General features: G+C 40.1%; 2 protein-coding genes across 7 annotated transcripts; one reads left to right on the top strand and one right to left on the bottom strand.

Annotated features, from left to right (window-relative positions):
• The first annotated feature begins 6,830 nt into the window (after positions 1 to 6,830).
• EED (embryonic ectoderm development) lies at positions 6,831 to 24,157 on the top strand. The gene is made up of 12 exons (XM_015633720.2): positions 6,831 to 6,970; positions 9,830 to 9,982; positions 15,288 to 15,380; positions 16,330 to 16,395; positions 17,097 to 17,222; positions 17,341 to 17,422; positions 19,005 to 19,096; positions 19,982 to 20,115; positions 21,229 to 21,334; positions 22,086 to 22,244; positions 22,683 to 22,756; positions 23,827 to 24,157. The coding sequence occupies exons 1-12, from the start codon at positions 6,851 to 6,853 to the stop codon at positions 23,951 to 23,953; spliced, it is 1,332 nt and encodes a 443-aa protein (XP_015489206.1). The 5' UTR covers positions 6,831 to 6,850; the 3' UTR covers positions 23,954 to 24,157.
• A 6,301-nt stretch (positions 24,158 to 30,458) lies between these two features.
• HIKESHI (heat shock protein nuclear import factor hikeshi) lies at positions 30,459 to 40,000 on the bottom strand. 6 transcript variants are annotated; one of them, XM_033516468.1, is made up of 6 exons: positions 39,979 to 39,997; positions 39,380 to 39,488; positions 38,887 to 39,124; positions 35,085 to 35,236; positions 32,389 to 32,507; positions 30,577 to 30,817 (listed from the first exon to the last, which is right to left on the bottom strand). In XM_033516468.1, the coding sequence occupies exons 3-6, from the start codon at positions 39,035 to 39,037 to the stop codon at positions 30,763 to 30,765; spliced, it is 477 nt and encodes a 158-aa protein (XP_033372359.1). In that variant the 5' UTR covers positions 39,038 to 39,124; positions 39,380 to 39,488; positions 39,979 to 39,997; the 3' UTR covers positions 30,577 to 30,762. The 6 variants fall into 6 exon arrangements, with proteins under 6 accessions (XP_015489220.1, XP_033372359.1, XP_015489229.1 ...); XM_015633743.3 differs by lacking the exon at positions 39,979 to 39,997 and adding an exon at positions 39,861 to 39,978; XM_015633751.3 differs by lacking the exon at positions 39,979 to 39,997 and adding an exon at positions 39,575 to 39,785.
• Positions 40,001 to 71,805: the final 31,805 nt, after the last annotated feature.

Genomic DNA, 71,805 nt, shown 5'->3' on the forward strand with positions numbered 1-71,805 from the left:
TCTTTATGTATGTGAACTTGTCTCACCTTGTGTGCATTAAAGGAAAGGCTTGTAAGGCAGAAATCCCCCTGACAGCCCCCTTGCTTTAGCAACACCAACTCCTATACCAGCTGTGCAGCATTGTGCAGAAAAGAGTGAAGCTCCATGCAGTTTAAATGAATGGGTTTAGCTGATGGGTTTGCCATCACATGCAATGGAGGGGAGGGAACATACAGCTCAGGCAAGACAGAAAGTGACAGTGGAGTGGCAGCTGCATTGCACTGGAATAGAGTGCAAACATACTCTGAGTGGGAAGGAATAAATATTAATTCCCAGGACTTTCCTCTTTGTAAAGAGATAACAAGTTTACATGGACTGGTGTGACCAGAGGAATGGTTCCAGCACAGAAAGCTACCTGTCACCACAGAGACAGGCAGATCCTGGGAAGCAGATCTCTTGGGAAAAGAAGGCCCAAGAGAAAAGTGATGAGGTGATAGGACACAGGAGCTGTTCCAGCAGCTGCTGGTGTGGACTGTTGCCCTCTTAAGTGCTGCTGGCAAATCTGCCTGCACCCTGTTATGAGGTTTCACAGTTACTTTGGAGTTTTTCCAGTACAACTGCTGGAAAATGAAACTGAAATACGAGCTGAGAGAATAATGCATTTATTTAAATACCGATTAACCATAGGTGTTGGAACCATTTTCCCCAGCAAACAACTCCTGCAGCTAAAGAAAGCCTGAATTACAATGCAGAATTGTCTCTAAGGCATTTCTAAATCATCACCTTTTGCTGCAGCGAATCATTGCACTGAAGTTTTAGCACTGTGAGTAGCTTCAGAAGATGATGTCAACACAGTCATCGTGACTGTGTGCATTTCAGTGGAAATGCTTGGGCATGGCTATTTCAATAGAAAAATACTTAAGAGAAAGTGCATTGCCATGGTGAACTACATAGAAAAACAAGGGTGTGGCATGGGAAAAAAGGCAAAAGTTACATACGAAAGTAAAGGAAAAGCTGTATTTTTGACAATTTTATTCATTTATCCATATATATTTTGCATTTTCTGCTCCTTTGTTGAGTGATGCTGTCACAGTACAGACAATGTAGCACAAGGCTTGAGTCTGTACTATCTTCCCTACAGACTGGCTGCGTAGCAGGGTGGATTCTCTAAGAGTATTCCCTGGTGTTAAGGAGACACCCAGGCCAAGAACTGCCTGCCAAAGGGGCTCCAAGTGGTAATGGAAGCAGGGGGTTTCCATGGATACTCCTGACCTGTTGTATCTTTCCCAAGCTGAATGCAAATTTTTGTGGGGATCATCCTTGTAGTTTTTTTTGGAAGATGGGGAGAAAATCCTAGGGAGGTAGCTGCACATACTTCTGTTCACTGTAAAGATGTCAAGTGAGCCAGTTTAGCTGAATGTTAGTTTCTTATCCTGCCCTATTCTTTGGTGTTATGGTGATTTAGTGCTTTAATATTCATACTTCTATGGACTAGTTCTGGGATGGCAAATAGGATGGACAGCAGCCCTCAGCATTTAGGCCTTTTTTAACTGTTGCTGTTACAGACCACATCAGCAACTGAATTACTGTTGATGGCAGAGGTTGCATCACAGAATCTTTATTGTATTTTGTCACTGAGCCAGTGTGTGGGACTGTAGGTCCCCCATTCCTTCTATAAACTGGGCTCCAAAGTCCTTTTGCAAATGTGCTTCATGTACTTTAGTATGCCTGTCTGGTTCAGAGCTCCTTGACATACAGAACAAGATATTCTGGAAGAAAGGTCACTTTAAACTAGAATAAATGCTCTGTTCACACGAGCTGTGGGTCCATGAGGATTTATTTGGTGACAATACTGGCTTAAGTAATTCTGGCTTTTTTTCCTGCCACCTCCCTCTCTTCCCACCAATTGTTCTTGCGCCACTCCCTGCACTGTGACAACAGAGCTGTTTGTGTACTACTTTGTGAACAAACAAGGGAACTGCTCTAATACAACAAAATAGAGATGTACTCTTCGTTTTCTTCTGCCAGTTCACTTGACTTGTGTGATTCTTCACACAGCTATGTAAATAACTCCTTGGCAGAGAACAGAATGGCAGGTGGAAGCAGGAAAAATTAGGAGGATGAGGTGGATGGCACTGTCTGAGCCACACTGTTGCTGACCACAAACCCACAGACTGAGATGATACTTTACTGACACAAAACTGCATGTTACCCCTCTATCATCATGGCAGCAGAGCTGTTAGACCAGCATAGAGAATCTTACACCTTGGGTCAAATCATTTCAACACTGAAGATAAACCAGGAACTGAAGTGGCACACAGGCAAATTTCAGGACATTTCTGAGCTGCAGCTCACCACTACCATCAGGATGATATCTTGTTTCTCTGCCATCTTTCACTCCTGGCTGGTGGTCATCAGAGAATTTGCATTTGTCTGGTTTTGCCCATTAGCTAAAGACAAAGGCTCAAGTTACTTCGTTCATGGTACATTTTCTTCTTGGTTAGTGAGCTGAACTGGCTCATTGAGAGTGTTTTGAAAAGTAAAGCCCATGGAAGAGCAGTGGTGGAAAACCAGAATTAGCTACATGAAGAAGGTTTGGAAAGGGGGGTGGGCGAGATATCCTTCCTTTAGTACCACTGAGCTGTCAGATCAACTCAGCTGTCTTGTCTTCTGATTCAGATACATCTTCCATTTTTATGCAGGTTGTTAGCTCTAGCAGATGGATAACGTATTTAGGTTTTATCCATATCATCTTGAACTTCTGCAGCAAGATTTAAATGTGTGAGCTGTTCCTTGCTTTCAGAGTATGAGTCAGCCAAAGGTTTGACCCATTAATCTTTGAAAAGTGAGAGGGGGGGAAAAGACTGCAGCCTTTTCTGGCTTTTGTACTCCCATTACACAAAAGGGATGTTACGGTTTTCCGTGCAGATGCTTTTCCAGTTGGTTTCTAATGCTGCTGTCTTCATAAGGCAAAAAACTATCCTAGCTGTCAGACTTAAAGACTTGAGTGGTGTTCTGGAAATTCAGCCATGTTTTCAGACTCTTAATAAAAATACCAGTAAAACAACCTCTGTAATTGGGGATGGACTGACAGGGCTATTGACAATACACGGAGCAGAACAGAATCCACCTCTGTTGCTATGGCTATGTTTTCCTGTTGAGCTAATACAATTTTGAAAATTACTTTTTCCAGTTAATTCAGTAATTCTGATCTATAGACACATAAAACCCAGTTAATAACAATAAGAAACACTTTTTACAGAGCAGATCCTGGTATCAGGTAATTTAGCTGTGGGGCTATCTCTGCACAGAAGTAAAATAACTGCTACCTAAGGCAGTGTAGTACTGGGGCAGCACAAAGGTCAGGGCCCCTCTGTTAATGCAGGAGCTCTAAAAAGCCAGACTCAGATGTTTCACTGAGTACACAGGAGAGGTTGGAAGAAAACAGGTATTGCCTGGGCAAAATACCTCTCCGTGTCAGTGGGAATAAGAAGCTTGTTTATCCAGGCCTCTACTCCTTATATATTACTCACTACTCCATCCTCCTTTCCCAGCACAGCACAGCCCCTTCATCTTCAAGATGGCAAAATTAAGGGCTACCCACACAGTTAGAAACCCTGAGCTAATTCTAAGGCTCTTTAGAATGCCACTATCTCTTACATTCTTTCTTACATATCGTCTACTGCCTACTCTTGGAGACAAAAGTTCTCAGCTGCCTGGAGCAGCTGGTTGCCAAAATCTCCACTTAGAAGGCAGAAGGTACGTGGACTATCTGAAGCTTATCAAGGATGACAGATGCCAGGGGACATGTCTTGCTGGACCTGCCACAAACAAAAATGAGCTGGTCAAAGATATGGCTGCAGCAAACACAAGACTGTAGAGTTGAAAATCTTGAGAGAAATGAGGAAGGAAAGTAGTAGAATCACAACCCTGGACTTCAGGAAAGCAGGTTTTGGCCTACTTGGGAATCTTTTTGGCAGGATCCAACTAGTATGGGTCTCAGGACAGCTGGTTGATCTTCAAGGAGAAGCTCCTCTAAGAGCAGTCTGTTCCAATGTGCAGAGAACCAAGCAAGCGTGGCAGGAGACCAGCACGGATGGATAAGGGACTCACAGCTGAGCTCCAACACCAAAAGGAAGTGTATGGAAAGTGGAAGCACAGATGGACTGCCCAAGAAAGCAGAGACATTGCTTCAGCGCATAGGGCTGGTGATAGGAAAGCCAGAGCTCGTCTGGGAGATGAAATCAGACAGAGAGGGGAAAGGTTACCAGGAAAGGGTTCTGTAGGTACAGTGGCAGCAAAAGGAAGGCTGAGGAACACACAGATCTGCTGCTCCGTGGAGCAGGGCGCAGATACAGTCAAAAAGGACATGGCAAATGCAAAGGACACAAATTGAAGCATGCAAATTTCTGACTAATTACAACTTAGAAAAATACTACCATGAGGGTAATTAAACACTGAACACAGAAGACCACAGTGGCTGCAAAATAACTTGCGTTGAGAAATTCATAACTGGACTCAATGACGCCTTGAAGAACTGGCTTTAACCAGTGCTACTTTGAGCAGGGGTTAGAGATGATGAGCTTTGGAGATACTTTCCAACCTCCATGATCCCATGATTCTGTGAAGAAGCTTGCCTGGTAGAGAATGAATGAAAAGTGTTTATTTTCAACCCATATATATAAAAAGTATTTCAATGTCTTGGAATTATCCAGAAATATTGTGGTATGTATTAAAAAAAAACAACAAACCAAACCAGACTATCTATTAAGACCCCATGACTTTGATGCATTCCAAATTTTTTGACATTTATTATTGCAATCCTATGATAACTCATATTTGGCAGAATCTTTGCATATATACTAAATACAGCCTCCCAACTACCTACCATGTGTTTTAAAAATACCATTAATTCACTACTTAAAACTGACTGCAGGTTTAAAAAAAAAATGTTCTCCTCTATATACTATATCAAGGGTCCTATTACTTCTTAGTAAATATGTATATGGTATTTATATAGCAGTATTATACTAATTAAACAAATAATGAACTACAATATATTTTTATAGTACCCCTCTGAGATATAAGAAATGCTTCTTGCATAGCACTCTTGAGAAACTGAAATAGAGAAAAGCATGGAGGCTTTCCAAAGAGAATCTCAGCAGAGCACAAACTGAAGGAAATTCCCCAAACTTATGTTTGACCACACAACAAATTCTTTAAATAGAAGCTAGATGAAATATATGAATATATGAAATAGATGTACTATCTAGATGCACTATTGCATTTGGAAACTGGGCTCCCCTGATACACCATCCTTTCATGTCTTCCAAGAAAGCAAAAGAAAAGCAAGTGATTCAGACTCAAGAGTGTCTTCAGAGGGAAGTAGAGAAGTTCCCCAACATCCAGAAGAGAGGGGAAGGCATAGACATGCCAAGACACAGCAGTTTGTAAGGAAAAGGAATGAACTGATTCTGGAAGTGGGTGAGGAGCCTTTCTGAAAGCTGGCCATGAAGCACAGGCTAGCTGAGGCTTCCACTTTCCTCGTGAGCTGGTGGAACGTGGTGGGGTTGAACGTGCAGCTCAGCTGACTATCTGGAACATGTCAGCTGGCAGCTGCAGGACAAAGGGGAGCTGTCCTTTCCCCAGCAGCTCAAGGGCACCCACAGAATGAAGTTAAAAATTCTCTCTGCTCAAAACTTTGTGCCTGCCCTTCTTTCAACAAATCTGCAGTACAGTCGTGATATAGTCCTAATGACAAGACATCAATCTAAAAAAATTCCTGCTGTATTTTAGAAACAAGCCTGTATATATTCCCACTAACACTTCTATCAAAACCCCAATCTTACAGCACAGACCTATGCAGGGCCTTTACCTGTGAACTACCACCTTTTGCTGTATGTTGTGTAATGCTTCAATGGAGCCTACAGTTCTGCAGAACAGACTGTTTATTGCTAAAAACACTGTAGTACACACACCTTTTGAAGTATATCTCTTCTTTATCTCTCAAGTTCATGCGAGATTAAATTTTATATGCAAGGCACGGCTCACTTCTGTCACTTCCCTCAAAGCTTTTTTTGAGACTGGAATGTCTCCCTCAGGGAGAAAAGACTTGTTTCTGCCTCTGCAAGAACAACAGATAAGATGCTGTGCCTGTGGGCAGATTACTTTCCCCCTTTGTTACAAGGGTAGAAGGGGGTTTGTTGTTTTTCTTTTTTGTTTTTTTGTTTTTCTTTTTTAATTTTTTTTTAAATTTTTTTTTTTTTTTACTCTTCGTAATTATGATGATTCTGGGACCTGTGGTTTGCGAATAACCAAATAAATAAATAAACAAAGTCCTGGCAACTGCAGTTATTTATTTTATAGCTGCAAAAGAAGCTTGACAGGGAGTACAGAAGTAGGAAGCAGAGAACAGCGTGCCTTTCTTATCCGGAAACACTCTTTGCAGACTGAAGGGCTTTCGTGGAGTAAGAGAACACACAATAAAACAACCCCCAACAAACCCTTGGGGCACGAGAAAAGACGGCCAGAGGGGTGGGTAACACCCGCGGAGAGAGGGGCTGTTTGTTTCTCCATCACAGACGGGCTCGGGCTGCAGGCAGCGCTAGGCTGGTGCCGCCGCGCTGTGAACCCGCGGGCTGACTCTCGGCTGAGCCCCCCGAGACGAGCGGGGTCCCCGCCGCCCGCCCAGTCCCTGAGGCCAGGGCGCTTTCCCAGCGCCGGGACAAGGCGCTTTCCAGCGGCGGGAAAGGCGCTCCTCCGCCGGCGTGGCGGCTCCTGCCCGGCCAACGCGGCCACTTTACGGCACAGCCGTTCCGACCTCCCCGTCCGCGCTTTGCGGCTGCGTGGCGGTGGGTGGGGGGCGGGGAAGATGTCTGAGCGGGGAGAAGCCCCGGCGGCGGCGGCACCGGCGGGAGAGATGCCGGCGAAGAAGCAGAAGCTGAGCAGCGACGAGAACAGTAACCCCGGGGACCTGTCCGGCGATGAGAACGTGAGGCCGGGCGAGAGGGAGGGGGCACGGGTGCGGGGGGCTGGTGTGGCGGGAGCGCGCGCGCGCGCGCGGCGGGCACGGGGCCTCGCGCCGGGGGCGGGCGGGAGCGCGGAGGGGAAGGGAGGGGAGGGGGAGCCGCCGCCCCCGGCCCCGGCGCGTCCCGCCGTGAGGGGACATCGCCCACCGGAACCCCCTCGGCTCTGTCCCGGGCGGGAGAGGGGATGAGGGGCGAGAGAAGAAAGGGGTCTCAGCCCGCCCGTCTCGGCTCGGTGGCCGCCCCTCGGGGCCGCTGGAGGGAGGGCCCGGTGGGAGAGACCGGAGAGGGTCTGGGAGAGAGATTCCCGCTTTGCCTCCACGTGGGTGAAGGTGGATTTGAGGCCCAAACTGTGAGCGGGCTGTCTCGAACTCTGCTTCAAAACGTCAAACTTTTATTTTTTTAAAATTTTCCCTGCAAACCAGCAGCATTTTCCATCTTTTTTGCAGTTTTGCATCGTGTGTCTTCACTGTCGCGTTGTAGAGTAATATGCAGCACAAGTTTATGTGTGCAGCCCCTTGGTGAATGAGAAGTAGGAGATGGTGCTCGTAAACTACTGTCAGCAGAAGGCAGCAGGGATGGGGTCTGTAATCTCTAAGCTAGGTGAAATTCTAGTGTTCAGAGCAAAGGTAATGTGATTAATATAGAACAACTTTATACCTGAAAGGTAAACTTAATCTAAGGTATCGAGCAGTCACTTTATGTAGTTATTGGTGTGAAGGGGATTGGGTAGTTATTGTGTTTGTGTATTATAGTGTGTGGAAGTTTTTTTCTGCACTTATCCAGCAAGTGAGGGATCTGGACCACATCCTCTACAACCTTTGGAAGTGGTTGTGGAAGTGGCTGGTGAGGTGACAGGCAGGTTTGAGATGTTCCACACCACTGCTCCTGTTTTTTTTTTTTCATAGCTCAGCAGCATTTGTGGATCCAAGTATAGTTTGGTGACAGACGTTCAGGCTTAATTTGCTGCCGTTTAGGCTATCACTGATGGTGGAACAGGTTGCCCAGAGATGTTGTGGATGCCCCATCCCTGGAGAGGTTTAAGGCCAGGCTGGATGTGGCTTTAGGCAACTTGATCGAGTGAAAGGTGTTCCTGCCCATGGTAGGGGGTTAGACTAGGTGATCTTTAAGGTCCTTTCCAACACAAACCAGTCTGTGATTATATGATTCTTTGATGTGGGTTGCCTCAGTGGTGAAGGGGTTCCTTTTTCAAGAGTTTGTTACTGGACTCCACTGCTCCTCCAAGATGGGGGATTCTGTTTAAAAGTTGACATAATAGTGTTGTTTTGGAGAAAGGGTCTGTTCTGCTCCACAGGTGTCCTATGTGCAGGCTTGTTGGTTATGTGGTAGTTGCAGATACCTGGTGTAGTTGCACCACATCAGCTGCCCAGTGTTCTCACATTGATAGTATCTGTCTAGTCCAGAGAAAACTTCAGTCTTGTCAAGTATTAAAATTCTGGCAAGTGTGCTTGGGGGATGAGAATTCAGCCAACTTTGAAATTTTTTTAGTGTAAAGGGGAAGAAACAGGAAAACTTAAAAATTGTTAAACTTGGTTATGAATATTAGTGGAGGGTTGGCTCTTTTAGGGGTTCAACGTGAAGGGAATGATTCCAGATTTGGGCAGTACACTTATGGGCTTGTGTGGTATCTTTCCTCCTTTTTGTCCTCTGCATGTCCTGTTATTCAGAGTTGTTGGGCAAACAAAGACTAGTACACTTCTACAGGCTTCTGATAATACAGACTTGAAACTGGGACAAAGAATAAATGCTTGGTAGTATTTAGTGTATTAATGTTTACAGCTGACTTCATTCCATATTCCTAGTAGAGTTCCTAATGCAGCTTTGTGATCCTCCTCCAGTGACAGGCTGTTGTCTGCCTCTGTCTCCCTTAGTTCAGCCCTAGAAATGACCTGGCCTGGGATGAGTTCTTTTACCCCCACTATCCTGATGAAAAGTGAACAGACTATTTTGCCAGAAAAAATGGAAAAAGTTGATTTTTAACAAGCTGAACGTACTCATACAGAAGCACAGGGTTGGCAGGTACAGTGAAGGTGAAGTGCTCTGTGATGGGTGATGTAGGGAAATGTCCTTTTAAACAGTGCCGTGCAGTCAGACCACACATGAAATTGTAGTTTCTGCTGAGTGTCCAAAGCTGATTTAAAATCTCTCAGTGGCTGGATGGATCCCTTTATTTTTCAATTTTCCCCATTCTTATCTTATGCTAATGGTTGGAGAGCCAGTTGGATTAGTTAGCTGATCAGAATTTATCTTTTACTGGAAACAAGTAAATATCTGGGAAGGAGCAGAAGAGAGAGGTGGGACTTTGTCTTCTGATGTCAGTGCTGGCCCGCTCCAGAACTGTGCTGTGAGTGGTGCTGCTGTGAGGGTGTACAGAAGCCTTGGAGTGGCTCAGTTCTTGGTAGGGTCAAGCCTCGTGTTTTTAAACAAACAACTCTTCTTCAGTACTTCAGAAGTACTCATTTCATCTGGATCAAAGACGTTTTCTAGAGGAAACAGCTGCTTTCTCGCTAGACATTTACTTAAGAGCATCTACCAGTATTCTGAATAAATGTCACCAGATCACAGTTCATATTTCTCCCTCTTGGATTAGTCCTCATGTGATTCATGTTCTGCTTCTAGAGGGGAATGCTGTTATACTGGCATTAGATTTAAATATGTGAATCTAAATTACACCAAGTCCTGGGAGATAGGTTCCTATGAATGACAAGAAAAAGTGAAAAGGCCAAGTGCTGCAAGATAAGTTGAATTTATACAGCAGTTAACAGTCTCTTTGTGACATTCTATATAATTTTGAATGTTTTCAGGATGATGCCGTTAGTATTGAAAGTGGTACTAACACCGAACGCCCTGATACGCCAACAAACACTCCTAATGCACCAGGAAGAAAAAGCTGGGGGAAAGGAAAATGGAAGTCAAAGAAGTGCAAATATTCCTTCAAATGTGTAAATAGCCTAAAGGTAGGTATGTGTGAGCTTCAGGGAATGCTGGGCTCCACTTACTAGCAGCAGTGTTAATGTTGGCTGTGAGACAGCGTCATGCTAGATACTTTTAAATATCATTAAACAATTATGTTCCCTGCTGATTTGAAGCAATTATTTTTCTTACATGGAATAGCCAAAGTTTTGAAGAAAAGGTATGCTGTGAAGTAGGAAACAGTAGGTAGTGCTGCAGTTAACCCTGTTTTTGTACACTTTGCCAAGTTTTGTATGATGCTGTGATTATGTATTTCGTTGAACCTGTAGATGCTAGAGATAAATATGAGAAGTTGGATAAACAAATTGAACTAAAACCAAACCTATGACAACTCCATGCAAAATACAGAACCTGCACTGATTTTTCTATGTGTTGAAAAAAAACCCCAAACAATTCAACCCAACAATCTTAGTTTTTTCCTCACAGTTAAGCAGATCAGGTATATTCTGTCCTCTGGCATTATTGTAACTACTGTGTAGTGCAATTTGGTTAATTTATAGTGAGTGTTGGGATCATGTGTTAGCACCTGATTTAGGAAGTATGTATCTTCCCATGTAACACCTGACGGTTTTAAGAGATGTGGATTCATGGACTTTACTCCCTGTTCTGCTGTTCTAGCATAGTGCTGTTTTCTTCTGCACTGGTGACAGACTATGGTGGACTGAACAAGTTTTCTCATTCATGACTATTTTACTCTGTCAGAATGTTCTTCTTTTTCTCATTCCTCAGCCTTGTGTGGGATATTTATGTGGAAAAAGCTGTAAATGAGCCTTATGATTTGATTTTTATAAGATTTCTAAATAAAGGATGATTGTGTCAGGAACAAGATGGACAAACTCTCTGAGGATCTGTGTAGCTCAGTAGAGGATATTTTCTGCAGAATTGCTCTAAGAGTATTTTTTCATTCCTCCATGCATAACTGTGGAGCTGTGCTGGTGTGGCTCTTTCTGAACTTTGTCTTCAGGCTGCCTTAGTGAAACACTGAGGTACCTGAGTAGGAGGGGATAAAAGGTTTGGACCATGGGAACCTTCTAAATGAGCTTTGTCACTGGAGAAGTTGTGATACGAAGTTACACTGACAAAAGTGTCTGAGAAACAAATTGATCTTCTTGTGTTCTTGAACTATAAAAATTATCTCCAGGCCTTTGAGGGTGTAGGAGGAAGGGAAGTTGTTTCATTTCACCAAGGTAGGCAGCAGTTCCTGTGATTCGCGTGAATCGCCCCCGCGGATGGTGCTATTTGTGGCTTCAAGTCATACTTCAAACACAGACATGGGCCTTTGGACACTCAAACTTTTAACAAGTTCTGAGCTTTGTTACTCATACTTGTTTTCTGTCTGCAGACAAAAAGGGTTAGTACTTTCCAAGTGTCTTCTGGGAAAACAAAACATTCCTTCACTCCAGTATTAATCCAGACCCCATTGTAGGGCAAACCAAAAGACCAAGCTATGAAACTAAGCAATCCCTGATTTCCTTGGATTTGGATCAGGGCCTGGGAACAGATTCCTGTGCAAGTGGAATCAAGCTGTGAGGGAGTAAATGTAGCATTTCAATTAAGTGGAGTATTTTTATTAGCTTTTTTCTCCATTTCTCTTTGATCTGAAATGAATGGTAATAAGAGATGTGCATGTTAATATGAAGATTAGGTAGCATCCAAATTTGATTTTTTACTTCATGAGTGAGGAAGCCTCTCTACCATTTCCCGTTCATCCATACTAACTTTGCATACTCTGGCAAAAACTAGTGATTGAATGTTGTATGTGGGTTTAGAAAGACACGTGTAACTCTTTGAGTACCATGTCATATATTCCCTAGTTTATATGTTTTTGAACTATGCTGTAAGATGCAAGTATTGAAGTTAGAGAAGGATCGACATGATTTAAAGATCATAGAAATTAATATTCTTTAGGGGTGTATAAATTACATGTTTTTGCACTTTCATGCTTATGGTTTCCCACTCTTATTTTGTTTTTTGTTTTTTTTTTTTTACTTTTTTCCTCGGGGAAACAAAGAAATATGGTCATTACTGTCTGCTTTGAGTGTCGAATGGTTATGACTAAGCCTGAAAAACTCAGCGCTCGCTAAATATGCTTTTTAAACACTACTTTGAGTGTTTTTTTGGATGAAATTTAAGCATCAGGAAAACAAAAATGCAACTTTGAAAATGACAGGAAATAAAAAACTCTTTTTTTTCTTTTTGGGGTAGTAAGTTACTTGTAAGATGTACTGAAAAACCTTTCTGTGGGCTGAATGGAAATAGGGTTTATAAATGACTGTATACAGCTAACACAGCTAGGACAGTTGCACATCTTCATATATCCATATCTGTTTTGCTGATTGATCTTCTGGCAGAAAATCATGTCTGTTTTGCTTTATTGTGCTCCCTTTAAAGCAATGCAATTATTTTCCCTACCATTTACTTCTGCTTAGGGTGTGTGCTTAAGTTGTAAGCAGCCTGGTGTTGTCTCAGCTTCTACTTGCTGTTTCCTGACCTGGGAACCAGTATCCAATGCCATGCAGAATTTTAGCTTGTTGATGTGTAATGGAGACTAAATAAAACTAAACCCACTGCCCATAATGGCTTACTTCCACTTCTGGGAACTGGAAATGTGTGTGTGGGTTGTTGGCTCCCTACTGGCAGTGTGGGTGACACAGATTAAAAGGCATTCATGCAGGTGATTATTTTTGGCATAGTATTGACTTCACTGCTTTTGTCTAAAACCAGGTCTAATCTTACTTCTTGACTGAACCCGAGTTGGTGTTGAGTGAGTAAGCTTGGAACTTACCACTGATTATTTATTTGCTTTTGTAGCAATAGGTCTGTTTTCTTCTTCGCCTTCTTTCTCTAGTGCATGAAGAACCTGGGTGCTTTGGGTTTTGTGCCCTTTATTCATAGCAGGGACAAGATGGCATTTCACAATTTTACTTTTGGACGGGTATCTGGGTCACTTCTGTCTGTACAAACCAGTGTCAGATTTGTGTCACATACTTGGCCTCTGAGCATAACCATCTTGTACGGCACCTAGAAGTACAATGTTTTGGAAAAGCTCCTTCATTGTTTAGCACTTGGGACAAAAATTAGAGCAGACAAGTATTTTCAAAATAGCTGTGTGCTGTCTCTGACCACTGGGGATGTTGGGAGTTTAAATAGGAGCAGAGCTTCTGCAGATACCCTGCTGTCTTCCTGCAAGAGCTTCTGCCTGGCTGCTTCATCCATCAAACACCAGCAAAACTGCAATATGTACAGTCAGGCTCCTGGAGATTGTAGCACTTGGTGTGAGAAATGTAATGTGGGTGAAGTAAGTAGACTAAAGACATTCGTCTTGCTCAGTAATTTTTTCCAGGGAAATAGGTTTTCTTTGAAAAAGCTAGCAAAATACTCTAGGTATGTACTCAAATATAAAAATATGGAAACAATGTAGCACTCTGTTGTACGTCTCTGCTTATCACCTTAGTTTGGGTCCTACCTAGAAAATCAGAAACTTACTGAAACTTATGCTGGAAAAATATCTTATCTTGTGGGTGAAAAACATACTGCTTTTCACTTTCCATATTTTGTTAAATTTATCAGAATCAGAGCATATGACAGAGAACAAGGTTGTTCCAGAAAAACAAATGTAAAACCTGCTAATGTGTCTCTGTAATAAAGCAGTGGGAATCCATGAATTTTACCTGTTGTTATCTTCATGTGATACGTCAGAAGCACTCACTACTAAGAAGCAGCAGGAACTCCTTCAAGCAGAAATTTGAAACCAAGTTATTATTAGTGGAAAAACTTAATTAGCATTCTGAATTTGATCTTTCAGCCATTCTCTTGAAACAAGACTTAAATACACTCAAAAATTAAGGCTACCAAGTAAAATTAATAAATGTATTGAACACAAAAAATCATGACCTTGTATATGCAATTTTATGGCTTACAGTTTTCCTCATTTCTTCATTTCTAGTTAAACTGTAATGCTTTACAGATACTGAATACCTGCTTTTTTCTTCTGTCCTGGGGTTACTAATAACGTTGCTACTTTTCCCTTTCCTAATATCCTATATTCCTCATCTTGTAAAGCCATTAGTTTGTTCTTTTATGTTAGATGGGTAATACTATGAGTTAAGCTTTGAACAATTCTTTTTAATCTGTATTGAGCTTTGAAAGTTGTTGCCTCTCTTAAGAATTGCAGGAGCGCCTTCATCTGTGAAAGATTTTCTGCTTTCTCTTTCTAGCTCTTCTAGTTATTTCTGTTAATAACAGATACAGCCTTTCTCAGTAAATAATGCTATTTAAATTTTTTCCTGACTTCCTTTACTTTTCTTTTCCTAAGGAGTGTTAGACTCTCTACTCACACCCCCACCTCGAATTTATTATTTGGTTTTGTATAGGCCAGAGCTGCCAGGGCTGGTACTTCTTGTGTTGTCTCTGAAGTGCTGCCATTTGAAGGCTGCTGAACAGCCATCATGAGACACTTCCTTCCTGCCTGCACTGTCCCAGACAGTCCCCTGTGGGGAGGCACTTCAATGAACATTATTCTTGCTAAAAACATCCTGTTAGGACAGGCCAAAATACTGTTATCAATTATTAACAAGCACTACCATATTCATCACAATTCATAAACATACCTACTTTTTTTTTTTCTCCCAAACTGATGTAAGTTGTATAAAAATAGTACTTGGCATTTCTCTGGTAACCGTAAAAGGGAATCTGAAAACATTTTGTAGACATGAACTTTGTTAGCGATATTGTGACATGCTGGAGAGAGTTCCTTGTGTCTGTGGCAAAGTTACAAGACCTAACTGTAATGTAATAGTTAAATGTGACTTCTTCATCCTTATACCAGTGTAATTCTTCTCTCTCCTGGTAATTCTTAACTGTGAATTTGCAAATCCTTGTGTATAGGTAATTATGATAGAAAATGCATATAGGTATGACCTTAGATGCAGAGATTGCCTTATTGAAAAATGTGAAGAAAAATAGTAGAGCTGCAAATACAACTTGGGAGTTCTGCCAGCTTCTAGGCGTAACTGAGACAACAGTTCTTCCCCTTTACTTTTTAAAAGCTTGGTGGAGAAAGAAAAGAGAGGGGTACATTTGTCAGAATATTCCTTTAAACCTCCCTTTAAGACAACTAAGCTAAAATGTGATGTTACAAAACTGTGATTGGTAATTGTTCACTATCTAAAATTACACTGCCTGTGAACCCATTAGTTTGAGGAGGGAAACTTACAGTTAAAGTGTTAAATTTCACAGCCTGTGGGTTTTGTTGGGTTTTTTATCTCTTCTCTTACTTTATACCTATAGGAGGACCATGGCCAGCCTCTGTTTGGAGTGCAGTTTAACTGGCACAGTAAAGAAGGTGATCCTCTTGTTTTTGCCACTGTAGGCAGCAACAGAGTGAGTAATCTGTTTTTCATCATACGCCCTTCAGTGTGGTTCTGCATGCATTCCTGTTTTCAAGCAATCCCTTTACCTGTGTTTGGTATGGACACACAGTATAAACAGATGTATTTCTAAGATGTGTAGCATCTGTTATCTGGGACAGCTGCATCCTTTGGATTGTCCTATGAAGTCATGGTAGCTATTTGGTAATTAAGCTATGCAGTAAAGAAAAAAGTCGTTAAGTAATATACATATGGGATAAGGAAGAGAGGTGCATGAATGTATCTTCTCAATGAAATTGTTCTTCATAAATGTTATTATTTTCTAAAGGTCATGTACTCATATATACAGGATGAGAACTGTCTGCAATGATGCCAGCCATCTCAGTAGCTAAATTAATGGCCTGTGTGGAGTGAATTTATAGAATTCCTCTGAACTGGGATTGATGTCATTTCAGTCTTGAAAATAACCTGAGAAATACGTTTTATGCAAGTGCTGTGAATAAATAAGAAGTGTTTAATTTCTAGGTTTGTTCTGCCTGGCAAGTCACCAGAACACACTAAACTAAGTTTAAGCACGGTTTCAATGAGTTGTTAAACTAAGTTTAAGCAAGGTATCAATGACTCATTCCAAGACCAAGTCACATTAGAGATGACTGAAGTAAGTAATTCCAACAAGAGTTTATCTTATTAAGGTAATTAAAATAATAAACTTCAATATCTGGGAAGGACAGCTGACAAGTCCTGGAATGGTGCTTTACTGAAACTGCTGTGGGCGTTCTTTTATCAAAAAACCATTTCCACCTGTTAAACAAATGGATGATGGATGAAATCTAAACCATAGAGGCACTCCACCTCTCCTCATCAGGCAGTCAGTAGATGGGTACATGTGATTTCCTTTTGAAATATCACAACTGGGAAGCAGTCTGTCCCACTTATTTATTTTTGTTTTTTTTTTTTTCCAGGTTACTTTATATGAATGTCATTCCCAAGGAGAGATCCGTCTGTTGCAGTCTTACGTGGATGCTGATGTATCCTTTTAAGTTAAATACCCATGATTGCTTCTTCTTTGTGAAAAATCAAGAGGCTCTGTAGGAAAAAGCATGAAAATGTTTTGTCTGTGATTTAATACTTTGCTCATGTGGTGCATTCTTTATGTTAGGTCCAAGTCTTGCCTCTTTCCCACATCCTAGAATCCCCCTGTTGAAAAAATGTTAAAAACGCAGACTCAGGGACCAGACTGTATTAAAATATTTGAAAACTGATTCTCCATTGGTTTAATCTTCTCAACACTAATGTTTGTATAATGTTTCCTTGCTTTACAGTGGCCTCAGTTTCTCTGTGAATTGGAACAGGGTTTAAAGCCTAAGAATGTCGTTTCATGCTCTGAGGCATTAATAATTTGTGTTGATCATTTGCAATACACAAGTCATTAACTTGTAGGCTCGGTTGTGATTCATTATTCCCAAGCAAAGGTGATGCCATGAAAGAGAAGTTCTTCCTTGTATGTTATGGAACAGAAGTGAGGAAATCAACATCTGTAGAAAAGGCAATGTTGCTGGTAATTCCAGGTGTATAACTGAATTTGTGTCTTTTTCTTATGGCATCCAGCAGAGACTCCTGGGCACTTGGTTAAAATAGCAACAGGTTTGTTTGAAATAAAATTCTGTTTAAAAAAAGAAAATAAAAAATCTCCTGTTGGTTCTGTGGTCCTTAACTTGAGGCATTGTAGGCAGATGAAAATTTCTATACCTGCGCATGGACATATGATAGCAATACAAGCCATCCTCTTCTGGCTGTGGCAGGATCCAGGGGTATTATTAGGATAATTAATCCTATTACAATGCAGTGCATAAAGGTGAGTGTTCAGGACTTTGAGATGCAGCTTGTGTTTCAGTAAGGCATGACACTTTTTTCCTCTAAGTACATGTAAACATGAGGGGAAACGGTAACTTGGTCTCTGAATTCTATCCCAGCACTACGTGGGCCATGGAAATGCAATCAATGAACTGAAATTCCATCCAAGAGATCCAAATCTTCTTTTATCTGTAAGCAAAGGTGAGGAAAAATGTCTGTTGTTTTTGTATAAATGAGGATATTTTAGATTGGAGTTTGGTCTTCAATATGGCCAAAAACCTTCATGAATTTTTTTTTTTTTTTTTTTTTATGAATGGCACTGAACAAGTTCACTGTGAAAGTTGAGAGCAAATCATGCTTTTTACATGGCTATGTATTTTATACTTACTAAATCCATGGCCTACAACCATAACTCCAGCTATGGTGCAAAGGGATTGTGAATAGTGCTGCTTTTTAGGAAAGAAGAATCATAAGCCTTGGGTTTGCTCTTTACTTTCTTGACAGTTGAATTTAAGTTTTTTTCAGTTGTTGAATCACGTTGCCATCTAGTGGGGACGTCTTAATCTAGCAGACAGCGTTTACCATCATGGCTGTGGGGAAAAACCTGGATTGTCTGTTGCTTGGGAACTTTAATTGGACTTTGAGTAGAGAGCATATTAGTGAGGGGAGTTTTTGGTAGAGTGTCCTATGGGCTTGTCCAGAAAGTTCTAACAGTCACAGCTTCCTAATAGTGACTGTTTTGTTAAGTAAGGGAATGATCTGCCACAAGGAGCTGGCCTTCAGCAATGCTTGAGTTGGAAACATTCACTGAAGGGGACTGTTGGCTTTAGTGTAATTTGATTTAGTGATGAAGCTTCATGAGAACAAGAGTTGGGAAGTTCTCTGATGCTTGCAACAGTCACGTTGGTGCTGTGGGTCTGTAAAAATCCAGTTTCTGTATTTTTTTAGGTTCTCTTTGTAATAATATTTTGACATCAGCCATAGTACTACAAGCTTTAAGGTGCAGTTTCTGGACCAGGTGCTATCACTAAGACATGAAGCAGGAGAATATTTGGACTGTTTAAACTGCTTGGCTGAGAGATTAACAAAAAAGGGAGAATATTTGGGACTGTGTTGCCACCTGTGTCCCTTCTGGGATTTTGGGTGTTGCTCTAATTCAGTGCAATGTACATGTGGAATCTGAAAGGGAGATACACTAGAGGTGTTCCCATTTCCTATCGGGAGATACACTAGAGGTTCTTCATTAGAAATTGTTAAAACTTCCTTTAAATAGGTGGATTAGTCTGATTGACTTTGGAATACATATTGTTTATATAAACAGTTTTTCCCTTCCTTACTGACTGTGGTTCATAAAGAATAATGTTCTAAAGGTTAAAAAATGGAAAATCAAACTTTTCTGAATGTTGATGTTAGAATGGCAGAAAGAAATTCTAGTATTTTTTGATACATAAAATTGTTTTTTATGACTGACTAAAAGCATATTTGTCTGAGATCAGACTTGTCTTTGCTTTTTGGATGATCTAAAGATCCAAGTGTGTTTTTGTTAGAAACTCTCCCTAGGGGAGGGGGTGGGCACACTTTTTCAATTACAGAATTACTTCTGACAGTAAGTTATAATAGTAATTTTAGTTAATGCAGTTCTGTTGTTTCTAAAAAGAGAAGAGGAATTAAGTGCTTTTTTTGATGTTGACCTATGCACCTGTTACTCAAAGTGGTTAAGCTGAAATATATTATTCAAATGTACATGTAAAAAGCAGCATGTAATTCTATTTGTTCTTTATAGATCATGCATTGAGACTGTGGAACATCCAGACAGACACGCTGGTTGCAATATTTGGAGGAGTAGAAGGGCACAGGGATGAGGTGTTAAGTGCAGTAAGTGGAAGACCGTGGGGCAGTGATTTAGATTTACAAAGGGTAGTAAGCAACCTTTTATAGTCTTGTGCACTCTTTGATATTATAGCTACTTAAAAAGAACCACCTGGAAGTGCATAAATACTGTTTTAAGTATTTATGCACTTTAGATAGACAACTTTAAATGTCAGGTGGTTTGATTGATGTCACCATCTCTTACAGACAGGATCTGTGTGTTTCAGTAGCTGTTTTTTGTGGGGTAAAGCCTAGAAATGAGCAAAATAGGGCTCAGTGGGGCTAGAAAGAGTAAAAACATTTCATGATGGTCCCACTTCTGAAGTTCTTGAGTTCTCATCAAGTCAAGCATAAGCAAATAAACCTGGAAAGACATGGTAGTGAAGGAAAGAAATTATTTAAGTTAAATTGTTTTTCAGTGGCTGTGAACAGACACTGGTACCCAGCAAATATCAACTAGAATAGTTAACTTTTAATATGCTGTTCTTAAGAACTCTTACCGTTATGGTTGTGTCACCTGTTGTGAAAGATGAGGGGTGCATCTGTAGGAAATCTGACACTGTATTTATTATTCACCCATGTTGTAGCCCTGGAATTCTGCCAAAGTTGCTCTTTGGGAACTTAGAGAAGGAGGAGAACTAGTTGTAGATTCACTGTCAGTGCTGTTGAGTATGTCTCTCTTTCTTGAGGGAGACTGAATATAATTACTAAGATGCTGTGCTGCTTTGCAGTGAGCTGGATTACGTTCTTAGTATTTTTCTATTTGAAATACTCAGTTTTATTGCATGCTCTACACATAAAATGCTGTTTTGATGGAAACGATGGAATAAAATCTGAGTTGATGTAATGCAGCCTAGGGTTGGAGTGCTCAAAATTATTTTATATACATAGGATTATGATCTTCTTGGTGAAAAAATCATGTCCTGTGGGATGGATCACTCTCTAAAACTCTGGAGAATTAATTCCAAGAGAATGATTAATGCTATCAAAGAGTCTTATGAGTACAACCCAAATAAAACCAACAGGTATGTAGTCTTCATTTCCTTGACTGTCTTTGCAACACATGAATACTCCTATCAACAGTCCAGGTTCATTCCTTTCCATGTTGGGAGTTTTTGGGGAGTGACCTGGATATTGTGCTGGGTACTGAATCTCACTAGATTGTGTGTCTTATTGATGTTTGCTTCACTGGAATTTTATTGAATTCTGATTCAAAGTCCCAAAAATTTTATTTTTAATTATCTCAATTATTTCTTTGCTTGACTAGAAAATGTCTCAAACTATTATCATAAAGCTTGTATTTTGTACATTTCAAGATGTCAGTATTTTTTCTTCATCTCATCTCATCTCAAAATTTCTAGAAGGGGATCAGATCTGTGTAATTAAATGTGGCAAATAATCTTATATCGAGTAGTTAATTATTGTGTATTATTTGACTTTGGGGTGGGGACAAAACTGTTTACATAGTAATATCTTTAATTTTCATCATTCTCTGATTTGACCTCAGATATAAGTAAATTATCAAGTAAACATAGTAATTAGATACATGATAGATAAATCCTCCTTTATGAAGTTCTTCAACTTTTTGATCTTAACTTCCAGTTAAACCATTGAGAGAATTGAAGAGTCTAAAACACAGTGAACATGTTCAGCAATGAGACTAGCTGTGAAAATACTCTCGCTTTTTTTGGTAATGTTACCAAATATTAAATGATGCTTTTTAGCGTGCTTTTTTTTTAAATGATAATTTTTTTAAAGTGTGCATTTCTATTTAACAATTTAGATGTTGCAGAAGCAGCATCAGGAAGACTGAGCTTTAATTGGTTCTTGAAGTATTTGGTGACAGGCATTGTATTCAGCAGCTGAAGGAGTAGTTTTACTCAGCACTATCTCTGCACATGGGAGATACATGGGAAACTTAGTTATTTCATTAGGAATGAGGATGAAAACAGGGACTATTCCTATTACTATTAAAAAGAAAAACGAACTGCATACAAAATCTGCTTTGTTATAAAACTGTTAAAAAGTTGGGCTTGTTCTTTTAACATTGAAATATGTTAAAACTGGTTATTAAAAAAAATTACACTTGTGCTTCTGTGTTTGTTTTTCTGAACCTCACTTGGCAATTTTCTCCATAGGCCTTTTGTTTCCCAGAAAATTCACTTTCCTGACTTTTCTACAAGAGACATACATAGAAACTATGTTGACTGTGTACGGTGGCTGGGTGACCTAATTCTTTCCAAGGTAATGCTGCAGCTTTTTCAGCAACATTACATTTATTTGCTGGTCCTGAGGATCCTAAACCTTAGAAATTTTATTAGCATTTGGGTCTTAGCTTAGATTATTACCTTGTGTTAAATAATTTTGTGGAGTGTGCTGTGGATTTTGTCACCTGTCAGGATGTGTGGGTAAGCAGCTTATACTTAACTGCAAAATTCTTCCTACAGCTGTACTCTGCTGCAAGTAAAGGGTTTCTGGCTAACCAGAATCTGCATGGAACATACAGAAAAGGAATCTCTAGATGTTGATTAGTTATCCTTCTGCTAAAGAGTGGGATGAGGGTTATCATAATGGAGTAACTTTGATTAATGTGTTGTGTCCACTAGTAACATTGGCTTGCAGATATTAAAGCAGGCTGTCAAATTGCCTTGATGGTGCACTCACCAGCAATTTGTGCACTGTCCTGTTAGTCAAAGGGATTGGGTAAACAGTCCTCAAACCAAGTTTAAGCTGCTAATGAAATTGTGTTTGAACACATGTGGTTGACTTCATCTGAAGTGGCTGAGGGAGGGCCCCTGCAGTCCCATTACCTGGCAAAGCTGTGAGGGCATCAGGTTGCCAGTGATGGACAGTGATCTAAGGGCAGAGGTGAGATTTTCAGTTCTGCTTTTCATGCTTTCACTGGGGAAGCTGTAAGGTTAAATATTTGCTTATAGTTAGACCGATTCTGCAGTGTGCTTTACAGGTGATTTTTCTTTTCATTGTTTCACTTCAGTCTTGTGAAAATGCCATTGTTTGCTGGAAACCTGGCAAGATGGAAGATGATATAGATAAAATCAAGCCCAGTGAGTCAAACGTGACCATTCTTGGGAGATTTGATTATAGCCAGTGTGACATATGGTACATGAGATTTTCAATGGATTTTTGGCAAAAGGTACTTGTTTGACTTTGCTGTATTTGAACGTGTGTAGCTTTTAATTGATTACATGTTTATGGGCATAGGAAGGGTCTTGGTTCATGAGATGTTTGAGAAACAGAATGGTTTGCTGTATGGGGCTTTGTATGAACCTGAAGGAGCTCCAGATTTTTTTATTCTGGGTTCTGCCTGTGGAAAAAAGTTCCACCAAATAAATATTTTTTTTCCACTGGAAATATGTTTCTGGGTGTCTTCATCCCCTGTCTGCAGAGACTGATAAAATAGAAGGAAGAAGGCAAATTCTACAGCCTTTCTGACTCCTCCAACAAGCTCATTAAGTTGTTCATATTTAAATGCTCACACACAATTTATCAGCTCTACAGCCTTTAGAAAATTCTGACTTTATTCTTTGAGGGAGTATTTTAAAACTTCTTTATCCTCTGCTTTATTTTTAAGATGCTTGCTCTGGGCAATCAGGTTGGCAAACTTTATGTTTGGGATTTAGAAATAGAAGATCCACATAAAGCCAAGTGAGTACTTTATTTTGTTTTTGCTAAGGCAGGGTGTTGGGATACTTTTCCTTTCCAGATAACAGAGAAATAATAATAGAGAAATTCTTTACAGTACTACCTATTTTCCATTATAACTACTAGGGAAATTAACATTGTGAGCTCCTGAAGGTTAATGTTTATTACAGCTCACTAATTTATAATTTATAGTAATGCCAAGAGGCCCCAGTTGGGTTGTGCTAGCTACCATGTGTAGATACAGTAAAAGGCAATTTATTTCTCAGAGTTTTTGCTAATTGGGTGGAAATTTTGCAAAGCCATTAGAAGAAGAAGTGCTAGGTGGGTGTAGCACATGACAAAGGTGAGATAGGTGACAAGACTGGAGTAAAAAAGGTGAATATAAAGGTGAGCTACAAGCAGCACAGTGTAGAGAGAACACTGGCTTTCCACTTCCTCACCTCTGTTGCCAGGCAATTTCACAGCATGTCTCTTAGATACATGTGGATACATATGTATGTGTGAAAACATGCAAATGCAAAAAACCCTGAACACAAAAAAGTGCCCCAAACAAACCCACTCCCAAAAAACATTGTATATAAAATGGATATACGCTGTATAAATAAATACTTCATGTATTTTATTTTTATATACCCTATATATATATGTTTATTATCCATAATGTATATATATATGTTTATTATACATGTCTTTATGTATTTATCTGTCTAATCCATGTAAATACATATATATGAATACATTAATGGATGAAATTCCTGGAAGTGCTGCAGTCTGTGGTCAATGATTTTGGTATTTTATTCCTAATGCTGGGAAATGACACTGATTATGAAGTCCTAAATAATGTGATTGAATAAGCTTTCAGTCTTTGCTTCAGTAAAAATCGGGTGGATGAGAAACAACTGGTGGGTGAACAGGAAACTGCTTTTCCAAGTCCTCATTTGGAATACAAAATACACCATGAAGGCCATAATCTTGTTGCCTTCAATTCCTCCTAGGTCACATTAAATAACAGTGCTCCATGATGTAGTAGGAAGATTTGACATTGCAGCTGAATCATTTTCTTTTCTTTCCAGGTGTACGACTCTTACTCATCCTAAATGTGTTGCTGCCATCCGACAGACCAGTTTTAGCAGGGACAGCAGTATCCTTATAGCTGTGTGTGATGATGCCAGTATCTGGCGCTGGGACAGATTACGATAAAGTACTTTTTCTTAATTCATAGAAGAAAATATATTTTCAAATTATAATATAGTCTGTTAACTTGCTAGTACAGTAGATGCATTTAGTGTAGACTTTCTCGAAGGTTCAGCAGGCTGGAGCTGGACTTAGTGATGTTTACATTCTGTGTATTGTTCTGCTTGAAATTGCTGCTTTTAATAAAAAGAAGTATTTTTGTAAAGTTTTCTGAATTGTCCATTTTAATTATTTCCCACAAGAAGTTTTCACTTATGGCGTAGGAAATTTCTTTGTGTAGAGTTATCACATGATTGTATTTGTGACTTGCTAATTTGGTATATTTATGCTTGCAGTTGTATTTTGTGCCTTTTGAAAGCCTAATGAAGATTTTATTCCGGACACAGCACAAAGGAAATGCTACTCTTAAAAATATAAGTAATTGTTAAACCATTTCTAAAAATATTTTGAACTCATTCCTTAAGTAAGTTGCAGATTGAAATTGATTCAATTTTTGTAATCTCAAATTGGGATTTGCTTCTCACCATATCTGTTAGTAACTAGGGGGCAAAAAACCTCACTGGCTTTGTTTGGTGGATCACATTGTTTTGTTGTTTGAATTCTGTCTGTCTAGTTACTGCATTTATCTAAAAGTTAGTTTTTTGAAATATATTTTAATTGCCTCTATTGTCAATATTCCCAAATAGCCTCCTCAGTGTTTTTACTTGCATAAGGAATAATGAATTCTAAAATCAATCATATCTCATATAGGTTTAAAATGTGTGCAGTTAATAAAAATGAAAGGGGAAAAAATGGGTAAGATGTCAGGAATTATAAGCAGTGATAATCTGTGTTCAAAACACTTTTACATATCAGCAGGTAGCTGGAATGCTCATGTCTGTGTTAAGAAAGTGGCCCAGGACATTGCTCAGTAGCTGTGTGTACCTGAATGAGGAATAAAGTAAATAACATTTATTGAGGTTGAACCATTTACATACTCTTTTAACCTTTACCTGCCCTTCAACATAACATATTACTTGAGAAGAATGTTCTGAGTTATGATGCAAATACAAGTACGCTGTCATTGTCAGTATTATGGTGCCTTTCTGATCCGTAGATTAAGTAGTCCTGTCTGCTTCTGACTTCTTAAGTGCGTATCTGACTTTTCATTTTCAAGATATTGCTTTTTTTCTGTTTGTTACAGTTTGGGAAGCTTGTAAATGCTCTGGTTAGATAAACTGCCTGTTCAGTTGTGTACTTGGGAACCTGAAAAAAATGAAGCCCAGAACTGACAGATTTTAGTCTGTAATACATGATTGTTTTCCTTTTTTTTTTTTTTCCCTCTTTTAAATCCTTCTTCTTACTACTAGGGAAGCGCAGTAGTACCACAGGTCTGTCAAAAACTAGTGTTTAATTGAGCTGGATTTTGTACCTTGTTTTTCTTGCACAAGCCAAATGGCCAGTGTGGTCTTTCTTGTATCCATGAGTGTTTGTGCAAGAGAACATGATCAGGAAGCCAAGTGTAAAACCACAGAGTTGGGCAGAACCATGTAGAAGCCTGAGTACCAGAGGGAGGAAAATTAAATCCCTGCAGAGTTGAACACAGATCAGCTGAAGAGGGAGACAGGTGAGACTGGAGCATGGAGAAAATGTTTAACTTCGTGCATCTATAGAACTACTGGCAGTGTGAGCCAGTGTTTACACAACAGCAATGGTCCATAGACCTCATAGATCATTTTGTGGCAAGTATGTGGTGTTGGCAGGGTCTGAAAAATTAGGAGGCTGGGGTGTGGTTGGGAGAGCACTCCAGAAAGGCAGTGGGAGTGCTCAGACTTCCTGCAGCCTTAAGGAAGGAGCTTTGATTGATTTAGCTATACTAAGAGCACCTGGGTTAGAGGCTGGTGCCATTTAGCCTTTGCAAATGCTTTACAGTAGCATGGCATTAGACTGTCTTCTGTTTTCCTGTGGTCAGGAAAGTGAGAGTGAAATGGGATACAAAAGCAGTAGGGATTTCTCAGCCATGGGTTTTGTTTTGGGACATAAAATTGGTACAGACAAATGAGCTGCTGTGTTTGAGAGGAAGGAAAGGAAGGGTGGTGCTTGACTGGAAAGAGGCCTAACACAGGGTCAGCTTTAACTTCTGTTTTAACTTATGAATGTGCTGAAGTCTGTCCTCTTAAAATGCAGACAAATGTTCCAGGAGCTTTGCTCTGAGAAACCTGGATGGAACTGAAATCGGATTAAAGGTGTTAATGAAGGGAAGAACTTGTGTAAGTAGAGCTGTAGCAAGCCAAGGGGAGAAAAAATTCTTTACAACAGTCAGCCCCATCTGTGTGTAGATTTAATAATATTTTGAAGATGCACAACAGGGGGGAAAGGTCTTTGTTAACAAGCAGACCGATAAAGCTCAAGTGAATATAAAACTTGTGTATTCATTTCATTAGGGTGTTTTCTTTCCACAGCTGCTGAGTTCTAGACTAAAAAAAAGGAGAGAAATTAAAATTATTGTGTGTCTTCTGGAAGATGCAGAGCTACTAGAGTTATAATCGTTGCAAAAGAATTTAAAGAAGAGTTTAGTATTTTCCAAAACCTTTTCACCTTTTAATATATGCCTTTGTGAAACATACCTTGAGAGCTCCAGTGCCTAAATTCTTCAACAATAGAAATGTGGCTTAACCCTAGTATTGGACAAACCTACCAAAAATAGCCTGAAAGAACATGTGTTCTTCTCCATTGCCATCAGACCACCTTTAGGGCTGTTCTTTGGCAAATTCTGTAATTGACTCCTGTGTCCCATGTCAAGACAGGTGAGGGAGAGGTAAAGTCAGGCTGATGAGTAACTGCAGTACAATTAGGAAACTTTCAGAGGCTGCAAGTGTTACAAAGGTCTGTTCTTTATGAACTCTGTATGAAGAGCATAAATAAAAGGTTGAATGAAGGTTGCCTTAAAATGAAGGTTGTCGATTCCCTCAGTTATTGCACACTGAGTATCTCCCTGAAGAGATTAAAAAAAAGCTGAAAAGTAAAGGTACCTGGCAGCCCTTGTCTTATTCTACCAACTTTCAGAAATTTAGAAATTGCATAAACTGTAGTCTTGGACTACAGTTCTAACTTGAAGGCAGAGACTTTGCCCAGGGACAGCAAGAAGGTTTGTACCACAGCTGGAAGTAGAAATAGAAAACCGGTTCCTGATTGTTAAATCAGTGGTTCACTTAAAAGGTCTCTTCTCACAGTATGGTCCTGTTTCCTGAGGTGATGCTCCATCTGGTGGTGAATGAATAAAGAATGTTGCCACAATGCAATATTCAATGAGATTCTTCTTGAGGCTTTTATTGTTAAGCCAAAACAATTTAATACAAATATGGATTGAATTTTCCCCTTCTAGTCGAGGTAAGAGTGCTTGTTTTCTCTGCATTTCATGCTCATGTTTCACCACTGATTGTATTGGGAAGCTCTGGTTCCAGGGCTGAAAGTGAAGGAATGAACTTCCTCTGCCAAGTACTACGGACACAGGTTCACCTGAGAATGCTTTGCTCTCATCATAAGCTGTGTCAGAAAAATATTTACAACAAAGAAATGAAGGAACTTTTTAAAAACAAATAAACAAATCCCCTGCATAATTAGAATTTTGACTACTTGCCATGAATTTTGCATCTGTTTTTGTATAAGCCAACAGTAATATATGTACTTTGTTGCTTCCTGTATTTTTAAAGTTTTCTCTGGGCATGGTGGTGAGGTGAGGGCAGATGTAGAAACAGGCAGGGCCCTTGTGAAAAGAATCCCCACTCTAACAATTCCAATTAGTTAGAAAAGGCATGGAAAGGAAAACAATTTGGAAAATGGAGGGAAATATATCTACCCTGTCATGGTTATGAGTTTGGCATGGAAGCCTAATGACAGGGTTCTATTTTTTTTTCACATGTTTTCTTTAAAACCTGAACTCCCTAATATCTACAAACTGGGAATGAGAAAAATACTCTAAATGTAGGAGGATCATTACAAAATAATTTATATTACATTGAGGTTGTTATTATTACAGGCTTTACACCTTTGGCCATACCAGGGGAAAGAAATGTTAGTATTTTGGGTGTGGAGAAAAAAAAGGAGATATATATATAGTTAAAGGCAGAATAGATGAATGTATGTATCTTGTTTCTCCTCACATTTATTCCTATAATCCTGTTCATTTTAAAACCACAATATTGAAGTTAAAACTATTGTTGGGAGACAGCTTAGATGACCCTGAAGTTTCTTACATTGAATTTCCTTAGACTGAATACCTGTTTCCTCAAGCATTCTAATTAGTGATCATATGATAGGATCTCATAGGGCTAGTGAAACTCACCCACCATAATCCTTTACTTCAAAGGTGATTAAGAAAAATCCTTGACAAGCACAGTCTGGCCATCCACACAATCTGTAGAAGTGAATCAGTTCTTACTTTCAAAGCAGTTGTGAAAGGCACAATACTGATACTGAAGGAGGGGATAAAGTCTTCCCTCTGAGAGTTTCTGATCGGTCACAACAGGAAAGAAAAGTAATTTACAGTGATGCTTTCAAGCATGTGCCACATTCAGTGAGCTCAGAGACAACACCTGCTGAACCAAGAGTGGCTGCAGTACTGGGAGAAGTTCTTAATCTACACTCCTGAATTATTCAACCCCCATATAATTACAGATTTTTATTTACAGCCTTAATGGTTGGAGCTGGGGCAAGAGCAGCCACAGCGCTCATGCTGGACTTAGTGATCCCACCCACATGGTCTAAGTCTGGTGTGTCTGGCTTCCTGAAGCCCAAACAACAATCCCACCAGCATCTGGAATAACTGGAATGCAGCTTTAGTCAGAACAGAAGTAGCTTGTTGTAACTAGAGGAGAGCAGCAGAGTGCAGTCTGTGCCCAAACAAGGCTCTTGGCTTTATATACCTTTAGTTCTATAACTTGTTCTTCACCAAAGCATGTCAGATAGTGAGTGCCATAGGAAGTTGCAACAAGGAGTAGAGACATGAGGATTATTTCATAGAGGGCAGCTCTGGCCAGTCAGATGAGGAAGTTGTAGATGGTACCTCAATTTTCACAAATAAATCACTCCTTTGTTAATTAAATTGTACTGATAGAATGAGTCTGTTACATCCTGTAGACACGTTCCCTAACTCCTGATGCCTTGCAATGGCCTATGAAGTGTTAATTATTTCCATGGCAGCCAGATACTTCCTTACAAGTGTGAGAAGCTGAGCAATGACCACTCCCAGCTTCCATTTGGTCCCTCTTGTCTCTTCTGATCCACTTCTGTCACCAGCTATGTGAGGCATCTGCCATATGTGTGACAAAACTACCACATCCTACAGCAGAATTTGACAGGTCACACAGAATGATCCTAATGACCCATTCTGATGAGGGAGTTCAGCCTGGGCCTCTGCTAACTGCCCTCATTGCTGCTTCTCCACAAACATTTGGCCTACAAGTATGTCTTTAAGAAAATTAAGCCTTTAGTCAAGCAGGCAACCCAAATTTTTCAGGGCTTGGGTCTGTGCCATGGCTTCTAGGAAATAACCCTGAGTTTTGTGCCATAAATTACCTGGGGTGAATTAGTTTTACTTTTCAAAAGCTGTTCTTACACAGCCTTCCTTGGTTTCATCAGTCTGTTTTCCTCCTCTTCTGGGCCCCAGGTCGAGCTCATTCCCTTTATTCCTTGTGGCCCTCTGCTTTTATGCAAGGGAAGAGTCCATTTTAAGCTAAGGCAGAAATGACATAGGGTATCATTGAGCAGGTTCAAAGGACAGGAGAAGTGTACCTAAGGCTGACTTGACTTGATAAAGGACTCCTTAAAGGCTTCATCTCCCAGTCAATGAAAGCAGTAGAAACATTTATTTTCATGCCAATGATCTGGGACCAAGTCTTAGTCCTTGGTTACAGAAAGGACTTACAAAAGCAAGATCTATTGTTCAACATAGTACTTCTGATCAAGCTAATCCAGTCAACAGAAGGGCCAGCTGGAGCTCACCTATGAGATACCTGGGCACACGTGGCTGAAGCCATCGCACTAGCAGAAACTGCACTCATCATGAGAACCACTCAGACCACCCCAAAATCTTTTGAATTTATGAGCAAATGACAGCCTTTGGTGCCAGTAACCTAGACAGCAGTATCAGACACCCCACATCGGTTTTTAAGAGAAACAAGATTTTACTCTCATTACTGGAAATAATTCTTCTAGCACAGCCAAAGCTCCCAAAGATTCCTCTTCATTACACTTTCATACAGGAAAAGTTAAAGACAGGTACTCCAAGATGAAACTCAATAGTGTATTACAGTCAAAGAGGGAAATACTGCTGTACCATTTATATGAGTTTGGAACAGGACTATTGGTTGTCCACAAAATGGAAGAACTCACAGTGCAAGTACCAGCAGGAAAACCATTAGCATATTCACAGTTGCCTGATCACCCTTCAAATGAGGTAAAGAATGAAAAACTGCATTTAGTTTGTGTACAACACCCCAAAGCACCACACAAGTATGACACAGTGCTGCCATTTTTCATCTTGTAATTTTTTCCACTTTAAATGCAGTTTTTAAGAAGTATTTCTACATGCAACACTGATTTCTTGTTGCAGCCAAGCACTTCAATTAAATAAACCAACATGCAGACTAGTAATTTTCATTGATTTTAATTTTAAATACTGTTTAAGAGTAATATAAAAGTTACTAGTTTTGTCTATTGAGACTAATTGTTGTTTGGATTTTTCCCCTCCTCTCCCCAGAAAATCTTCAGTGGAGTTACTTGATGCATCTTTCAGATAACACTTTAGGAAGAACTCCAAATGACAGAATTTAAACTTATGTTTTCCAAAAGAGAGGGTTCTGTGTCAGACGTCTCTGGAAGTTTTCATACCTAGAAATATAAAAAAACAACCAAAAAATAACAGCTGCTGCACATAAAACTGTATTTCTAAAAAAGGGTCCAAATTAGTCTATGCAGAGAACATGATAAATTACATCTATTTCACATCAGGAAATTAGTAAATCCCAAATCCATTTGCATATCTAGAATATTTGCAGACAGACTTGTGTATTTCAACATGATGAATTTTGTTAAAGCAGTATCCCAGAGGAGACTCATTCAAGCTTAGTAAAATTGTAAGTTAATTTAGACTGGATATGAGGAAAATCTTCTTCAATGAAGGGGTTGTCAAGCACTGGAAGTAGTGGAGTCACCTTGCTTGGCGGTGTTTAAAAGACATGTGGACATATTTTATTGGCCCTGGGTTTGTGGTGCACTTGGCAGCAGGAGGTGAATGGTTGGATTCTATTTTAAAGGTCTGCTCCAACCTAAACAAGTCCATGAATTGTAAGTGGTTGTTTTATGCATAACATTTTTTGGGCTAGGAAATCAGTCTGGGCAGGTAGAAGTATGAATCTGAGGCTGGATGGTAATGTTTTAGTAAAATCAAATGAGGAAATGTAATTCTCTAACACACAATGCAAACACATATGCACACATGCTGTCCTAGCTTCACTTTCCATACTCATAAAACCAAGCAAACCATAAACAAACTGAGCATCAGAATTCACTGTTGACACACAGTGAAGAAATAAGACAAAATATACAATTTCTGTGCCCTTTTAAAAGAAAAAGAAAAAATAGAGAAGCCTATAGGCTTTGAGCTACAAAAGTTAAAACCCCTCTTTTAATTCTTACAAACCCAAAATGTAAAGAATCAAAAGGAACTGGCAAAGAAACAAAGGAAACCAAAAAATCTTCTTCTATACTTCATAGTTCATAGCCCAGATCAAGTGAGAAAGGACTCAAGGGTTTTAAACCAATTCAGCCTTACCCAGGCCCTGACCAGTCACTCCAGAGACCCTACCCACATACACTCCATGGAGTTTGTAGTTACCAACACTCCCAAACAAAACATGTGGCTCTCATCAACTGCTTGCATATTCATGAGATCTTACTAATGATAAAACTGTATTCAGAGAGTCTCAAATACTGATTTAAAAAGGGCTTAGGTTAATACTGCAGAGGCTAAATAAATAAATAAGGCCAAACTGATAGGAAAGACATTTTCAGATAACCTAAAGGATTGCCTGCAGTTCACAATTTATCTCCAGACTACACAGGCTATCCCCAGACAGTTACTAAACCAGTCCCTGGAAAACAACTCCCAGAGGGATTTATGTATTTACACTCAAGGATCTTGGTGACAGAACCAAGATGATTTTGTCATCTCTCACATTCTTAAGTAAGGCAACTATGCTGGAACTATGTCTAGGAAGAGACCAAATAAAACAAATAGGCACAAACTGACAAGTATCAGTGTGCTCTGTCTTCCCACAACTCCCACAACAAATGAGCATGTGCATTATCAGCAACAGTCTCACTGACCAACATGACAATAGTTCAGTGCTTAGAAATGATGATCTAATGCTTAGGAAAAAAGAACCAGAGATCACCATTACCATTTCAGAACTACACTTGCAGGAATGAAAGCTTCAGAAGGATTTGGGGTCATCTGTGCCTGAGTAACAGCAAACGAGGAAGCAAAGTTATAGAAGTTATCCAACATCTTCTGAGTGAACTGAAAAAAAAAAAAAATAATATTTCAAGGAAGTTCTTTCTTGAATTTGAATTTTTGTGTGAAAATTTAACAGATATACAGCTCCTACATGAAGTAATTTTAGTATTGTCATTTAAAACTCAGTGGGAAAGTAGATATAGTAGGTCCAGAGACAATGATCAAAACATCCTAAGCTTCATTCTTGCCCTCAGATCCATCCAGTATCCAGAAATCATTTTAAGAATCTTCACTTGCCTTCTCTCTGCTCAACTTCATCCAACTGGACAAACAGCTTTGGGAAGAACATTTTCTGTTTGTGACAAAGACGTGATGCAGTGACAACAACTGTCCCTCTCCTCCAAACTGAATAATCAGAACTCCAGACTGGGCCAAAGCTGCCATTCCAGCTCCCAGAAAACCACTTGTTAAATGATTGGAAAAGTCTGCAATCTGTCTAGTTACAACTCATCAGATTCCACTGACAGGGCAATTCCCATTAGCATTCCCCACAGAAGGGATGCTGTCCTGGCATCTTTTACTAGATCTTGTGGGGAAAAAAAACCTAAAAGATGCACAGGGCATCCTAAACTGTAGGACTAGGAAAGAAAAGAATGAAAGAGAGGCCAAGAAATAGCAAGCCCTGTGTGCAGAGGATGAGGTTGTAGGACATTCCCAGCCACTCCACAAATATACAAGTCTACAGTACCTCCTTATTTCCCCTATTCTTTTTTTAAAAATAAAAAAAAAAAAAATAATAAAAAAAATTATGCCTTGTTTTGATGGGAGAACAACAAATTTTTATATAGAAAATTTCATAGACACTGAAATGATGCAGGGAAACAGAGCCTGAGTTAATAAGTGCACAGTCTTGTGCTTCCCTCTCACAAAAGGAGTAGAAGAAATGATATCCCAGAACCCTACCCTCAGTCTCATTGCACTCACATGCAGAACTCCATGGTTTTGTCCTACTTCTTTTTTATATACAAGTTTATATACATAAAAATACATACTTCATTTATTAATAAAAATATATACTTTATATACATAAAAAAGACATTCAATAAATCTTCATAAAACCTACTAAAAATGTCATAGGAGAGGAGAGCAACTCCTTAACTTAGGGCAGCAATAGATGATTTTGCCATTAAAAAATACTTTTATTGCTATATAATGTAGCAGTTTCAAAGAGCTAATATCAAATATTAAATGAAAGCCATTAGTTATTCGCAAATAAGCTCCCAGTCATATATGCCCTTCCTCTGCAATCTACTCCATCAAAGGCTTCCTTCCTCTTTGACCTCACACCTTTTCTCTGTAGGAGTAAGTAGTACTCTACCCCTTGGGTGAACTGCATTCCTTGAAGGCAATTACAGTTTCAGTTAAGATGCTCAGAGTTAGATGCTGGTCTTTTCTAACAGAAAAATTCACTTAACTGAAAATAACGCTTGTAAAAATGTTATGTAATCATGAGGTGTTTTCTTTTTTCTTTCAATAGTACTGCCAGAAAAATCCATGAGCCACCTTGCAAATGAGCTGTTGTGGCATGTTATTCTTCTTAAGTACTGCTATAATAAAAATTGGTGGAATCAGAAATATTATTTAGGTGTCCTTTGCCCCTAACAACTCCAGAAAAGCTCAATTAACTGTACTATACGAAAATAGCTGTTGGTCAACCCCTAGTTGTGGTAACTTTCTGCAAGAAACATTACTTATTTGGAGCTACAATGTGTGTAAACTGCCAAAGAACATCAGCTACAGTATCAGGATTACTGTACAATTACCAGTCTCCCTCAGCAAACACCTGGAAGGAAAGTGAGAACTTAAAAAAGGTCTGAAGAACAGCCTCACCAACCGCTGAAATGTTAAAAGAAAATGCCAGAGCCATCAGTGTTAGGGAAATCAAGACCTGCTATGCAGGTCTAGCTTGCCTTGGACTGTTGTTAGACTGCCAACTAATTGCCAGAGCTGGTTGATGATTTCCAGAGGTTCAAACTAATGAACAGGCTGGGTTAAAAAATGGCACATATTAAAAAAGATCCACAGAGAAGGCACTGAGGAAAAACAAAAATATTTTGGTGGGAAAGGGCATAATTCTGTAGATCTGCAGAGCTACATCAGTAGAATTTCTCCAGGGAAAGTGGTACACCTGAATATCCATCCCCCTGCATCCATGCCCACATTTGCCTTAACTTGTAATTTCTGACCATCCCTGCAAACCTATGTACTGAAGTTTCAGCACCTACAAATCACTGAAGATCTACTCTCTCTTACATTTATTTAGTCATAACTGCTCCCATAAGAAGTATCATAAATAATTTTACAGTACAGTGACACTGACACAAGTGAGTCTCTTGGCCTCGTGTCACTGATCATGCCAATTCCAGTCTTTCACAGGAGATTGTTTTTCAGTGTAAGAAAAAAGCAATTTCATAGCATCAAAGCATCCAACCAAATGATCTGACAATTATTAGGTTGGTTACAATCCTACTGCCACCCGCAGCAGCAACCCCTGCCCACTCCCCAATTGGTGCTTTAGAGGCTCAAGTCTTGAGACTTCCATAAAGCAGAGAATTTCTGAAAACGGAATGTCCAGGCTACCTCTGTGAATGAATCTACTGATGACACAGCAGCACTTGCAACAGGAGTCTGCTGGGCCAGGTTCTCCAGCAGTTCCACTGAGATTCCAATCTGAGCCACTGTTGGAGTCTGTGGGAGGTTCATGGCACCAAAGGGATGTTGACTTCCCTTCCCTGAAAGCACCACGAACAGCACACGTTAGGTTTGGCACACACATAAAGGCTGTGTAACTTAAACCACCGTGTTCCTCCTGTAGAAGGTATTCCCCAGCTCCCACCAGAGGGATCTCCCTATCTCAGGAGATACAGAAAAACCACACTCCAAGCACAGGCACAAGCACACACAAGCACAACAGATGGAACAGTGTGATGGGTACATTTAAGAAGCACAATAGATCATAAGGAAATTTCTAAAAAACAGAAAAATGTCATTTACAGCTGCCTATGAAGTAAATGGATTCAAGGGGGAATACAATCAGTGAGTGAAAGACAGCAGAACCTTTCTCTACAGGAACTAAGCTTTTAATTGATATTTTGGCAATTGCAGATAAACAGAAAACACGCAGCACTGCTGCAGTTGTTTGATTCACTCATTAAAGCCAGGTTCTAGTGAACCTGCTCTGAAAAAGTAGAGAGCTCTAATTTATGATCCCTCTGACTCAGGGAGGGCTGGGAAGCCCCAAGTCTCATCTGAACTGCTATAACCCACCAAAAGCAGCAAAGGTTAAAGAAATAGTCAGGGAACAGAAAGGCCTCTCACTTTATAAGTGCCACAAAGAAAACAAGGAACCATCTCCAAACTGCATGCCACAAACACAGGCATCATCCCAGCCCTCTGCCCTCACTTCTGACCTTTCTCAACCCATACTTTCAGTGCCAGCTTCAGCCAAGGTCTCTGCAAACAAGGACAGACACTCAGAGTCACTTAAATCATGTACTCTTCTGTCAGCATCTCTAAAGGAAAATGCAGGAAAATGTCTGTGGGATCACAATGCTATCAGTAAACAAACACTAATACTGCACCTGTGTTTGTGGGAACACAATAGTCAAGTACCCTCTTAACACAGAGGCAATGTTTCACCAGCACTCTGGCCTTTTACTAGGAGGAGAAGGCAAAGCTAATCAAGAGCTGTCCTGCAGACCAGTCAGCACTATCTTGAGCTGCAAGAAATGCTAATGGAGATCAAAAGCACCATCTGACTTAGTCAAAAACTCAGCCAGCAAAAAGAGTCTGACAAGTTGAACTGAGATCAAGACTGAAGACCTCAGGAACTTGACCATTCCTCTGCAGAGACACAAGGCACAAAGCAGCAAACAGCCAACCCATACAGAAATTACACTCACAAGCTCACTACCCTTTTCAATTGAAGTGCTACTCCTCACTCCAGATCCTACAACTGCAATATAGTGCTACCTTATAAGCAAAGCACGCCTATTAAAATGTTACTTTAACACAAGGTAAGTAAGAGAAGAGTTAATCTCCTGAAATGCTATTTAGAACCTCTTTCAGAGAAATGTCGTTGCTGCATGAACTCAGCATTTGCTGTTCATAGATGCTTGCTTGATACAAGCTATCAGAAACCAAGTATCAAGTTCATTATTAGAGAATCCCAATAGCAACAGAGCTGGTACAAATTTTGCGTCTTGTAACATTTCACCTGAGAAGCTGCCATTTCAATAAAAATGTAACATCCCCAGCAACAGGTTCTGTTACAATGTATGATTACTTTAGACAGGCACAATCCAAATAATAAAGCACATACATTCCATTCACTTTCCATGAACTCCCACAGAACCATGGCCTTGGAAAGATGTCTGCCCTAAAAGTGTGAAATAAAAGCATCCATTGTCATCCTTACACCAGGAGAAATACACTCCATGATTTCCATGCTTGGCTCTTGCAATTAGCATTCCAAACTGTACAAAGGTAGAGAATGTTAATCAGTACTGAAATACAAGCTCAGGTTTTTGCACTCAGACCCTACACTCTCCAACACATTACATCACTGCAGAGCAACTGCTATCAGAAAAGTATTATTCCACCCATTTCTTTCCCTTTGTTGACCCCTTAATTCAATGATTGAGCCCTCAATATCTTTCAGCCCAATAACAACAAAACCCTTACACATGTGAAGGCCTCAAATGTAGACACAATATTAGAGCACAAACAGCTTCACAGCAGAAAAGCCTGTCATGGAAAAGGCTGTAACTCTTATCTCACTTGTGAACATACTTACAGTAAGGGTGCAAAATACAAGTCCAAAGTTTGTTTTCTATTTCTACCACACCTTCAGGCACAACTGAAAACCAAAAAACCTTACCATTCCAAGGCAGGGAGCATTTCTAAGCCCCTTCTTTATGCACAAACAAATGAAACTCTGCTACAACCACTGCTTCCCAGGGACACAACACTACTGACAGGGACACATCTCTGGTCCTCTTAACCAGGTATTGAACCCAAAATGCAGAGCTCAGCTATCAGTAATGTCTCTCAATGATTCCAGCTCTGTTATATAGTCTTCTCCACCTTAACATTGTTTATGGCCACAAAACTTAGATTGTGTAGCCGTAGACTGAGTCCACAGTCAGATCTAAGCTGCAGACAACGGGAATGGCAGAGCTCTCTGCTGCTCAAATCAAGCACAACAGCGCCTCAAGGCACTGCAAATGGGTTCAACTATGTCACTGAGTTCTTCCTTGAGAGCAGCCCTTACTGGGAAATCATGGCTAATCATGCAAAAAGCATCTGAAAATGCATTTTCCTCCAAAGCTGTCCAAGAGCACACACCAGTGAGTCTTTCAAGCATGAGAAACATATGCCAAAAGCACTGGTGATATGCTTTTCTCTTGCACACAGCTTTGGGATACACAAAACCACGTCCCCCCAAACCCTTCCAGCAGTTGCTCCCTCTTCTGAAGAAAGCCCAAATTTTTGAGGCATGTGTGTGATCTGAACTCATTTTGCTCTGCAGCTTGAGAGCCCTTATCTCAACCATACTGCCACATCCAGGACTAACTCAACAGAAAGCGTGCCACATTATGAATGAATGTATTTTAACAGAGCATCCTCAATGCCTAATTAAAAAGAGATTCAAGTCAAAGATCTAGACTATACCCAAGCCTACAAAAGCTGTGTACTACTTTATCACTGTAACACTTTCAGCTGCTTGACCAATGTATCTGCCCCTTTCGTAGGACAAAGGTGTGCCAATGGAATGTCTCATCATTTTTATAATGCACACAGCAAACCCCACATGTATTTAGGAAAACATGTGCACATACATCCTACTCAATGTACCAAAAGTACTAAAACATTTTGAAAACGGTTTTCCAATGGGTTGTTTTCCGCCCTCTATTGGACAATTCTATAGAGCAACTGCCCCTGGCTGGGGAGTGCTAGCTGTCAGAAATCACTGCCAGGCTCTACTCCCTGCAAAACTTGTCTGTGCTACAGAGAACGCAACTGTTTAGCAGAGGAAGCTGAAAGAAAACACTGCTGGCACATCTAGACAAACACCTAAAAACATGTTAGGGAAGTTACAGGATCATTTTTCCTCTATACAGAGGACAAAACCACATCAAGTCTGCTTAAAAGAATTTCCAGATCAACACCATGCACAAGAGAAGATGAGAGAGAAATTTCACAAGGAACAGTAACACACAGACAGACTTCCATGAAGCTGACAGGCTGCTTCTAGCACTGTCTAAAACACAGAGTGTGCTGTCTTTTTAAGTAGTTTTTTGTTCAAAGCCACCTTCATACATTTATCCCTTATGCATTCCAGAACACATCTGTTGCACCGATTGCTATGTTCTAGTCTTACCAGATTTCAGACCAGAAATTTTGAAGATGGCACTTGGCTTCTCATTAGTGACAAAGCCCAGCAGCTGCCACACTGCCATCCCACTCTGGTCTGGATAACAAAAATAGACAGATCCTCCCATTCCATCTGGAAATGGTATAGTTCCCAGCATGAAGACCACTACATGGTTGATGTTTTCATAGTCTGGTAAATCAAATACAAACTTGTCTTCAGCCACTTGTTGAGGTGCAGCTTGTACCTAAAGAGAACAAAACCTTTATTAGTATTAACATGTTTTTCATCTTTATCTGTCTGTGAATTTCCTTTTACAGAAACACACCTAAAGTGGTACATAACAAAAAGTGAGGAACGTACTAGCCTAAAGAGCAAATAGCCAGATAAAAGTCAAACACAGCAGAAGAACAACTGCAAAAAATATTACCAGAAAGACACAACAGCCTTGTTCTACCTGCACTGAACACATATCCCACCCGGGACTACAGGATCAGAATACCTTCGCTCCCCATGTGCGTAGGAGGAAAATAGGGTGCAGAAGAGGTTGCCAAGTCACTAAGAAGTGGCTGTTGACCACCTGGCTGGCACAACCCCAGGATCATGGAAACCTGTTCACATAGGAAATACAATAGACCTTGAGAAAGGCAGCAGAAGGATGGCTGAATGCCAGAGCAAAAGATACCCTCCTCTTTACCCGAGATGCCACATCCTTGCAGCCAAGGCACAATCTAGCCTTAAAAAGCTTCTTTTAAGCTCCCAGCTTGTCTCTGAGGAGACAACATTGACAGGGGGATGGCAAGCGCCTCCCGGCAAGGACGCTCGACAAGGCAAGCAGCCTGTGGGGACGCAGGGCAGGAGCCAGCCGAGCGCCGGGCAGGCGGGGCCCCTTCCTGGGGCCCGGGGGGGCCAAGGGCCCTGCGGCAGCTCCATCCCGCCCCCGAGCGGGTTGAGGGCCCCGCCCGGGCCCGGGCAGCGCTCACCAGCCTGCCCGCCACCAGGCAGCCGAACATGGCGGCGGCCGGCGAACCCCCTCAGACGCCTCGCTACTCCCGAGCCTCCATGAGCGCCGTCCCGGAAAGTCAACACGCCCCCGCTCACCCCGGCGCCGCGAAGTCACTTCCGCAGCGCCGCCATCACGGACTACAACTCCCGCCGCGCAACGCGCGGCCGCGCACAGGTGGTGTGGGCGGGTCAGAGCGGAGCATGACGGGAGATGTAGTTCTTTTGCATCACCGCGCTGATGTGCTTGAAGGGCGGAAGAGGCGAGGCCGTCCGGCGCAGCCCTGGCGCTGCCTCAGGTGCTGTGGGCAGGAGTGTTCTCAGCAAACGTAGCGCAGAGTCTTTCGCCCTCGTGTTTTAGCTAGGCTGAGTTACAATAGAGCCATGGTAATGGCGTCTAGACATGGGTTGGAATCAGAAAATAGAGGAAGAAAATGAACAGGGAGGAGAAGCAGTTCATCTGGTAAATCTCCATAAATTAGGATAAAAGTTTCCCTCGGCTCAAGACACAAAGATTGTTTTTCAATCTCTGCTTAGAGTGCGGTTCTCTTGCAAGTTAGTGCAATATGAGCTGCGGCCGTGTTCTTTTGGCTGAGGGAAGCTGCTGTGCTTCATTGCTTGTGGTCTCCTGGGTGTCAGAGCAAATGGAAACAAATCATTCCTTCCTTTGACTGGGAGCAGTGTTCTGCGCTTTCTGTAGAAGCCATTCTTTCAAATCTTGTTCTCATGTGTCTATTGGTGTTTACACAGGTATTTTAATTAATGCTTCAGTCTTACTCATACCCAAATCACAAATTTTTATGAAACCTCTCCTCTTTTACCATGCCAGTGTGCTGCCGTGGACTCTGGAACCTGTGATTGACCCATCTCTGTAGGAACTGTCAGGAGCTTTCCTGCAGCCAGGATCACATTTGGTGGACAGCTTCTGCTGTCCTCAGCCATCCCAGCCCTGGGCACTGCACCTGTGGCTTGTGGCGGAGGTCTGTCCCTGGGGAAGCTCCCAGGGCTGCTTTTGTTGCCCACTTTGTGGTAGTATGGTTTTAGCAAAGAATTGTGTTGGCATTCCAAATGCTAAAAACTGAAACAAAATGAAGATGCCAATGCCTGCTACCAGATAGAGTAACCAACCTGTCCCTTGCAGTGTAAAAATGTGAGGGAATTATGAAAGCAAGACCTATTAAAAATGCTGATGCTAGTCTGCAGTTATTTGTAAAGCCAGGATGGAATATGTATTTCTGCCTGATTCACCTCTTGCATTTAGTAAGGAGCCCAGGTGTAAGAAGTACTGAGGCAATAGTGCAGAACATCTTAGTCCCAGGCCTCATTTTGGATTTGAACCTTTGCAAGGGAGTTCTCTACTTGGCAGGTGCTTTTCCAGCTGGCCCTGATGAACTGGGAGCAAAGAAGGTGTTTTAAAGCCTGGGATATTGCAAATTAGTGGATGGTGGCCAATCTCTGCAGTGCAACCACTGAGACACAACAAGAAATCTGCTAATTAGGCAAGAGCTCATCTCAGACTGCCATCTTGCTGCAAACCTCTGAGATTACACCATGTCTAAAAGGCTCAGGGCAGCCTGATCTCAGCAGGGCTCTCATGCAGTCTTGCTGAGGCATGATTTTTTTTATATTTTTAATTTAAACCTAATTATTTACTATTTATCTAAACTTGTGGAGCTTTCTGTGCAATGACAGCAGTAGAGCCATTGCCGCTCCCTAAGCCAAAAGCTAATCTCAGCCTGTTTATGAAGTTGCTCTAGAATTTGTGACACAGATGTTCACTTGCACCCCTACTAAGATCTATGCCTTAATGCCATAGGTAAAAAAATGAAGATCATATGGAGCAGGCTTCCCTCTGTATAAGGGAAGGTGTTTTCTGTTCAATAGTAACAGATAGTGGCACGACACAGAAAACAGTTATTTGTAGAGATCGTCTGAGAAAAAGTTTTTGTTCCTGGGTGAGACAAAGGCAGGAGTAAGCAGAAGAAACCTCAGGCAAGTTGTGTCCAGACTGACACAAAACTTCACCCACGCAGTGGTGGGTGGTGTGCCAGAATATATGCTGGGATCCCACCTGAGCACACAGACCAGAAGCATCCACACGTGTCTGAACATGGGTGCAGTGAGGTGGGGATGCTTGATGAGCAAGAAACGTGAAAAGCGAGATTTTTCCTGAATAAAGAGTAACTTTGTTGAATTTCTTTTTACATTAGTCACAGTTGCAAAAGCAGCAATAGCTTGTAAAATATTCATGTGGTAGGGTAGGGGGGTGTTTCATAGTTTTCCTTTCCTCTTTCTCTGGACACCTTTTTCTCTTTGTTTGCCAGTTTATTTTTTCTGCTGCCTGTCTAGTCCCCAGGCCATTTAGGATTTCATGAATTTATGTTATTTGCATGTTTTCCAGCCTGATGAATTGTAGCCTATGTGGTCATTTATTGTGCAGCAGTTGTTCCATATTTTTTGATCATTCTTGTCATTTCTTGGTCCATTCCCCGCAGGTTCAATGCGGGAGAGCAGTCAGCCCTGCAGCCAGTTCCAGCTGTCAGGAGTCAGGAAGGCACTGGACAGATCTGCCCACAGGTGCACATCTCTCCCATTTCAGGAAGGTGGTAAAGCTCTTGTTTTTTTGCCATGTGACATCAGATGATATAGAAGAAGGAACTCTTGACCTTTTCCTTGACTTATCAAGCCTGGGATGTTTCAAGAATTGTTTTCTCTGTGTAACTGAGGAATCTTAGAGCTCAACTTCTTGAGAGCATAGATGAGACTGCTGTTTGGTACCAGGAATAGGGCTGAGGGCATTTGGAATAGTGGAAATGTGTGATAAGAAGGACAGGGTTATGTAATGGTGAAGCAGGAGCTGACTCATGGGACAGAGGAGGAACAAGGCTAAATGGAGCATGCAGGAATGTGATGTCAAGTGGTTCAGGGTCAGTGATTCTAAGGTCACTCCAGAAAGAGATTTTAATTATCTTTGTGCTGAGCAAGTGGCCTGTATTTGTTGTATAGCTGTTTTCCCCAGTGCTGATGATCCTTAAGTGTTAATCTTCTCTCTTTTGAAGTCAGTGTACATTTTGTTTACAGAAATAGTGATTAGGAAAAAGTTACCAGATAAATCTATAGAGGCTGAATATTTACTTGTAGACTGGCGAAAAGAGCCAAAGTGCCAAACTTAACTGCAGACTAGTTATGCTCTTTAGAGTATGTTCAAGTAACTGCATAAAGCAATCAAAATCTGGAGACAGTGAACACAGGTGCAATTGGTGGCATTGTTTTATATTAAAAGATTTTAATTTGCATTATAATTTTCCACCATTATGAACTTTGCTTACCTGCTTCTCAACCTTTCCAAACTTTAACCATTAGAACTAAAATTCTTTTCAGTAAGTGCTTCCACTGGTTGATATTTTTTTATATAAAAGTTAAAGCCAGAATGTTTCTGTTGTTTCCAAGACATGGGTCAAAAAATGCATTGTTTTGTTCAAGGTAAAAAATTAAAACTTGGATGACCTGTTCTTTCAGAAGCCCTGGTTCATGTTGTAAGAGAAGAGACTTGCAATTTGCTAGCAGGTAATTTTGAGACAGAAAAGGTGCTCACCTGTATCTAGATATGAAATATTTGGATAATCCCAGTTTGTATGTGCTCAGGAGAAATTTATGAACAAGTCTCACTAGGGCTGCAGAAGTTTGTCTGTAGCTGACTCTAGGTTGAGCACCAAGGCAAGAAGAGACTATTGAGCACTTCTTACCCCACCTAACAACCTAAGGTAAGTACCTAAATTAAAATCCTTCTGTTCTTTCTAGACAGAGGATCCTCTAAGGCAGAAACTTAAGAAGTTTCAACAAAGAAGACAACAAACAAAGAAGAGCATCTTTGTTGCCAGTAATTAGTCAGAACATCTTGACAGTTCAGCCATTTAACTGAGGAGCTCAGGTACACGGGAATTTAGGTGGGAGGAATCCAGTCTCTTCTCCAGCTCACAGAGCTGGTGTTTAGATATGATAGGAGGTACAAGGGAGGAAAGGAGGAGTGGTGAAGATGGGGGAAGGCATAAGGGCAATAGGTTGCAGCAGAGGGCAGGAAGGAGGGAGAATATAGTTTACTTTTCAGTAGTGCTGATTTGAGACTTGGGAAGTGGTTTTAAAACCCCCTGGGCAAGCGAAAGAGATGATGACTGGTTTGGTTGCAAAAAAGTGCCCGGCATATTGACCTTGCACGACCTTCTTCTTTGGCAGTGGTAGAGAGGAAATTGTTGTCTGTACTGTGAATTTTATTTCAGTTGCCAGCAAGCTTGAAGGCTCTGTTAGTGTTATCTGACAGCATTTGACTGGTTCTGTGAGAGCTTTAGCTATGACAGAATATTTGTAGAGTATAGGAGATCATGTAATTTGTTCTTCAGATGACTTATTGAGACTTGAGTTCTGTGAATGTCTTATTAGTCTCTGCTGCATTTAAGGTCTCTGAATCTTTATGGAATGAATTATTTTGTACATGCTGAGACTGAATTTACATTTTTTAAGTGAATGACACTTTATCACCAGCAGATGGTGATAAAATACCAGGGTTTGGCATTTTAAAAACCACTGTTCTTGTCAGAAGTTGGTTCTGGTTGTATCTCTGCTGAAAACTGCTCTGTTCAATTTAAACCAAATCAGGATGAAACAATTCATAAATATATTAATGATATGTCATTAACTGGCAGGCAGTGAACTATACTTTCAGGATCAAAACTAGTAATGGAATAGATAAACCAAATATTCCCAAGGACCATCTGTCTCATACATGCCACACACACAGAGATACATGTCCCCAAGATCTGGGGTACAAGCAAACCAACCTTTTTTTTTTCATCTGCATTTGGAATTTAAAATCAACTTCACAGCAAAATCTTTTTTTGTAGATCATTATGGAAGGATTTTTTTTAAGACATTTCTATTTGATTATGTAAAATCTCATTGGAGACCTACTCTGTTTGAGTGTCTCTCCAAGCATGTCTTAACCTCTTCAAATGGACAAGTCTGGCTTCCCCAAAGTTATCAGTTTAATTCTGTTTTGTCTAAAGTTGGTCAACCTCTTTCTTGTATGCATGAATAAAAAGAAACTAGCATACAGCTACTTAAGGAAAAAGTTTCAATTGGTTTATAGCATAAGCAAGACACTTGTTTTCTGGACTATACTGTTGAATGTTAACCAAAGGTATTGTCCAAGCATGGCTTTCTAGGTCTAGCTGTGCTAGCTCCATAGGTTTGTGTCTTCTGCTTAACTGTACATGTTCATCTCTCCTTCCTGTTACAGTGTTTTGCTTCTTCAGGTTGCTTGCTAAGTGTTCCCCAAACTGTTTTAGGCATAATAATCTGGATTAGTTTAAACAGATTGAGTATTAGATCTGCTAACTGGGGATAAAAGAAACACAAGACAAAGTGACAGTCCAGCTTCAGGTGGTGGTGTTGATCTACAGCACATGTGGGGGCTCCTCACCCTTAGCTCTTGCGTGCACTTGTAGATGTCCTGTCATCTACAGCTCATTAAACTCTGTTTCTTTTGATGATGGCCAATCCATGATTTTCCCCTTATAAGAGTATTCACAAGAGCCAGCAGATGTTAGGTACCTGAGATCCTGTGATACATCAAAGATGGGCATGGCATGGCTCACTCCCAGTGAAGAAAACTGCTTCTCGAGGAGCAGGGGCTTTCTACCTTGTGCACTGTTGGTGTTGCTCTTCTGTGGGCAAAATTGCCCTGTTTTTCTTAAAGTCTGAAATGAGTAGGAAATTCTACACCACAATGTCTGAGTTCACTGCTGGTGTTGGGAGAAGGTGAGAGGAATATGCAGCTACTTGAAGGTGAGATGTGAACTGATCTTGAGGGTTATTCACAGGTCTGCAGGTGGTTGACTTTGCTTGTCTTGGTCTGTTACAACTTGACATTGAGACATCATAGCTGAGCATTTCTGGACTCTTTCTGTCCCAGGTGAGAAGGTAAGCTCCTTGTGTTTCACTTTACAGTGCATAGTCAGGTAGACTGTGACAGCTACATATCTCAAGTAATGCCTACTTTCTGGCTTGCTCTGTATGGAATGGACCGAGTTTCGTCATTGTGCTCTTAGTAATTAATAGGATGGGTTATTAATTCCTGCTCTAAGAAACTGTAGTAACTCTTCATCATACCTGACTATATTTTCCTTCCCTGTTCAGAGTGGAGGGCCTCTCTGCATGGTCATTTGGCTATGCTTTGAGTCCTTAGCTTTCCTGACATCCCTCCCACTACTGTTCTTCTGGTTTTCACTCATGATTGCATACAGCTGCTGCCTTGGTGGGGCTAACCTGGATGCCCAGAAAGGTCCCATTACATTTCAAAACTGTCTAAGTGCTTTTTGTTCAGTCTCATCTCACTAGATACAATAGGGGTGAGATTAGTGTCAGCTTAAGCTGAGGTGCACTTGGATTCAGGATCTGTGCTTGCTATTTGTGTGGAATAGTTCCATGAGGGACAGGTGTGACTAAAAGCACCACCTACTCTCATTATCATACTAATAAATCAGCTTTATATGATACATGTATTCCTATCTTTGCAAGCAGAAATGTGGCATGAGGGATGTATTTTATTCAACCCAAAAGAACTTTTTTTTAAGAAGAGAACTTACTTTTTAAAGTTGGTTACATAGAATTTACCAGTGAAAATACAGCATACAACCCTGTAGCCCTTCTTTGTGAAAGCATTCTAATGAGGTTCTGTCAGGGTTACAGGATTTCCATGTTTAAAGACTTGATCCATAGTAACTAATCTCTGCCTATCTGCTAATTAAAAATATGCTTTAGAAATATGGTTCACCTTGGCTTCCAGGATTTGGAAAAACATACTGAGATACATGATCAATCTTAAGACACCCTGAAATTCATCAATTCCTTGTAAGTTCAAAGGCTATTATGGTACCCAGCAACTCTTGGACGGAAGTCTGGGAAAAAAAACCAAAGGAAAAAAAAAATGGTTTTTAATTTGTGAAACCTTATCTGCATTTCAGACAAGCCAAGCAGGACAGACTAATGCTTCCTACACAGTGATGGAGAAAGGTCATAATGGTTAAGGATAGGTAGGAAGTATTACACATCTGTAGTCACTGGCTTCAATGAAATGTAGTAGTTTCCATTAGGGGAGGTTATTCTCCATGTTTTCCCAAGCTTCCTTCCAAAAACTACTAGTGCTTGTGCTTCTGGGGAGCTTTGTAAATTAAAAATCTGTGCTACCACAGTGCTCATTAAACAGTTCGATTGGTATTTGTGTACTGGACACAGAAAGAATCAGCCTGAGTTCAGAATTGCTTTCAGTTTTGCAGCCAAATTGTGCATCTATCCCATGAAGTCATTTTGATTACTTTCTAGTGCCTTTTTTTTTGTATTCCAGCCAATCCTGCTGAACAATCCCTCAGAGCTCACTATAACTTAGCTCTGTTTGAAACTGTGAGTCTGTATTTCAAAAACAACCAGTGTTATTTGAAAATTTGCATGCATCAGTCCACTGGAAGAGATGGACAGTCTCAGCCAGGCAGCATTTATAAGCTCCCTTGGGAAGAAGTGATGTTTTTTCTCCCTTATCTGACAAATCCCTGTCCTGTCAAAGATGCTGTAATTGATCTTTTTCATTAAATTCAATAATGTCCAAATTTACAGATCTACCTTGTTTCAAGCTAATGCAGATAAATGAGGTTCATGGTAAAATATTGACTTTTACTTGGCACCTATGCACCTCAGCACTTTATGTGTTTGATTAACATACAAGCAAGGCTGTAAAATCAAATAAATGAATGCAAGGAGTAATGTTTTATTCTCTTTAAATGATATATGAGACATAGCTATTTATAGCAAGGGGTTGGGAGAGAAATGTAAAGCTAAGCCAATTCTAGGAATGCTGATACAGGAGATTCAGTGAGAAATTGATATTTGTATGAGGAAGCTTCTATAGGGAAAGTCAGAACACCATGTAGTGGTGTAGAGCTCATTTATTTGTGCCTTGATCATGGTCTCTACCCAGTGCAGCCAAACATTACATAAGAAGCATTTTTTAAAAATAAGGCACATGTTTTTAATGCTCAGTTACTGGAATTCCTTGCTAGGGACTGTGATAGATCATTTATATGGAAGTCTTTAAAGCAAGATTTTATACTTCTCTGCAGGCAATGCTGCAGCTGAGCTGTGAATGCTGGACTTACTAAAGAAACTTCTCCAGCAGATGATCATTATGCAGGAGTCTGGGCTGGATGGTCACGCTGGTCTCTTTATGGATGTGACACTCTCAAATTAGAGAATGCTTATTATGCAAATGCTGTGATGAGTTCAAGCTACTAAGAACCACCAGATATTTTAATAATTTAAGAGGGAATGTCCTCAGAGAGATGATTCCCTTGAAAAAGTGTTTATCTACTTCAAGGAAAACTGCTCAGATCTCACTGAACCCACAGCCAGGGGAATTTTCAAACTATCTCAACTGAACATAGCAAAAATACTGACTCATTTCAGACTTACTCCCTCACTATGCAAAATACATATGCATAGTGATCCATGCAAAATACAAATAGGCAGATCCTTAAAGGATGTAAATCACAAAAGCTCTATCAAGGGAAAATCTTTAACAGATGAGAAGGTTGCTGTGTCTCTGAGAGTGCTGCATATGAAACATCTTTCTCCACAAATAATGAGGACAATACAGTAATGTGAAAAGTGTGACCATTGTAAACACAGACCATTTGCCTGCTCTCCTTGCTGTTAGAATGACTGTGGGTTTAGACAGGAACCACAGAATCTTGTTCAGCTTTCTTTTGGAGAGGGGAGGGGTTTTAGCACAGATGCATTGGAAAATGGCTGAATGGGGAACGTGAGCAGAGCAGTTTTCCTGCTAGAGCAGTCCAGAACTAGATCATGATGAGGTACTCTGATTTCAGACTGAATGTTGTTTCATTGCAGATACTTAGCTTGCTCCCAGGACAGAATAAATTTTCAGGAATAGGAACTTTTATTTTGGAATAAGGAGTACACAAGGGAAGATACTGCTGAAGAGCAGTCATCCACCTGCATATTTTAGCTGGTCTGTATTTACAGAGCATCAGAAAACTCTGAAACAAAATGTTGTAGTGGCACTGCTTCTTTCCACCTCCTTAGTTCTGTGTCTGCCCTGTGCTCCAGAAAAGCTTTCCTGGACCATTTTTTCATACTGCCAGTCTCTGAAATAAGGAGTACCTAGTTAAAATTTCTCTCTGACATCAAACTATAGAAAAAAGAGAAAAAGTTTTCAGAAGGACTAGGTCTCCTCCAGAACCCATTTTTCAAATAAGTATCTCTAATATCTTACCATAAGGTTTCTCTTTGTCATAGTGTTGCTTCTGGGGATTTTGCTGCCTGTTGGACTTCCCAGATCTTCTCAACAAAAGGGAGGTGACTTTGCTTCAGCAGGGAAGTTATAGTATCTTAAAGTGTCACAGGAGTCAGCATCAGTTTGTCTTCTGGAGTTAGGAATGAGATAGCATTACCCAAATGGATCCTGGGATGTGTGAGTACATTACCAGGTCTGACAGGGACATCTGTGAATCCCAGAACAAATTCATTTGGTCCATCCTGACTACCAAATGTAGACAGCTACATGTAGACAGCTGCTGACTCACTGGATTCAGTACTCTGGGCTGCCTTTACAGCTAATGGAAGGAAATGTGTGCTTTCATCTGAGCTATTCCAGATACTTGTCACAGGATGCAATGCCCCACAAAGACAAAGTGACTGTTCCTTTCCACCTGTTACAAAGCTAACCCAGAATGACTACCCCAGGTATAGAGATCTAAACTGTAGAAATGTACAGTTAAGTGAACTAGGCTGAAGCTCTCTTGTCTTTTAATACATTTTATATAAATGTGTGTCTTTAATTGTAGTCCTCAGAGAGAGATAAGAGGGTGAACACAGATCATATGCTCTCTTAAAGAAATGGGCTTCAGATCAGAACACTGAGAGGCTCTGAGAAGGATTATGTCCTCTTCTATCATGAAAAAAGTTTAACAAATCCTGAGAAGTTTTGTAAATTTATGTATGGAAAAAAAAAAAAGCCTGACAGTCCTTCACACAATTTCTTCATTTCTAGGTCATAATGAATTAATTTTAGAGAACCATGGAATCAGTTGTGTCCAATAAATTATGGAATGTAATTAAGCTATTCATTTTAACTTCAGTGCCTCACTTTAGTGTCATTGTGGACAAAACTGGGTGCTTTTTTTTGCAATAAAAAACTTGGATAGACCCATTAGTTTGATAAAAGCATTGGTGGAAAGCTGTCATGTGATTCTCTTTTGTGAAGAGTTACTGCAATTAGTTCTGTGAGCAGATAAACCCAAGTTACCTTTATTTTATGAATGGAAAAGCAAGACACTAAAGGGTTTCCTTTGGCAGCAGTGAGCTTTGTATCAGACTGCAAATGTTCCATCCAAGATGTCACAAAGTTTGTGGCCCATTTGGGAAAAGAATGCAGAAAATCTAAATCTCATTGAATGTGATAACACAGATCATGAGGATGAATTAAGATGGCAGATTGAACTCAAGCTTGTGCAGGCCTTGCCTTCTGGTTTAGATCACCAGTGTTCTCTACACAGGTGTACTAAGCGCTAAAATATTGAGATGTGCATTCATTTCAGATGGTACACTTTTGCTTGTGTCTGTGGCTGTAGTAACATCCCAAACACAGTTGCAACCCAGTTTCCTAGAGCACAGGGACATGAACCAGGCAGTCTTCTCACTCTCTGGGTTCTCAATGTTGGGTTGTTGCACAGCCAGTGGTTTTCTGAATGCCTTGGGTGCCAATCCACTGCAACTGCAAAAGGATTTGACATCTAGGGACTGTTCTGCAGGGCATTTGTAGCATACAAAAAAGGTGTATATGGGTGATGTAAGCAGAAGGAGCTTGTATAGAAATGATGCTGGCAGAGGTCACAAGGATGTTGGGATTCACAGGAGTTGCCTTCCTGGTCTGCTAGAGACAGGCTGTGTCCTGAAGTCCAGTGGCAGTGAGTTCCAGCTAGTAACAGCACACTCACAGAACAGACATTGCATCTGAGGTAGCTGTCCCTCACACCCTAACCTCCTCCACTTGCTGGCATCCAGACCTAAGAGCTCCTTAATCTTGTGGCTGGCAGGCATCAGCTAGGGCCAGTAAAATTTAAGTTTGCTAGTGGATCATGCACACAGAGGGAACAGGGACCATGCTCATACAGCTTGCTAAGGAAAGAGCTGTGATGTGGTGAGGACTAGATGAAAATACTGACCAGCAAGATGCAGGTGGCCTTTTCTGTCTTCTTTTTCCTTGGTACACACTTGCTCCTCCCAGATTCAGCTGGTTCTCTCCCTTTCCCAACTTTTGATCTTTCCTCTAAACATCCCATAGTATGTTCTGTACCTTTTCACAGTTCATTTAAAATGTCCTATCATAAATTTTACACAGTCTTCAAACATTCTCTTCTCTATTCCCATGTCTCCCATAATAAGTCTTACACAGCTTAAGGCAACAACCCCTTTTGGTTTGTTCAGTTTTTCAGGGAGAAAGTTTTCTTTGGCTGACACATCATGGAGGGTTTTACATTCAGGTACAGCCAAATTTGCCCAAATGCAGGTGTAGTCTTTCTGGAAATCTTTTTCTCCAGTCCTTTCATCTCCTTTTTGCTGTTGATATCTGAACCTGAGCAGGCCTAAACAGTACTGTTCACCTTCTACATGTGATTTTTCATTTCATAGACCATTATTATTAGTAGTATTGTCATTATTTTTGCCTTTTACAAGGAGAAGTCTTAGTCTATTCAATTTTTCTGTGTACAGAAACTATTCTACATATTTCTCATTTTCTCTGTGGATTTCCTTGTTTGTCTCTCATCTAGCTGAGACAGGATGAAGGTGTAGTACTGTTCAAATAAAGGAAAGCAGAAAGGCCTTACACTTTCCAGGACTGGGCTGTTTCTGCCCTAGTTTAGTCTGCAAAAGTTCACTTTAAACTAAAATAAAAATAAGGACAAAAAAGACCCAAGTGAATAACATCATCTTCATCATGACCCCATTAAGGTTAATAAAATGTTAAAATGAGGCAGTGCTCACTCACTGTTTTATCTTTACTTCATTGCTTTTTCCTACCAGCAGTGCATCAATAACTTGCAGTATATTCTAACTGATTGAATAAAAAGTTATATTTAATTGGGAAATCAATGAGCAGAAATAGGGCACTGAGGTCATATAGATTGTATCATCCTGACCAATCTAACTCACTTGCCCTTTGAGCTGGTCTTTCATCATTATATTTCACTTGCCAATTCCTCAACAGTCTTAATTATGGGCACAGCAATTTGTCTTCAAATATCACACTACAGTGAAATCTATGCATCAATAAATACAGCTCAAAAGCGGTTTTCCACACTGCTGGAGACTTAATTGCTTCTACGGTTAAAGCAAATGCTGTAATTCTTTACATTTGTGGTGCCTTTCAACATCTTCAAGTGACTGGAAGCCATTCAGGATGGCTAAATTAAAGGAAAACATGTATTTAAATACGAAGATTCATTCTGAGTAATTTTTGACACTTTATCTGTACAGAACATTCTTCCCAGTGCTGCAGTTGGAACATGGCTAAGAAATAGCAGAGGACACTTCAGAAAGAATAGCTGGTGTCATTGGAAAGATCTGCTGGCTGTTCAGTTTCTGACTGCCTCTTTTAAACCCCAGCTATATGTAGGGGAAGTGGTGAATACATTTACAATTTTTGCCCAGTCTAGGAAAACCAGCTTTTTCTTTTCAGTAAAGTGCAATTTTAGTGTTGTCCTTGTGTTTGCCTTCTGGAAGAAACAGGAATGTGGGAATACCACATGGAAAGCATGGGATGCAAGTGAGGCTTAAAAAGTCATTGTGTGAGCAAGAGTAGTGGAGAAGTCCGCAACTGTAAAATTTACTGGCTGGGATCAGTGGCATCCTTGCAGGATTTTGTTGAGTTACTGCAGCCAACCCTCCAGGAGATACGAAATATCTGTGGTTTTATTGTGCTGTTCTCTTTGCATACGGTATCTGTCGTGCTCCCTGATTCCTAAACCAGTATTGGTTTCTGCAGTGGCAGCTTGCCTGATTTGAGTGGCTGTCAATATTTTTTTTCCTTTTTAATAGGTAGCTCAAGTCCTCCTATAAGAGATTCTGGCATCTCTTCTGCCTGATATTACCTTACCAAGAGTGGATGGGACAAGGGCAGACCTAGGGCCACTCATACTGTGTTTTGAGTGTGCTTTGGGTGCTGGCATCTCCTGAGTCCCTCTACAAGGAGCTCCTGCTTGCTTGAGGAAAGGCATTTCATGGGAATCAGTGTGCTTGGGTGATTAATTTAACCTAGACCCCATGAGATGTTCCAATCCATGTTGTACTGTGGATGCAAATAAGAAATCAGTTTTGGGGCGGAGAACCCAGAAGTGTGCTCAAGGGTGAAGAACAAGATCTGGGCATTCTTGTTATCTCAACTCCTTCCCTGCAAAGATGGTAATGATCCCTTCTCTGGTGGTTTAAGGCTGCCACTTTAGAAACAGACAGAGAAATATTGTTTAGAGTTATTGGTTTCTGACCTACTCTACAATATTTTCAGCAGTAGTTTCTTAATGGTATGTGAGTAATTAAATATACATTGGTCCCGTTTTGTGCCACATTCCAATATCTGTGATTGACATTTACATGAGCCAAGGTCAAATCCTAGCTCTTGACAGAATGGAAAAAACATTCCTTAGCAGGCAGAAGATGGTTTGCTTTTTCTTTATCTAAAACTTCAGTCATGCAGCCGAGGAACTTCTCCTGACCAAAAGTTTTGTGGAAACAGGTCAGTGGTTGTGAAAAGTTTCAATTTTGATGCTTCATCTTTTTTTGACAAAGCCACTCTGTCGAGGCATTTCTGACAAGCTGTAAATTGTATCTCTGAAGTATCTGGAGAAATTTGTTTTCTTCTGAGGATTATTTTCTGTGCAAGATGTAGCATGATCTAAGCTGGTGCTATTAGGGAATCCAGAGTACCTGATTCTAGAAAACACATGTAGAAATAATCCTTCTTAAAAAGATTTTTTCAAATAAAGATGCTATTTAATGTCCAAGACATAGTCTCTGAGCCAAGCAGAGCATAACTATTGAATAACTGTGCCATTGGATGCATAAATATACAGAAGATAAATTGATTATATCTACTTTACACATAATTGGAATAAATATACTATAATTGAACATTATCACAGGTTTTGATGCTTGGAGAACAAATATCTCAACATCTGCTTGGAAGATTATCTTTGAAACCTATCTGCCCACACAGGGGTGGTGACAAGACATACATTTTAGGAAAACCATAGCACAATCTCTGTGCCTCAGAATCTATCAGTTCCCAAAGTCTGTCGCAAAAATTGGGAGCCTCAATAGAGGTTTGTGCCTTGGCTGTGTATTTCAACTTTGGAAAGCCTTTTCCTGGACTTTTCATACATATTTTGATACATAGGACTTACCTCACATAATTTTCATGTGTATCTCTAAAAAGAGTTTTAAGACTAACTTCTTGCTATAAGGGCACTGATACTGTTGAATTTCATCCCTACTATATTCACAGTGCGTTATCAAGGATGTCAAGACCAGAACCTGCATTCTCATGGACAGATTTGAAAGCTCTGAGGGTTAAGTGTTGCCTCCAAGAAACCTCAAAGTAACATGAAGTGTGTCTCCAAACAGACACATACCAGTTAATCGCTGTACTTGCCATGGGAAGTTGTGGAGCCCACAGAAAATTAGGCAGCTGGTCAGAAGATGTGGGAATAATCACAGAATTACAGAACAGTTTAGGTTGGAAGAGACCTTAAAGGCCATGTTGTTCCCACCCACCCTATCACAGGCAGGGACAGCTTCCACTAGACCAGCTCGCTCAAAGCCACACCCAGCCTGGCTTAGATGTACATGATGGTAAATACTGACTTTTATCTAGAATTTCAGACGCCTTCCAAAGTTGTTCCTTTTTTCCCAGTTTTCTGAGTATTTATGCCAGTGGTTCCCAACATTGCTGTCCAAAATGCAGCAATGCTCAGACAGCAACATATTGTGTGTGGTCTCCCATTTTGAGCTCTGTATTCCTGGGGACCTCAAGAAGCAGGGAATCCCACAGCTACTGAAGGATCTTGTGGTGAGTTTAATGTCTCCAATTCCAAGGATGGGGATTGCTTTCTACATGAATAATGTATTTGTTTACACCCAGTTTATGGATGGGGAGAGTGGGAGTAAATGAAAAACCTATTGCTTCTGGACAGTGATAATGCTAAAAAGAAAATGCAAACCATTTGTTTTGGACCTTTATCCTCATCTCAACATCCAGAGCTCTGGCTGCTACACGAAAGAAAACAGGTACTTCTTTGTCTTTAAACCCCAGTAGTTGCCCCTCCCTCCTTGCCTCTGCACCCAGAAAGTAATTATTGAAATGCTACATCAGCAGATACTTGTCTTGGTCTTCTCTGGCAGAGGAAAACATGCATACCCCAGTTTTCTCCTGTGTCTGGTCACAGGATCTTGTGTTCTGTGATCTATTATATGAAGCTTTTCAAAGAGAAGTTTGTAGGCTTTGTGCAGCAATTGGAGCTATTATCTAGTTTGTTTTGTTTTGCTGATGGGGATTTGCCAAGATTATCTCCCCATATCACATAAACCCTAACTGTACATTTTCTATGCATGACTGATACGGTGATATATCATCCTACAAAAGCTGGAAAAGAGGGCTTTGTGACTTTGCCCTGAGCAAAATGACCTTCCTAAAACTGAAACTTTGCCTCTGTGAATGCTGTTGAGTGTTTCCTTTGTAAGATAATACTTTGCAAGAGTTACAAGCTCTATAGTTGTGTATTGCAACATTTTCCTTCTACAGAGAATATGATCTCCTTGAGGAAATAGCAATGGTTACATGTTCATTTCTTTTACAGTGTAGATCTGATTATTCTCCTGTCAATTCAGTGTTTTTCCTGAGGTCTTCTCTGCTAGTCACAGGCAGTGAAACAGAGCAAAATTGTGAAAGATATCACTGTATACAGCTAATGGAGAAATGATTTAAGGAAGAGGTCACCTTTGTATGCAGACATTGTATCCAGATGTAGTAGGGATTATACAGATTTATATGGGCTTCTATGTTTAATTAAAGATACTGCTAAAATGTAATGATGTGCACACGTGCAAATTGACTGAAGTCATGGGCTTTTTTACTTCTTTTCAGGGCAAAGATTAAGTAGGGCTACTGCTTCATCAGAACATTTCTTGAGACCATTATCAAGTTCTGGTGCAATTCTATTATGTCTATCTTGTCCACCCATAGTCAATGGCACTACTCATGCAGCAGCTTCAGTTATTCCAATAATATATATATACATTTGCCAGCAGTATATGGAGAACTTAGAGTAGCAGAAAAAACCTGTTGGCAGCAAAGAGAGAAAGGAGTCTTTAAATATGATTAAATAGATTATGGGTTAATTCTGAGCTTCCTGAGCTGGTGCATATACAAAGACCACTTTTACTTTTAGGGAAGTGTGTCCTTTTCACACAACTGAATGAAATCAGAGTGGCAGATCAAATGATTTTTCATGCTGAATCCAAAAGCAGGAAGAAACAACCTTAAGAAAATGAAATGAATGGAAAATAAAGTCCATTCACAATATGCAAAAGAGAAGATTCTCCATATGGCGGGCTCATACTGTGAGAATGTTTATGTTCTTCCTTGAATGGCTGTGTGAAAGTAAAAAGGAGGAGCATGATTTTAAATCATCACGAATCTTCAAAGAAAATAATCAGCTGGGAAACTGAGCAAGGAGTTGGTGGTGGCAAGTAGTAAAAATTTTTGAAGAGCTCCAGTCCCTCTCCAGTTACAAAGGAAGTTGTGTAGTTTAATCATCAGCAGATGTTTCCCATAAAATCCCACTCTCAGTTATGCACTCAACCATCTGAAACAGTGCCAGGTCCCTCATATGTCTTGATTACATGGAAATTTTCTATGATTTGTCAAATTCATGCCAATGTATCCACCCTTGTGCCATTTGGAAAACTGGAACTGCAGCAATTGCTGTTAAAAAAGAGAGGAATGAAGGTAAAGTTTGTGTTCATTGGCAGTTTCCTCCAAGAAGAAGGTTTTGAAAGGTTTTTATTGGTAAAGGTACATTGAAAGGTTTTTTTATTTGCTATTGCCGCAAGACTTTCACTGATGTAGAATGTTTTGCTTATTCTCCAGGTCTCACAGGTCCCAGTACCCTTAACTCAGGGATATCAAACATGAAAATCTTTGTCAAAAGCAGAGAAAGAGAGCTTCCAGAGAAAGAAAGCTAATGTAGTTCTTTTAAAAGTATCAGCTCTTCGTCATGTATCAGTGCTGACTGGAGCTGAGGCAAGGTAGAGGTTCTCCTGCCTCCTACCTATGTTCTCCCTCTGCACCAGCTTGTGTGGGTGGTGTGTTTGGGTGTGACCTGGATGAGCTGGTCAAGCATTTGTATTTGTGCATGTGTGTGTAAAAGAAGTAGTTGAAAGGGAAGAAAGCTCATTCCTCACCATTTCCTTTGGTGGACAGAAAAAGCAAAGCCCAAGTTAAATCTTTTTAATGTTGCAGTACTGGTAGAGGAACACATGGAAATGGTTCCAGTAAATTGGCCCACACTGACCTTCTGGGAAAATACTGTGGGGTTTTAATAGTAGTTACTCTCAGAAAGATATGGAAAACCATTGTAGTTTGTCCTGATTAGGCAGGAAGCTGTCACCTTCAGAGGGAGGCCTCAGTCTAGATATAAGGTTGACTCTTCTCCAGTGCCGTGTCCTCACTGCTGGTCTGTGACCAATCCCACCTTCTGCACATGGGATTGCAGAGTGGAGAGGGGCAGAGCTGAGAGGTCTCAAATGATGGTCACAGTCATGGGGGTCATGCTCTGTCCATGGCCAGAAAAATGGTGCTCATGAATCACAGTCAAGCTTGACAAGGAAGTACCCATGTTTTCCCTAAAATGGCTGAGAGGACATGCAAAAAAAGAACAAGTACTGAAGAAAAATGATACTTTGGAGCTGTTTGACTTTAAGTTGCATCACAGAATAAAACTGTGTCCTGAAAGAAACTTGGATGCAGTTGGGATATATTCTGAGCTTGGAAAAAAGTTGGCTAGCTTAAAGGCAAATAATTAGGAAAAAAAGACATGGAATAATGTTTGAGGAAAGTAAGCCTCTCCTCACTTCTGTGTGAAGGCTTTATGAGGCATTAGCTTTATGTTAAATTTACAGGCCCCTTTCCCCCTCCAAAGTTGATCTCTCCCCTGTGAAGCAATAAGCTATTAAGAATTAGTTTCATATTCATCCTCCTGATTCATGCCACACACTTGTGTTCATTGCAGAAGGCAAGTTAAGCCCCTTTTGGAGAGTGCCCTATATAATTTTATAGTCATCTGCTGAAGGAGCATAACTCCATGTAATTTGTATTGCGAAGCTCACCTAGTGTGTAGCACTGGGTATGTTTGCAAAGCTGTCTGTAGGAGAGCTGCCATGGCCGTGGTGGTTCAGCAGTATTAGCTGAACCTCTGCTTTTGGGAGGTGGCCAGGTGAGGCTGTATTATGTTCAGAGAGTAGGGATGATCAAAAGATGTTTCCAGAGGCAGATTTTTTCACTGAAAAAATCTCATACCACATTTTCATGTGCGCATCTGGCTGCATCAGTCACTCTCAGAGATAAACAACTGAAAGGAATGCTGACTTGTGTATTCCAGATGAACTGATTTCTGGAAGTTACATTTTGGTCCCAAAATGTCTTCTGTAAAATGTCTGCTGTATTTTATATATTTGAGGGATAGTATGCTTTTCTTTAGCAGCAAACTATTGCTGCAATGTCTTCAGATCCTTTTTGACTTTTTGTGCGTGTTCTTTCCTATTTGTTCCAGTTACCAATAAGTCTCCCAGATAAGAAGCACTGCCATTTAACTCCCTGCAGACCAGGCTTTTCTGTTCTGAAACACTGGGGCTTATTAACTTGGCAGATTCATAAGATAACATTCATTCTAGCACATCTCATATAACTTGGCTGGTACTCCTTGAATAGAAACTGAACCATGTATTCCATCCTTGTATTTTTCTGAACCTCAGTAAGTCCTCATTTCTTTCAGTTTATTAATTGTATTTAACTAATTGACACTGATATTAATTGTATTGAAAATGGGAAGTGTTTTATTTGGCAAAACAGCTACACATGCACCTTTCAGATATTGCAGAGGAACAATTCCTTTGAAAGACATAATGTCTAATTCTGTGTAATCTATAGTTTTAAAGAGAATCTCTTGTATGGTTCTCCAAAATAATTTGGTTTACAATTAGATTAGATAATTAATAATTAGAGTGGGATTCATCTCTACTTGATAGATACCTACACCCAACTTCATCACCCTGGGTTGCCCTTATAGTTACTGAAATGCTTATGTAGTCCACACTTCTCATGAACAAACACAGACTCTGCTTAGGCTGGCATGAATTTCCCTCTGATTATCAAAAGAGTCTGCAACGTGCTTCCACTTTAATGTCTGTGTTTGATCAGGTAAATCTTACCTTAGTTTCTTGCTAGTTTGCTTAGGATTGCAAAATGTTACAGAATGAATATTGTCACTGATGGGACAGCATATCTGTACCTCCTGGCTAATGAGTACAGAATGGGCTTAGAAGTGGGTGGGTTATCATCCTACTTTGTCTGCAGGCTAAATATCCCTCAACTTTTCCTCTCTCTTTGAACAGGGGTTCTTTTTATTGCTATTCTCTGCACTTTGTTCATAGGTCCAATGAAATGCAGGGTGAAAACTGGAGAGAACAGACCAGCCATGGGACTATTGCCATGGGATATGTTTTCAGGGAGTATTTTGCTGCTTGTGTCTCCTGCTCCTCTTTCCCTTGCTCACGTCTGGCTTATTTTCAGATTCTGATCTGCTACAATATATAGAATGCTTTTCCAGAATCACACTGTGAGTGGTTGCTGCCCTTTTATTTGAGTGCTGTTTACTCCTTCCCAAGTGCTGTACCTCACCCTGCTGACAGCAGGATTTCCCTCACCCCCACTCCCAGCTCATTTCTCCAGTTTTCAAGGTGATTTTCAAATACTAATCCTGTTGTCCAGTGGACTGGAAGTTCCTTCCAGAATAGTGTCATTACAAACTACCATCCTTTTTCCAGGTCTTTAGCAGTGGTGAGTCCTACAAGACCTAAAAGGCCATCCTTTGCTGAACAGAAAGGATGCAAAACATCCTACTTATTGTCCACAGGTCATTTTTTGGCTCATAGTGAGAACCTTCATTGTACAGAGGCTGAAAATCCAGATGGGATGGAGATGGCAGCTGTGGGGGCAGGGGGAAGCCAACACCCAAGATCAGTTTTGTCATCCTGAGGTGTAGTTGCTGCTGAGCCAAGGCCTTCCTGTACCTGTAGAGACCTGAAGAAAGTCTTTCCTGTACAACTCTGGTGCCAGGTGCAGTCAGATGTTGGTCATGGAATTTAATTTTGCATAGAGAAGTTCCTGAAACAAGATAGGAAAATGAGAGTCATTAAGTGGTGAAGCCCCAGCTGGTTGTTCCAGCTCTGATCTTGGGTACAGGTACAATTAATCATTTTCATTTTGATTATTTCTATTCTGCTGCAGTCTGGGAAAAGTCAACTTATAACATATTTCTAAATTACTGTATTTTGACTCAGATCCACCTTTTAACAGAAAATATATATTTTAAAATTTATATATTTAAAATGTGTCAAGTAGAAAACGTCATGCATAGGGCAAAGGAGGACTCAGAAAATGGGGTCTTCAGGAACACCCCACACCCTGGCTCTGAAATATGCCAACTGGAAGCAAAATGTGATTTCTTTATACAGAGAATATTTGCTACAAATGTACTTACTTCTAAAGAACTTGTGTTATTTTATTGTGAATTTTTGAGCAGATAGGCTTCTAATTCAATTTTCTGTAAACCTTTTAGAATACTTTATTGACAAAAATAGCCTTGCATGACTGAATTAGTTTAATTAAAAGTGATGTAAATTGCCAATTCTAATAATTATTATTTAAATCAGTAAGTGGACAGCCTTGATTTAAATAATTTAATACAACCTTGTTTTCAATTTATGATCATAATTATTTTACCAAAGATAGCTTAGTCCTTTAATGGCAAAGAACCATTAAAACTTCTTGATTTGGGAAAGAATATGTTTGTAGAATACATTTGGCATTTTTCTGCTATCTAAGACAACATTTGTTAGACCGTGTGTGTTTGGATACAAAGACATACAGCTATACCTATAAAGGGTATATATAGAGGGTTTGGTATGTGTCTGTAAGTAATAATTTAGCTTAACATATTCTTATTCTGATCTTTATGCCTCACATTTTCACTGTGTAAGGTGATGAATGATACATTTCCTTTCTGCTAGATGATTAATGTTTTATGTGCAATTTGTGTCAAATTATATTTAAATGGCAATAAAATTCAATTAAATGCACAGAAACATTTTAATGATTAATTTCATAAAGCTACCTTCAGTGTAGTATATATATTGGAGAAAAAAAGTTAATGAAAAATGTTTCATATTAAGAACATTATTTAATAAACACTTGAAATATTACCATTAATTAGTTAGCAAACCTTGCTATTTCTTGTCATCATGCCCTTTAAGATTTTAAAACTACTGGATCTTGTCTGCTCTGAGTGTATAATTTTCCTAAACCAGAAGAAGTGAAAGTGTGCTACTTTTTGAAAAGAAAAAAATATTGAATTGATATATGATTTAATGATTTTTTTTTTTCTTTGGAAAATTAATATTTGAACCTGGAAAAGAGAATAGAAGTACCAAAACCACTAACTTTTATAGCTTCAGAAAAATTCTTATTTCAGGTCAGAAATCAGTAACTTCAACCAATTCAGTAGTTTGCATTTTTATAAAAATTTAACCAGTAAAGATTTATTTCACAGTCATAGAATCAGAATAACTTTGACTGGAAAAGACTTTTAAGATCAGTGAGTCCGGCCGTTAAGCCAGCACTGTCAAGCCCATAACTAAACCTTGTCCCCAAGTGCCACATCTGCACATCTTTTAAATACCTCCAGGGATGGTGACTCAACCTCTTCCCTGGGCAACCTGCTCAATGCTTTACAACTCTTTACATGAAGAAGGTTTTGCTGATATCCAATCTAAATCTCCTCTGGTGCAATTTGAGGCCATTTCTTCTTGCCCTGATGCTTGTTACCTGGGGAAAAGTACAACCCCCAACCCCTTGCAATCTCCTTTTAGGAAGTTGTAGAGAGTGATAAAGTCCCCCCCTGAGCCTCCTTTTCTCCAGGATAAACACCCCTACCTTCCCCAGCCACTCCTCATCAGACTTGTGCTCCAGACCCTTCCCCAGCTCCATTGCCCTTCTCTGGACACGCTCCAGACCCTCAATGTCTTTCTTGGAGTGAGGGACACAAAACTGAACACAGGATTTGAGGTGCGGCCTCACCAGTACTGAGTACATTTAATTTGGATGAATATAATTATATTGGTTTAGACTTCAGTACATATAGTCATAATTTCAAATGGCTTAAGGCAAAGCACATGTCCCTGAAGAAAATCTAATTTAAATAATAACCATGTTTTATCTTCTTTATTAACACACAGATTTAAAGCAATTGAAAACAACAGTTAAAATGAAGAACATTCATTTAACTGAAGAAGAGTGGATTCACAGGTCATCTATTAAAGAAGATACATGAAGAAAACAAAAACACTGCTGAGTGACACTAGACATTAAATATTCCAGGTTAGACTATTTAATGCAGGACCATCTGACATTTATTTGATTTTGAAAATAGCTATGGCAGATGAGTAATTTTTCTTTAGTCTTGCTACAGTAGATGGGGGTTTTTGGTCTGTTTTTGTTTGTGTGAATGCAGCTTCCCTGGGGAGCTTGGGGTGTGGAGGGCTGTGGGAAGGGGCTACACAGACCTGCCCTCAGCCTGCAGGTATGGGCTCTGCCCTGCCTGTATCCATCCCACTGGAATACCAGGCCAGAAAGATGTGAACAAACATGGATTCACCAGCTAGGTGATTAGTTTGATGTGATAAGGACTATGATGAATTGAAGATTTTTGAATAGGATCTGGTGTGTCCAGCTTGATTTAGAGTCCAACAGCAACCAGGGAAATGGCAGCAAAATTCAAAGCAGGTTTACTTCCTACACTGGCTGTTACTAAGGTTTGGAGTTGATGTGGTTGGTTCTCGTGGAGCTCTGCACTTACTTCACAGCCACACTTATCTGTCCCTGGTTTAGCCTGGAGACAGCTTGCTTGGGTCCCACTGGCCTGGAGAGAAGGCCATGGATGTGTGTCTGTGCAAAAGCTGCACACCCAGAATGTCCACACTGTAAAGAAGTTCAAGGAAACCCAACACTTCTCTTTACAACCGTGACTTCAGAAGTAAATTCAAGTGGGATTTTGCTTTGGGCATTTTCAAGTCCTGGTGAACATGTGGTGCAGAGAGCAGCAGAAATAGGTGTTGTCAGTTGCATAAATGTTTCTCTTACTGATGGCAAGCATTTGCAGGTCACATCTGAATTCATTCTGGTGCTGAGGTGGGGATCTTAGAGCAAATCATCAACAACACATTTCAAAACATACTTCCTACTCAACATAATATTGCATGTAGATAACAGCCTTTCTGTGAGCATCTTCTTTTGAGTGGGATGTAGGGAGACTGATGCTTTTTGTGCTCACCCCTTTAAAAAGATGCTCTTTTTCTTGAAGGAATTAAGATTCCTGTTACACAGGTAGCAGGAAGAATTCTGCTGCAGTAGAAATTATTCTCTACAAAGTCAAGGGGGTGGCATTGTGTTGTTCAGATCTGGAGGTTTTATTTTTTTAGGCAGAAGGTAAATAATATTGAGGGTGGAGGAGGGGCTGTAGAGAAAAACATTTTGGTCTGTTTTGTTTTGACAAGACAGTCTCCTGTCTCAGGAATCTGTTCTTCAAGCCAGAACAGGGCAATGGACCAGAAGTATTCTTCAGGAACAGAAGGAATTCTAAAATCAGGGATGTTTTTGGAAGAAGTCAAGGTAATTTTTCTAAATAAGAAACATAGGAGAATTTCTTTAAATTATAACTTTGATTAGCACAGCTAAAGTTCAGTTTCATGATTAGAACCTTATTATACATTTATTTTGGACCCCAGAAAGGGTGTATTTCTATCTGGCATCAAACGGAATCGTAAATATTAAGTTTTCTCAGGAAAGATACAGAGAGCTCACTTAATGTCAAGCAATCAAGTAATTTGTTTTACTCTTATGTCACCAAAGCTGAAAAGACCCCAAGTACAAGGGAACAGGAGTGATTTCTTGCTGCCTACCTTGCTCTGGTTATCAGCTAGCTGGAAAGGGTACAGTCAGAGAGATACCTGTATTTAATAGTAGCTGTGAAAATGCAACCTCACATTATGCCTGCAGAAATGAAAATCTTTTCAGAGGATTTTTCAGAAGACTTCAGCCCTAGTTGTAACAGAGAGACCCTTTGGACTGTGACCACTGGGGAAAGCACAGCATAGATTGGTTGTGCTTTAGAGCTGATAGAAATCTGAGGTCTGCCTGTTAGCTAGTTTCTTGTTATTCTAAATAATATTTTATCCCACTCAAACAAAATAATTGTAAGTCCTAGATTTTAGCATAGAAATGCTTCTGGGAATTTAGGGCATGCTGATTGCCTCCTTCAGAGCTTCTGATGGAGCTCTGACCCTCCAGTTCCTCTGTTTATATTTAAAATAGTGGCAAATATAACTCCTTGCTGTAGCTCTGAACTTAGCAGTTGCACTTTTCTTTGGTTTTCATTTCTGCACCTTATATTCTAATCTAATGGCTGGCTGAATGACATATGGAGCCTTCCAGGTTTTCATCCTGCTTAGCAGGCTGGGAAAAAGTCTGTATATTTCAGTAGTAATCTACTGGAGAAATCTATTTTAGATAAAACAATTACATCTTCCATTTGTTCTTTTTTTTCCCCTTGTGCTGGCATACAGTTCTTTCCAACTCCATAAAGGTGTTTTATTGCACTTACTAAAAATGTCAAGGATACTAAACAGCAATGCATAATTTACAATAGACTTTGTAGGTAATGGAGTTCTTACAGCCACAGCTTCCTGAGAGTGTATTTATTACTATTTTACTACCTGCTGTAGTATCCAGGCTCAACTTCCAGTGTATTTGGTGAAAAAATCCACAAGGCAAGGAGGGATAGGGACTGCTGCTAAAAGCAAGTGGGTGATTACTGAGCATTTGCCAGTTTATTTAAGATAAATGGATATTATTAACATTGTTGACCACATTGAAGTGCTTTAATTGTGCAGAAGTGCAGTCAGGAAAACATTAAACTAAAGAAATATGCTTGAATTAAAGTGTTGGGATGCAGAAAAAAAGAATTCATCCCATTCCCGCAAGATTAAAGTGACCTTGGTTATTGGTTAAACAGCAAAATGAAGAGATTTACCTTCCTTTTTAATGTCTGTATTCTTTGCAGGAGTTTGTGCTGGTTAGTAATATAGTTCAAGTTCAGATGTACAATAATCAGGATGACATGATAATCTGTTGATGTCAACTTGACAAAAGGGATTTGCATAGGGACTAACTATGATGTTTTAATGTATTAAAGCAAGAAGGTTAAGAAGTCCTTAGGACATTAAAGCACAGAGGTAAAATAGCTTTCAAGCTGTGTTTAAGGGGTAAGGTTTTCTGAGCAATGTTTTTAAGTACCTATGCCTCACATCCTCTGCTTGGCTTTTCTTAAAGAAAGCTGTAACTCCAATTTCAGTCAGGAATAGCGTTATCTGTCTCTGTATTGATTTCTGCTTAAGCAGCATGCAGAGGTTTGTTATCATTTTAGTGCATTTGTAGAGAAATGAAATGAGCAAAAGCAACAAGTGTTAATTTTGCCTTGTTTATGTTTAGTTTTAATCTACTCTGGTAGTCAATACCTCACACTTTGTGTAATAGCCCTTTATTTACCACAGGAAATACCTTAAATGCTGAGACAGGAGTCAGCCTGAGTAGAGGAATATTGAGGAAATGTGTTGATGTTAGTGACTGCCTGGGCTTGTGGTAACCCCGAGCAAGCCAGTACACAGCTCCTTCACCATGGCTCACAATCCAGGCACAGTCTCTTTTCTGAAACAAGGTTCCAAGATTTGTCTTGTTTTACAGTCCTGTTAGGAAGTATCAGAGCAGGGTATGATGCCCACAGTGCAGGTGGCACAGCATCCAGATAAATGAATTGCACTCCCCACTTCATCTTGCAGTAGGACCTGAGGATCAGCCAGTCTTCAGGAATTTAGTCCCTTATTGTGTCATTTTCATTAGCTTTGCTTGAGGAACCCATAAGTACACGTGGGACCACCTGAATGTGTGATGCTAAGTGCTGTGGTGAGTGCTGGCATAATTGAAGCCACTGACTAGAAATGGCACAGAGAGAAAACAAGAGGATTGATATTAATATCCTGGTGTCAATAACTCTTGCACATTAGATTTCCTTCTTCCATAACAAATCCTGCATAGGAAAAACGTGCAAGCTAATCAAGTAAGCTGAGGATTTTCTTTTTTTTTTTTGGTCACACTTCATTTTATATCTCTAGCTAGAGGCAATAACATGTAGCTACCAACAATTGAATGGGGCCTGAATCCACCAGCAGAACAGTGGGTTTTTCTAAGTGATCCATCTAGATTACTGTCAGCAGTGCTGTATGCTTCTGAAGAATGTCTTAAAACTGACATGCTCAATTTCATGTCTACTGCATTTCTACATGGAGCTTCCACAAACACTTGTCTGATTAAATATAATACCTTTGAAATAAAATGAAATGTCTTAGAATAATATTCCTTTGAAAACTGTTACCTGTGTAGACCTGCAAGACAGTATTGTCTTGGTTGGTAACAGGCCATAAGCTTTGTGCTGAATTTGCAAGGCTGCAGGACTGAAGTATGTCAGGTTTGCTTTGTCTGAACTCTTGGTGACCTGCCTGAGCTCTGTTTTACTTGCTGTAGCTGTAACAGCAATTTTTCTAATTGACCAGGTGTCTATGGCTAATTTGTTCTACTTTTGTTTGTCTTTCTATTGTACCTACATAGTTTTATGGCTTTAGCATAATGATGTAGTATAGGAAAAGATAAGTCTGTGAGGAGAGCAGTGAAGTGGAGACACAAGACACAGAGGAACATAGCCAGGGGATGAGAAGAGTTGGGGCACAGACTGGAACTGCAGACCTGATACCTAAACAATTCACCCATGGCCAGTCAAAATAAATACAGACCTGGAGCTAGTCAAACCTGGTTTTATAGAGAGCAAAGTGGACAAAGAACAAGTGTCTTATGTGTAAAAGTCTTGGTATACTGTGAATTTAGGTGTGACATGGAGCTGCAGACAGATTAAGAAAGAGCAAGGTGCAAAAGCATGTGCTTGCCTTTCCTCAAAATGTTTTTTTTATTTTGCAAGGGCAACTAATATATTTCTTCCCTTTTAACCTTCTGTATTCTAATGTGGAAAAGGCACCCATGTCTCCAGAGGAGGAAGAGTCATAAAATAGGTATTGTTGGCTTATACAGTATCATTCATTATATTAACATTCACTTCATTTCACATATTCATCAATTAATCAGCCAGTCTGCACAGTCCCACAACCTACAGGAAAATTGTTCTTTACTCTTTAATTTTGTAATGGCTTGATAAAAAAATTCATGGCTTCCTGCTCTTGGGTTTCAAGTATGGACATGTTTGTTTTAGCATTCTTGCCACTGGAGTCTGTGAATGTCAGTAAATTCTCAGTCTGAAAGCTCCCTGTTGAAGGATATTACTCTAGATGTCAACTACCCATGATGTCCTTATATCTTGTTTCACATCATTTTTCTTCCTAAAACAAATGTAGCTGCATTTCCAAAGGCTGTTAACTTTACTGGCAGTGGTTCCCCCTCAGAGTTATGTGCTTTCCAAGTATTAATTCTCTTCAATTAAGCTTCCTGCATCATGCTGCATTGATCAGGCAATTAATTGATTGCTGAAGCCTTGCCTGAAACAATGAGTCAGCTGTTTCTGTTCCCTGTGAGTTACTCACCCCCTGTTTTTTCAAACTCAATACAGCTCAGCAATACTACATTCATTTGTAGTTTGGTGTAAACTGGCACCCTTTGGTGCACATAGCATTGTTGCTTGTCTTTGTTTCACAGCTCAAAGGACAGTGCAGCCTTATTTCTAACAGCGCTGAAAGCTGATGGATGGAGGGCAGTAAATTGCTCTGTGTTCCTGTTTCTAAATAATGCAAAAATCAAGTCACCATTAGATGGGGTCTGGAACTGTAAACCTAATTCGGTTGTGTTGTGATGCTGTGAATACACATGCTTCATCTTCCCTACAGTTATAGGAAAAGATCATCTTGTTTCTCCTGATGCTGTGAGAATTTATTTCCCCTGTAGAAGTTATTTGTTTAAAGTGAAAACTTGGAGAGTCCTAGGATAAAAAAACCAAAATACAAAAAGATGTTAGGCCACACCTAAGTGGAGTAATTGCACATTCAGTCTTTGCCCTGTAAGTCAGAACAAACCCCAAATCATTCAAACACAGAACTCGCAGAGTTTGTACCTGCGAGGAATGATTTCTGGTGGCCAGATAGATTAGCATGTTATGCTTTTTGTTCTCTAGAGTTTCAAAGCAAATTTAATATAACAGGGACTAGAAAATAATATTTGAAGTAATAAAAACTTGAAGGGAATGTTGGTTAAAGAATGTAGTCTATTACATCCATAGTGTTTGAATAGTACAGCTTTCCAGAAGTCTGCTGTGGCTTGCACCTTGTAGGAATTCTGTCATAATCTTCTGAGGGTTGTGGTTTTGGACTGCTCCTGGGTTGGAGAAAGGGTAATGGAAACAGTGATATTCATAACCATGGTGGAGGCTGCTTAGGCACCCAAAGAGAAGGAATTAATTCCAAAGTGAAGTCAGACCAAAATTTAATTTCTGTTTGTTCCATCATGAGAAGAAGCTGAATGCTTAATCTGAGGGAAAGGTCTATGCATAGACAAGCCTATTCTGATACTGGCACAAGCCTTTACCATTAGATAAAGCCAATCCCAGGATTATTTTTTTTTTTTTACAATAAGTTCTAAATTGGAAATATAAATATCAAGTGAATGCTACTTGCTTGGACAACATATTGATACAGAAGTGTGCCTGGCTGGCTCACTACAGAGTAAACACAGCTGTGGGATGAGTTGCAGTAAGCAAAACAGTGGAAGGGAGCACTGTAACTATGATTATTGGTTGAAAATATACTTATTTAGGCATTCATATTTTCTTTTTTTCATATGTTCATGTGTTTCTGGTTAGGATCAGGATGGAAGGAAGAAGTTTTCTGACAAATCTGTGTATGAACTTTCAGAGTTTTTCTTTTCAAAACTATCTTGAAGAATTATGGCATATTGGTTTTTGTTTTGTTTTGCTTTCAGTAGGCATTTTTATAAGCATTCTCATTTGCAAAGACTTATTTTAGTTGCATCCAAATTCCAGATCTTTTGTGCACTATTTGTATGAAATATAGTCATAAGGGCTGTTCTTGATCTTGTCCTTCTGTTCTGCAGGAGTCAGGAAAAGTAATATGAATGAGATTTTAAAGACAGAATCTGTGGTGATTACCTGTCAGACTTCTGTGAATGTGGTTTGTATCCATTTTGATTTAAAGCAAATGATTTGTATAAAGTGTGAAAGAGCTGGGTCCTGTGGGAGAAGTCACAGAATATCTCAAGTTGTAAGGGACATTGAGTCCAGCTGCAATACCATCCTGTGTGTCCTTACAGTGAAGTCCTTGGCTAGTGACTGTTTTCCCCTACTTGTGCATGCATAACACAAGCTTCCCTTCTCTATGTCCTCCTGTTTATTCCTTGACATCCTTAGGGACTTCATTTGTGGCCATACATACATAGTGAAACATCACCAGTGACAGCAAGGTTGCCACTCTGGTTCTCCTGCAGAGAATGTGTTATTATACTGTATGTTATTGTCATATGACGGTTTAATCAGTCCTACCTGTCTGTCCAGCCATGCCCTTCACTTGTGACAACCTAATTTGAGAGAAGCAAAAGTGGTTTAAGAAGTTTCCTGTGTCAAACCAACATTTCAACTTACATTTGCTATTTTCTTCTATGACTATAGAACAGCTTATGTATTGACTGGAAAGGGCTGCTAAAATGCTTTGTGCAAGGATGGCTTATTTGTTGAAAGAGTCACTCATCTTAATCTTGAATATTCCCAAAATTGCCTTTTGGGCATCTTTTGATGCTTCCTTCAAGCTTTCAGCTTGGTGATATATGGAAATAGCTCTGTGGTGTCTATAAGAGTATTTCTGGGCTGTCTGAATGCTTACTGCATGCTACTTAGATGATGTGTATGTTTGAAAGATGTATTCCTTCTCCCAAAGAGGTGAAGCTTGGCCCACTTATTGATATCAGTGAGTTTTTGGATTGTACTAAGTTATCTGTTACTCTTTGTGTTACTCATGGTTGAGCTCTCTACAAGAAGTACATTCAGTGTAGCAGCCTCTGGGCCAGCTCATAGATCCAAATAAAGAAATAAAGGAGCATACTGATGTACAGACCAGTTGGTTCTTTTTGTTACATCTTCATTTTCTGATTGCTCACAGATTTTTGTGAGTATCAACTGCCTCATGTGTACTTGCTTAAGGCCATTTTCCTCTACACTTTCTGTGTCCTTGCTCCATAGTTCACAGTATGGTGAGTCTTCTTGGTGTCCTGCCATGTCCTGCTGACCCAAAAATACTTTTTTTTTTTACTTTGTTTTGTACTGAAATGTCAGAAACAATATGAGAACTGTGTTATAGCCAGGATTGTGTTTTCATAGGACAGCATGGTGCTACATGCCATGACAACCTGTGAAGAAGTTTGAAAGTAAGGGAGCTTGCTGAAATAGTGTTGGAAGACTCATGGCTGGGGAAAACCAAAGCAGGTGTAATGTCACCCATACTGCCATTTGGAAGTTGTGTTTGTAGGGAAAGATTTTCCAGACAGCTCCCGGGCTTTGTCTTGGAAAGGGAGTTAATTGGGTTGCTCAAAGTAAACAGATGGGATGTGGTATTCAAGCTTGCTCCTTGGCTGTCAATTTCTTATTCAGCACTATCTGCCTATTAAGTTTAAATATTGGCAGAAAAAAGTCAATGAAGAACAAAGAGAGAATAAGTTAAAAAAAACAAAGCCAAAACCAAATAGAAATGGAAACAAAAACTGGCAATAGAATAGCTCTCCACGGTCCATGAGGAAGATGGTGACTCAGGAGAATTTGTTCGTACATGATGTGTACAAAAGGTGCCTGAGGAGAAGGATCATGGGCTGCCAGAAAAAATGGCAGTAACTGAAATGATTGTCAGAGATATTCTAGTCCAGAAAAGCATGAAGAAGAAACCCAGGCAAGCTGTGATGGCAGTGTTTTTAGCACAGAGGAGCACAGCTTGATCCATTTAGAGTAAACAAATTATTTTGGTCTCGTCCTGGGAAAAAGACTCAGTGGACTTGTTCCAATTAAAGCGGAAGCAGTGGAGCAGGAAGGACTGCTGTTCTTCAGCAGTAGCAAGGGCAGTGGAATCTCCAAAGTTCTTCTTTTCATTAGGTGAGGGGAGAAGAATGGATGTGGCTGGGTAGCTTACATGTCACTATCACTCTGGGGAGAAAGAGAGGTGTGACATTAGGAAATTTAGGTTTCAAAAGGAGGCAAGAATGAGATGAATGGACAGATGCAATAAAAGGAAGTGATTAGTCCTGAGAAACCGTTTGCTTTGCAAGTTTAAGAGGTTAGAGAAGCTGTTTAATGACCTCTTGGCATT

Source organism: Parus major, chromosome 1, assembly GCF_001522545.3.
Source record: "Parus major isolate Abel chromosome 1, Parus_major1.1, whole genome shotgun sequence".
In the NCBI taxonomy this organism is placed as follows: Eukaryota; Metazoa; Chordata; class Aves; order Passeriformes; family Paridae; genus Parus; species Parus major.

Coding starts and splice junctions, on each gene's coding strand:
- HIKESHI (XM_015633734.3), bottom strand. CDS start 39,890: ATGTTCGGCTGCCTGGTGGCGGGCAGGCTG. Junction 39,125..39,860: donor GCCTGGTGGCGGGCAGGCTG/GTGAGCGCTGCC, acceptor TGTTCTCTTTAG/GTACAAGCTGCACCTCAACA. Junction 35,237..38,886: donor AATTTCTGGTCTGAAATCTG/GTAAGACTAGAA, acceptor TGGTGCTTTCAG/GGAAGGGAAGTCAACATCCC.
- EED (XM_015633720.2), top strand. CDS start 6,851: ATGTCTGAGCGGGGAGAAGCCCCGGCGGCGGCGGCACCGGCGGGAGAG. Junction 6,971..9,829: donor ACCTGTCCGGCGATGAGAAC/GTGAGGCCGGGC, acceptor GAATGTTTTCAG/GATGATGCCGTTAGTATTGA. Junction 21,335..22,085: donor GTGACCTAATTCTTTCCAAG/GTAATGCTGCAG, acceptor GTTTCACTTCAG/TCTTGTGAAAATGCCATTGT.